Genomic DNA, 60,948 nt, shown 5'->3' with positions numbered 1-60,948 from the left:
AAAAAGAGGGAATATGACAGCTATGAGGTTGGTGGAAATCTGGAAATGCAAAAGGGAATGCATGTGGCTGCTTTGTGTGAATGATTATGGGTGCATGTGCATGTGTTTTGACAGCTAGGTTGAATTAATTAAAGGGAGTGCATGTGGCTTGGCTGGAATGAATGGAATGCAATCTGAAATGGGATGGGAGTGCACGGCAAAGGGTGAATGGGTGATGTGTGATTGAATGATTAAAGTGCATGTGGAATGGCTGATTGTTTATGATGATGTGCACGGCAAGGTTGGAGAAATGATTATGGATGCATGTGTTGAATGATTTCTTGGTGAGGGATGTGGAGTGGCTGGAATGATGAAAGAATAAAGGGTGCATGTGGGTTGGAAATGTGCCTGCAATGATGAGAGATTATGCACGGCAAAGGAGAATATGAATGCATGTGGCTGATTTAAAGAATAGGAATGCATGTGATTAAAGAGTGGGAGATGGAATGGGATGCACGGCAATGTTGTTGTTGGTGTGTTATGCATGGCATGGTTGGGATTGTGGTGCAATGATGGAGGAATAAGTGCATGTGGCTGAGATGGTTTGATGAATGAATGTGTTTAAATGGTTTAAAACAGGAAACAAAGCCCTTCCTTGCATGGCAAGGAAGGGAGACACAAGGAAACACACGACATTGTCCTAAGGTTGCAAGGAATGTTGTTTCTGTGTTCTAAAATGCGTAGGAGTCTTCAATGATGCTCAAACATGAGGTCTTTTAGGATTTAACTTTCCTACTTCAAGTCTTCAATTTCGTCCATCCTCTTGGCTCCAAACATATGATATCCATTCCAATCTCTAATTTGCTCCAAAAGGCTCCAAAAGGCTCCAAAAGGCATTATTTTGCATACTTTGCCCTTAGAACCTGAAAACACACAAAAGAAGCATAAAGGACTAAAATAACTAAAGAAACATAACGTAAATGCACGAGAACAAGCCATTTAAGTCGCATGAATATTGCTCCTATCAGTTGCCTCCCAATAAGTGTTTGCTTTAACGTCTTCTAGCCGGACAACACCTCAATTTAATCCTCACTATGGCCTGCGGCATGGAGTTGATCTTTGAATCGAAGGTGATACTTGAAATGATCTGGTAATTGTTTAAATTCTAGATTGGGTGCTTGAATCATTGAAATCAACATGTTAGTAGAAAACGAAATTGAAATTTGAGGAGGTGGCTTACCTATGTGCTGCGACAAGAACTCAAGAACAAACACTACTTCGAAAGTTTCAGGAATGTTGCTCTCAGCCAGATTTGGTGTGAGGGCAGTGACTTGTCCCGTGTCATAAAATCTAACTTCTTCGGGGATGGTTGTCTCAAGTACATCCTCTTTGATGAATTCTAGATATTCCCAGCCACTTCTTTCTCTTGAATCCTTCTTCTTGTTGTACAAACCTTTTTAAAAAATTTAGCACATTCTGGAACTCGCTTTACTGTATCAAGAATCGGGATATTAACTTGCACCTTTAGAAAGGTTTCAAAGATGTCTTCCTCTCTCTCTTATTTCTTGGCTTGCAAAAACTTGCAAAGGAAAGGGACATTTGGTGGAATAAGGTTAGAAAGAATTGAATTCGGAACAACCTTACTAGAATTGGATGGTGGTGGAGCTAGAGTGGTTGCGGCACTAGGATTGGGGATGATTGGATGCTGCGGCAAAACTTCTTCTAAGCTTGCCATGGCTGAGTCTTCCTCATCCTCTTCGGATAGCTCCTCTTTGTCTACTTCTAGGCTATGGTTAGACACCTTCAAATCACCTGTAACCTCCATACCACTTCTCAAAGTGATCGCTTCAGCGATTTCAAAATCTAACATCAAATTAACACTGGTTGACTTGGAAAGTTCGCTTTATTCTCGAATTTGTCCCATGAATTTTGTGATCTGTCCACTTTGATTATTCACGTCCCCCATCTCTTTAGCTTGGTCTTGTAAACCTTGAGTCAAAGAAGTTAGTGTTTGAAGAATTTTATCATAATCCATTGACGAACCTAAATTTGGTTGGGATTGTTGTGGAGGCTGTGGTAGCTGCAAAAGTCTTGAATAAAACTCCTCATATGGCTGTCAATATCCTTCTTGTTGAACTTGTTGAGGTTCCCTCCACATAAAATTTGAATGATCACTCCTACCTGAATTGTAAGTGTTGGAAAACAAGTTGTTCCTTGATTGATTATGGCCAAGATAACCCCAAGCATTGATACTATCCCAACCTCCATTCTCAATTAATTGAGGATGTTGATTAGTTTGATATCCTTGCCTATAGGACACACCAAATGTACCCACTCTTTGCATTCTGGACCTTTTGATATATTGTGACATAAAAGAAGTAAGATTCGCCATTTGAGCTTGTAGATTAGCAATTGCCATGTCTTGCTTCTTTAGTATCTGAAATCAAAGAAATAAAACAAAATCAAATATCAAAAGAAAAATAAACAAAAAACAGAATGATTAGCAATTTTACTAATCCCCGGCAACGGCGCCAAAATTTGATGTGATAGAAACTAACACACAAATTAAACCTTACAAATTATGTAATCGTAGTATGAATAAGTAGGGATCGTTCTATTCCGGAGATTAGAAGGGATGCTAATCAGCACAAATTAAACTTAAAACTTGAAAACTAAGCTAGATTAACACAAAATAAGAATTAAGGGGGATTTTTGGACGAATTTTAACAAAAAAAAAATGTAAATTGCAGCAAAAGAATTAGGTCTTGTACGAGATATAGGTGAAAGGCTAGCTAGAGGATTGTTCTCCACACATGAAACATATGCATACAAATCGATTTCCAGTTATTATTTCTATAAACCATGAATGATAATGCCCCAAATTAACTGTGAACTACACAAATTAACTCAGATTTTCCTAGGTTCATTGAATTGGACTCAGCGACACAATCAAACTATTCTCCTCAAGTTCCCTAACTATGAAAGGCATGATAGAGATACATCTCGAAGATCATTAAGTTCTGTGAAAATCGTAAGCATTGACGAAGCATTCGTAACTATGAAAAGCATGATACTCCTGCCAAGAATTTACTTAACTCAATCATGACTAGTGACTTTTACTACTTGCAAATATAAGTTCATAACGTAGGTGAAATTCTCTTATATTCTAGCATTAAATCCCTGCATGCAAACTAAGTGTGCACCCCCTTAATAAACATACAAGAATAAGTTCTCTATAAAGCAGATAAGTAAATCGCATTCATGTTTTATGAAAAAGTAACTAGATGTAATCAATTTATATAAAACATATGATCATGGCTTCAAATTCACCTCTAACTAAAAAGAAACTTAGTTACACATGTTCATCATAACTGAAAAGCAATCTAAAATAACCATTGAAACTTAAAATAAAGATAGAAAGAACTTTGAAAATTCCAGCAACTTCAATGGATGAATGGTAGGCATGGCACACTCTTAATCTCTGCAGGAACTTCATATATATAGGGGGAAATGGCTGAATCCAAGGAGGAAAGGGTTTTGACGTTTTTGAGTTATTTTAGGACTCTAAAAATCAGGTAGAAAGTGTTGTAATATGATTAGGATTCCTTCTTGCAACTGGAGATAAGATAAGATAAGATAAGATAAGACAGGATTAGATAATCTTCCTCTCCAACTAGGATTCCCTATTCTTGTCTAATTCTTTGCCTTTCAAGCCTCAACTTTAATTTCTCCAGATTTTAGCATATATCTAGCACCATTTAAACACCAAAAACGTCCAGCCCATATGCTATCCACGCATGCTATCCAATCCAAGTCCAAAACTGCTCCAAATTGCTCCATTTGACTATTTATTGTCATCTTTACCAACTGGACCTACAATAATACGAAAATAACATAAACTACCAAAATAAAAATGGAAATTAACGAAGTAAATACAAAAAAATAAGATAACAAAGTCGAATAAATATGCTCCTATCAAGTTGAAAATTGCTTTGGTTAGGATACTAATGATCAGAAAATAACTTTGTTTAAGGAATGCCCGTCTATGGGTGGATTCTCATTTTATGGAAAAGTTGACTAAATTTCTTCTTTGTTGTTTTCATATGGTGCTTCTGTGGTGGGTTTTGAAATTTTAGTTGTGGATGTGAAATTCACTTCTCAAGATAGTTGCGATAATGCCTATTTTTCTCTCGAAGCTCTTTCAGCCAAGTTGCCAGAATCAGTGACTGAAGCTCTCCATGACAAGTCGGACATCGGCCTGATACATTACTCTCACTCTTTCCTGCTTTTAATTTTGATTGTTTATGAAACGTGTGCTTTTCATTGGCAATTTGTTGCTGAATTTTATTTTGATAATTTGTGAAATTTTTGTTTTATTTTTTTGTCGACAGCTTTTAGTGTTATTGCCCACAAATTCCAAACAGAAAAGTTAGAAGCGCTACGGATTTGCTTTCGACTGGTTCCCCTCTATTGAGTGCAAACGTGCTCCTAATATACTTGAATCGCATAATCGCAGCGTTACAAGCAAACGATTCACTGCATATCTACCAATATGACAGGTACATTTGAACAAAGAGAAAATCTGCTGGCATCAAAACGTAACGATTTTTATGTGCAAAAATGTAAATATAAAGGAGAAAAGAAAATACAGAGAGCATATGGAGATATAAAGATGATAAACGGCAACAGAGCAGACATAAACGGAAAAACTCAACAAAAGAGACAAAATTTCCCGTCTCAAAGCTGAAACCAAAATGGGCCCTCAGCTCACCCGTTACTTGCCTGAATGCCCAACATCTTCCGATTGTACTTGGCAGCAGTAACCATGTTGTTGAGGGCAGGCTGGACTTCAGAGTATTTGCGTGTCTTGAGACCACAGTCGGGGTTAACCCAGATGATGTTCTTCTCAAGGACCTTAACAATATTCTCAATTTTGACACTGAGTTCCGTGTCTGACGGGATCCTTGGTGAGTGCACATCATAGACACCAGGACCAATGCCAGAACCAAACTTCAGTCCCTCAGGGAGGACCGAGAGCAGTCTCTCATCCGATTTGGAGTTCTCGATTGTGATCACATCCGCATCCATGTCAATGATTGAGTGAATTATGTCATTGAAATTTGAGTAGCACATGTGGGTGTGGATCTGTCCAATACAATAAGTCCAAGCATTACACTCCGACATTAAGTAGGCCCATTCATGCTAGTTAATATGCATTCAGTCTTTCGTTTCTGGAAGTCATCTCTTTGTATTCATTTCTTTGATACATAATGTCTTTAGTCAAAGCACTTATAAGATCTAGTATTGAAGTCTAAGAAAATATGATCGGAACTATTGATTTACAGACAGGAATAAATGGTAGAGAAGTGAAAAGGAACCTGAGTAGTATCCTGAACACTACAGTTAGTTATCCTGAAGGAGTGAACAGCCCAATCAAGATAGAGAGACTGCTCGGCCTTCCTCAAAGGCAAACCTTCTCTTAGAGCAGGCTCATCAATCTGGATCACAGTAATTCCCGCTTTCTCAAGATCCTCAACCTCATCCTTCATGGCCAAAGCAATCTGATAGCAGGTCTCGAATCTGAAAGCATACATCGTGTTAAACACTAGAAAGAATAAAAAACGAAAAATTACATGAAATCAATGTGCTTGTACTTTTACCTGGGCTGGTCATTTCTCACAAAAGACCAGTTCATAAGGGTGACAGGTCCAGTGAGCATTCCCTTCATAGGTCTCTTTGTCATTCCCTGGGCTAGCGATGACCAGAAAACCGTCATGGGATCTGGGCGACTCACATCACCATAGATAATAGGTGGCTTTACACAGCGAGAACCGTAAGATTGGACCCACCCATTGGAAGTAAACGCAAAACCAGATAATTGCTCTCCAAAGTACTCAACCATGTCATTCCTCTGGGTTGGCAAGTCATTGGCAAATATAATCAAGAATAAAAAACCCGCCTTTTACAACAAAAACATGGCCTATATGAGCAAATAAGCATTCGATCTAGGGAATTCACCTCAGGCTCTCCGTGCACCAATACATCAATGTCCAGCTCTTCCTGAAGCTTGACAACTTTGTTAATTTCTTCCTTCATTGCATTGAAATAATCTTCCTCAGAGATTCTAGGAAGATATAGTGACTGGTTTAGTATCTACTGTCAGATTAAAAATTAATAAGAAAATAACAGAGTATGCGGCAACACAAACTTCCAGACAAGTATGCTAACTTTTTATCCTTATATTCCCGGCGCACTCTTCTAAGATCCATTGTTTGAGGGAAAGATCCAATGGTTGTTGTTGGAAGAATTGGAAGGTTCAGCTTCTTTTGCTGAGCATCCAGCCTTGTACTCACATTTGTGGGTCGGCCGTGGTCAGAGCCCTTCAGAGCAGCAACCTGTGCAAGAAAGAATGATACTCCAATAAGTGAAAGATAATCACTGCATGTCAATTTAAGATATTTAAACATAAAAAACTCAAAAACTTACAGCCTTTTGCACAGCCTCATTCGTCACTATGGGGGAGGATTTTCTTGAAGCTTGAGCTGCAGCATTGGCAGTGAAAAATGCCTGGAAATGAATTGGTAGTGACAAGATCAAAAATACTAACCAAAATATCCTCAAGAAAGCTTTGAAGAATTACAAAAACATTTCCTTAACACAGAATCATACATATTTTCTCCCCCCTGATTATACAGATTTTACATATACTAGGAATTCAAGTGCACTGATCAGGGTCAATTTTAAGGTCCATTAAGTTACCTGCTTCTAGATGGAACAATGGCAACAACATTGTAGATAAACAAACATTAAATATTGCACATAAAAGTTATCGGTCAAACACTTCAACTTCAAAATGCTACTGGATCAAAAGTAAAGCAAGAACAGATGACATTTACTGGTTGAATTCTGTACTTCATGCACAGAGGCATGAGGGTACACAAATAATGATCTTCTAGGATATGACCAACAGAAATCTTTGACCAAAGGAGACAATTATAATAATTTGGAAAGAGTTTTTTAAATTTATGTATAGGAGTCATATGAATTAGATCATACATATATACTTAAATTAGGCTTCCAACAATAATTCACCTTATCAACGAGACTAAAGGTTCACAAACATTAATACTGAATTGGGGTAGTAATGATAGTTGCTAGGTGTTATTCGGGATTCATGAAAGTTCTAAGAATAAATTAAGACTAATAATTAGTAATTATTAGATGGATGTATAAGAAATAGTCCTCATCCAAATTAAAGTTCTAATTTGTGGATGCCTCAGATAAAAAATAGATATTATATAACTACCTCATCCTTCTGTCCGGACAATGCTTTAGCCAAGGCATTTACTTCAATAACTTTTTGGGTTGCAAATGCAAGCCATGGTTTAATATCTTTATCCAAGTTAGTCTCGTTCTCTAAATCAACTGCAGTGTGGAGAAGGGAGCAGGATGTTGAAACCACAATCTTGTCTGTCAAAAAATCATATTGGATCAGATTATGCAGCCAAATGAAAATCCTTCTCTTATAAAAGAATGCGCTTATGAATAAGACCTTTTCCAACAATGCTTTCAAGAGCCTGCAGGATATTGACGGAGGATGCAAGATCATTGGCCCATATATTCCTTCCATCAACCACTCCAGCAAAAAGGTGTTTTCCAATAGGAAATCCACCCTTAATCAGATCAAGGGTCTTTGCTCCACGAACCAGGTCAAACCCATAACCAGTAACACCCTTCAAAGAGGTAATTGTTTTGTACGCTTCAGCAGTAACATCAGAAAAGTATGTCTCAATCAGAACATTTAAACCAGAGAAAGATGACTCTAGTTCCGAGTACGTATGAGTAAATGCTTCCAATTGATTAGCATCGAGATCCAATACAAGGGCGGGCTCATCAAACTGGACCCAGGTAGCACCAGCTGCCTTTAGTTCAGCCATAACCTCCCTGCATGGTTTTAATCATTAGTAGAGATAATTTCAATCACGGGCAACATACAAACAAATAAATATTTTAGAAAAGGTAAAGTCAGTTACTTGTAAACTGGAAGAATATAGCGAAGTAGGGAGAGGGGGGGAAAAGATTGTTCAATACCCCTTGCTGGTTTTGATAGCAACAAGTAGGATACAGGTCCTATAAGGACGGGAATTGTATCCACTCCAAGCTGCATTGCAAGTTGTGACCAACTATAGATGAGTCAACAATTCAAACAAAAGAACTTGGAACAAAAGGCAAGACGATATTGCAATTGAGGAATACTTACAGCCTTGGCCTCCTTGAATTCATCCACTGCCTTGTGCGATGCATAAGAGAACCTAATATGTGGGCCCAATTCAGGGACAATGTAATGGCTGCACAAAAGGACACGCGGTACATGTTCCATTAAGAAAATTTATAAACACAAACCAAAACTCATTGAAATACTATGAGATGCATAACTAATCACTTACTAGTTGGTGTCAAACCACTTGGTCATTTCCATAGCAGGAACATTTACATTTCCCCTAGCCATGGAAAAGTAGGTCTCGAAGCCAATCTCGCTGTGTTTCCAACCATACCTAGGGGGTACAGCCCCAAGCATGGCTGTGGTGTCTAACATCTGATCATAGTACGAGAAGGTGTTGCTTGGAATATACTGAATACCAGCATCAGCCAGCTGCTTCCAAATGCTGGACCTAAGACCTGCAGCCGCCTTTTGCAATTCTTCGGCACTGCTCTTCCCATCCCAGAAAGATTCCAAGGCAAACTTGAGCTCTCTTTTCGGTCCTATGCGGGGAAGACCAACAATGTGGGAGGCCACTGCTCTGTTCCGCCGTATCCATATTTCATCAAACAAAGTAAAGTTCACCTATTTGGGTTGCTAACAAAAACCAAAAGAGCAACAGAAAAGACCCATTTGCATATGGTCCTTCCTATCAAAGTCTATTCAAACAATCAAAGTGGAAAGAAAAACACTGACAGATATCACATTTACAAGCCATAAATTAAAACAAAAATTCCAGTGTTTTCTTCATTAATTTGCAAACAAACCCATCATTCCTTGGTAAAATTAAGATAGAAAAAGACTCCAAAAACTAACAAAAAAAATACAGAAAAAGCTATAAAACGAGAAAAATGGAAAACCCAGAAAAGGAGAGTGTAAATACCTGGTAGAGGTAGTGTGGAAATGGAGGTGGTGGGTACAGCGAAGAAAAGCGGCACGCTTAACTGAGAAATAGAGAGAGCCATAAGGCCCAAAACTAATTGACGACACTTGGTTCATTTTTGTAAGCTCAAAATTGTCTCTGGATTCTGGAAGGATTTGTTCTATATGGGTTTTTTATTGTGGGAGTTGGAGGGATTCAAGGTGGCAACGCCGTGCACAGTGGTGCTTTTTGGGTGGCGAAGGTTTAAATTTATGAATTTTTTATTTTTTTAGTAAATCAATCTTTTTACATTGAAGGGGAGAAGATTTTGGCTAAGAAACATAATAGACATCCTAATTTGGTATTAAATTCGCTATCCAGAACATTCAAATTTAAGACTTCTCATTTTCAAATGAAAAAAAATATCACCAAACTATAATTCTGAGTGACTAAATTTATGAATTTAGCTATAATATTTGAACCATTTCAAATTGTTTTATAACAAATTATCATATTAATTTTTTGAAATGCTATTTGTCATTTCACTTTAATTACAATAAGTTTTTTCATCAAAAATAAGTTATCTGTTTCGGACATAATTTGTCCTTAGTGTTATTTTGGACATGTGCTTGCCAATCAGTTGAAATTTTAGATCGTCCTTTAATGTCCATTACTTTTTCCGAAAACAAAATATTGTGAACTATAAAAAATCTTTCCAAATTCCTATTGCCTTTGAAGTTGAACATGGTCAGACAATGAAATAATATTTTTGATATGTTAGAAAAAAAATGTGAAACATAGTTTATCATTATTAAAGAATTTTAAAACAACGAAATTTATGAATTTGAAAAATTGATTATTTCATAATTTTTTAAATTATTGTTATTAAGGAAGCGTTTGAAATTATTACAATAATTCATGCAATGGAAGAGTTTCGAACTCAAGACGCATGCGTAAACACCTAAAACTCTGTCCACTAGAATATTAGATCATATAAATAGTAATTAATTCTCCTAAATTTGCTTAAAAATTGAGTTCATATGACAAATAGAAAGAAGTCTATAAGTTTATATAATATTTCAAAATTTTCCCTTTTGTTTAATTTAAACACCACATGTGACATCCCGTCCCGGGATTATTAAACGCACGTGTGAAATTACCTTTTTGCCCTTAGGTTGTTTTGTCACGTTGTGGGTTGTTTTGTGTGGTGTGGCATGTGTTGGACCACACACACACACACTCACACACACAGTCACTCTTCCCCTCCCTTTGTCTCTCTCCCCCGTGCCTCTCTCTTCCTTCCCGTTATCACCATACGTACGGACAAACACCAAAACCACCCAAACCATCACGGATCGAGGAAACCAAGGACACCATTCAACTCGTGAGGACAAGGGGAGCACGACCATAGCATTTTCAGGTAAGAACTTCGACGTTTTCACGTCGATATCGCGAGGTCCGTTTTGAGCACTGTTCATGCAACATTAATTTACTTAGTTTTTGGACATTTGAAGCTTGTAGGTGTGTTGGTGAGGTCCTAAGGAGCGTCGGAGTAGTTCGTTGGACGAATTTGGACGTCGGGAAGGCCTAGTTCGAAGTTGGCCGGTTTTTGAGTTTTGAGACAGGTATGATCGCGTAACTTTTAGCCTTTAAAAGTGGTCCAACGTGATTCTACTAGTTTAGGGCTTTCTTTTGGTCCAAGAATCATAGAAAACGGTTGAGAAACGAAGGAGAATAGTTAGTTTAAAGTTTTTCCCAGTTTCCGGCGACCGGAGTCCGGCGAGGGTAGGCCGGAGAAGAAAGGGGAATATTCCGTCAAGTTTGACGGAATATTCCTAACGGCAGTGACGGTATCCGGTTAGATTTGACGGAATATTCCGTCAGTTTAACGGAATATTCCTGACGGCGTCTGTTGACACCGTCAGTGTGCCTGGCACGTGGCCGCGCGTGGGGGGCGCGTAGGTCCGTGCCTGTGCTGGCGCGTGGGGGCGCGTGCGGGGTCCAAAATTTTTTCTAAAAATATGGTTGTGACCCTGAGGTTGTGTAGAGCACGTGGGTATATTCATTTGTCCATTTTGAGCAATGTATGAGAAGTTATTACGAGAAACGGGTTATGTGCTTTAAAGTTAACGTTTTTATAGTTGTTTCGCATTTAGGTGACACGTACCCAGAGGACGAGCGTGCACACGCGAGGCAGGGGGGCTACGACCCTTCTACATACCAGTGAGTGGGCTTTTGTTTTCCGTATATACCTATATACATTTATATTCCCAGAAATTGATTTAAAAAGGGTTATTTGCCTTATGCCATGCATATTATTATTATCGTTTATGCATCATCACATTTATTAGTAGTGGCATGCTTATACATATTTATATGTGGGTGCTGTGGAGGCATAGGTAAGTGCCAGGTAAGCGTTAATTAACGATTGCATTAATTAGTGGTTAAAGATGCTTAGAGAGCTCATAACCTGCACCCCCGGTGTTAGTGCTCCCGCCCAGAGTAGGGCACAGTCCTTCACGTGTTGTTCACCTCCCGCACCATACGCTCAGCTTGGATCCAAGCTAGGTGCATAGGCCTGTCGTACAGACCACAATAGGTGGTTCCGACTCGTAGGTGACCCGCGATTATTCGCACAGCCTTCACGTGATCGTAGCACTAGAGCGTATATATATGTTACACCCAGGCTTGTCGTACAGACCACTTTAGGTGGTTCCGACTCGTGGGCAGGTTTAGATATTGAGATTGAGATTTGAGCTCTAGATGCAGCCGTACAGGTCACGTTAGGTGACTCCGGCTGCCAGATTACATGATATTGATATGGTTATACCTGGGCACTTGCATATCACTTTGAGATTGTGGCATGGCATATTTTGAGCATGATTGGTATACCCTTGAGCATGTTTTGCATGTTTACACATACGTATATATGTTTATTTTCTGGGAAGTATACAGGTTTTACGGCGAGGGGTTAGAAAGTATTTTGTAAATGGTTTTAGAAAGAATTGTTTTTGCCCACTCACGCTTTTGTTTTGCGCCCCTCCAGGTTCTAGTTGCTTAGCCGTTGCGGTGGTTTCCCTTGTGAGCTTTTCGGCGTTCTGACAGACACTCCACATCGTAGGGTCGCCTTCGGGCGTACTATTGTTGTCGTTTTATTTGGACTGCTATAGACCTGCTCTGAATTTGTATCGCACTAACTAGCACTCATTTTAGTACTTGTATGCTAGTTTTTAATTATTCGTACTTTTATATTACTACTTACTAGCTTCCGCACGTGCACATGGCTACGTCACCTTTGTGTGACGGCCAGCACGCTCCGATCTCGGTCGGGGTGTGTCAGTTTGGTATCAGAGCCTAGGTTTGGCAGTCCTGTGTCCTTGTGAGTATTCTAATAATTTTGGTGTCTTCTGTCAGAACTATGCCGCCTCGTCGGGAACCCCGTCGCTCTTCTGAGCCTATGTTCCCCGATATTACTCAGTTGGGGGAAGCTTTTGCTACAGCCCTTCAGGCAGTGATGCGCCCTCCCCAGAGGACTCCTCTGGAGACCATGTACAATCTGAAGTTGGATAAGTTTAAGGGCAGTGAGGGACCCGAGAGCGCAGAGCGCTGGCTAGAACACATAGAGAAGACTTTCCGGGTGCTACATAATCAGGGGAACTTGCCTATGGAGAGGTGGGTCGAGACGACCGCTTGGTTTCTGGATACGGAGTCGGCAGCTTGGTGGGAGCAGGAGCTTCGTAGGTTGACTCCGGATCAGAGGATTGATTGGAACGTGTTTACGGGGTTGTTTAGGAGAAGATATGTACCCCCTGAGTACATTGACCGCAAGAAGCAGGAGTTTTCCGAACTGAAACAGCGGAAGATGTCAGCGAATGAGTAATACCGTAAGTTTACGGACTTGTCCCGTTATCACCCTGATGTCGCTGGTAATCCGGCGGAGATGCTCCGTCTTTTCCGTCTGGGCACCAGGAAGAAGTGGCGTTCTATGGCGTCTACGGTCCACAGCGAGACTTATCGGGACTTCTATGAGATACTGTTGAGGATCGAGGATTCCGAGAATATGTCGAGCGATACTGATGAAGAGAAGGACGGCAACCAGAAGAAAGATGACAAAGGCAAAGGTCAGGCATCGCTCGGGGCCCGTCAGACTCAGAGCTTCAAGAGAGGTGGAGCTAGTTCTAGTTCTTCGAGTGGTGGCTTCAGTGCCACTGGGCAGGGTCGTGGAGGTAGATTTTCTGGTGGCGCTAGAGGCCAGAGGCAGGGCGATGGTGGGCGAGGCAGAGCCCCTATTTGCCGCAGGTGTAACAACCGACATTTCGGTGAGTGTAGACGTGGTAGCAACGGTTGTTTCACATGTGGACAGGTGGGACATAGAGCGGCAAATTGTCCCCAGGGTCAGCAGCAGCAGAAACCACAGCAGACCTTTATGCCACCGCCTGCACCACTCCAGCAGATCCAGGGTCCTAGTAGTTACAGCCAGACGGGTCGAGGTGGTGCTTACCACTATCAGGGTGATGCTGTCCCTTATGCTCCGGGGCAGTATCAGTACCCTCAGGATCCCTATTCCCAGGGTGGCTATCCCCAGTATTCGGGCGGCTATGTGCCGTATCCTCCAGCCCCAGCGGGTGGTTCACAGTGGTATCAGGGAGGACAGTATCAGCAGGGGGAGATTGCCACTAGCAGTGCAGGATCTTCGAGACAGTCGGGCCAGCCCAGTCAGGGGCGTGGTGCTCAGGGACGCGGTGTTCAGGCGAGCCGAGGCCGCGGTGGGCGTCAGCAGGGACAGGGGCGTCTTCACAATATTTCTCTGCAGAACGCTCAGAACAACCCAGACTTGATTATGGGTACGTTGAACATTCTTGGTTGTTTTGCTAGAGTCTTAATTGATTGTGGAGCTACACATTCCGTAATTTCTCATACATTTGCTCAAGCGACGCAACCTCGCCCCACACCCCTAGGGTATGATTTAGAGTTGGTTATGCCTAGGGGAGAGAGTTGCGTTGTAGATTGTGTGTACCCGGGGTGTCCAGTGATCGTAGAGGGTGTTGCTTTGTCAGCCGATCTTATCCCGTTAGATATTGTGGACTTTGATGTGATTCTGGGCACGGATTGGTTGCACTTCTATCGTGCCAACATTGACTGTTATGGAAAAGTGGTTACGTTTCACCGACCTGGACTACCTGTGGTTACCTTCGTGGGTGAGCAGAGTGGGGTGAAATATGGCGTTATTTCGGCGCTACGAGCGAAAAAGTTGTTAACTAAGGGTTGTCAGGGGTATCTGGCTCATGTGGTGCTGGATGAGGTTGTTACTAGCAGAATAGAGGATGTGAGAGTGGTCAGACACTTCCCTGATGTATTTCCTGAGGATTTACCTGGGTTACCCCCAGATCGAGACGTAGAGTTCACCATTGAGTTGATTCCAGGTACCAATCCTATTTCTTTAACTCCTTATCGTATGGCTCCTGCGGAGTTAAGGGAATTGAAAGTTCAGCTGCAAGAGTTAGTAGATAAAGGATTTATCCAGCCTAGTACTTCGCCTTGGGGTGCTCCAGTGTTGTTTGTGAGAAAGAAGGATGGAACTTTGAGACTGTGCATCGACTACAGGCAACTCAATCGGGTGACGATTAAAAACCGTTATCCATTGCCTCGTATCGATGATTTGTTCGATCAGCTGAGAGGTGCTTGCGTGTTCTCTAAGATAGACTTGAGGTCTGGTTACTATCAGCTGAAGATCAGTAGGGATGATGTCCCTAAGACGGCGTTCAGGACTCGTTACGGTCATTACGAGTTTCTGGTTATGCCATTTGGGTTGACGAATGCACCAGCCGCCTTTATGGATTTGATGAACCGAGTATTCCAGCCTTACTTGGATAGATTCGTCATTGTCTTCATTGACGATATTCTGGTGTATTCTAAGTCGAAATCGGAGCATGTTCGACATCTTACTTTGGTGTTGAAAAGGTTGAGGGAACACCAGTTATATGCTAAGTTTAGCAAGTGCCAGTTCTAGTTAGACCAAGTTGCGTTCTTGGGGCACGTCATTTCTGCTCAGGGTATTTTGGTTGACCCTCAGAAGGTTGCAGCGGTAGAGAGTTGGGAGCAACCGAGAACCGTCACCGAGGTGAGAAGTTTCCTTGGTTTGGCAGGGTATTATCGGAGATTCGTTAAGGATTTTTCGGTGATTGCCTTACCACTGACGAGGTTAACGAGGAAGGATGTCAAATTTGAGTGGGATGATAAGTGTGAGCAGAGTTTCCAACGGTTGAAGCATTGTCTCACTCATGCACCTGTTTTGGCACTCCCAGACGATAGTGGTGATTTCGAGGTTTACAGCGATGCTTCCTTGAATGGTTTGGGATGCGTATTGATGCAGCATGGTAGGGTGATTGCTTATGCTTCGCGGCAGTTGAAACCTCATGAGAGGAATTACCCTACACATGATTTGGAGTTGGCTGCTATCATTTTTGCGTTAAAGTTGTGGAGGCACTATCTTTACGGAGAAAAGTGCAGGATCTTTACGGATCACAAGAGTCTCCAGTATCTCTTTACTCAGAAGGAACTCAATCTTCGTCAGCGGAGGTGGTTGGAGTTGCTCAGCGATTACGATTGCACGATTGATTATCATCCTGGTCGTGCGAACGTAGTGGCTGATGCACTTAGCAGGAAGTCACAGGGCCGTATTAATGCGTTGTACGCTAGTCGTGCTCCTCTTTTGGTGGACTTGCGTACTACGGGGGTAAGGCTAGAAACCGAAGATCGAGATGTGGCATTACTTGCTAATTTCCAAGTTAGGCCGATACTTGTTGATCGGGTGCTTGAAGCCCAAGTAACTGATCAGGAGACTCAAGAACTTATTCAAGCTCGAGAGCAAGGAAGGAGGCGAGACCTCAGAGTTCGGGATTCGGATGGCATGTTGATGCTAGAAGGTAGAATGTTCGTGCCTAAGAGTGTGGAGTTGAAGAAAGAAATTCTCGATGAAGCACATATCTCGGCTTATGCCATGCACCCAGGAGCTACTAAAATGTATCATACCATTCGACCGTTTTATTATTGGCCGGGTATGAAGAGGGAGATAGCCGAGTATGTGAGCAGGTGTGCTGTTTGTCAGCAAGTTAAAGCAGAAAGGAAGAAGCCGTTTGGGTTGTTGCAGCCGCTTCCCGTTCCAGAGTGGAAATGGGAAAATATCACCATGGATTTTGTGTACAAGCTCCCGCGTACACATAATGGCTTTGACGGCATTTGGGTGATCGTCGATCGACTCACTAAGTCGGCTCATTTTATTCCTGTGAGGGAGAAGTATTCTCTGAGCCGTTTAGCGGAGTTGTTCATTTCGAAGGTTGTAAAGTACCACGGTGTCCCAGTGAGTATTGTCTCGGATCGTGATCCACGATTCACATCGAAGTTTTGGGTAGCTTTCCAGGAAGCTTTGGGCACGAGATTACTTTATAGTACGGCATATCATCCACAGACCGACGGGCAGTCAGAGAGAACTATTCAGACCTTGGAGGATATGCTGCGAGCTTCGGTGTTGCAGTTTGGTGACGCTTGGCACCAAAGATTGGATTTGATGGAATTTGCTTACAACAACAGTTTTCATTCGAGCATTGGCATGGCGCCATTTGAGGCCTTGTATGGCAGAGCTTGTCGCACACCGTTGTGTTGGTCAGAGGTTGGCGAAAGAGTTTTAGTGGGTCCAGAGATTGTCGAGGAGACTACTCAGAATGTTCAGGTGATTAAGTCTAACCTGAAAGCAGCTCAGGACAGGCAGAAGAGTCTAGCGGATCGGCGTGCTACGGACAGAACATATGAGGTCGGAGATTGGGTATTTCTGAAGCTTTCACCGTGGAGAGGTGTTGTGCGGTTCGGAAAGAAAGGGAAGTTGAGTCCCAGGTACATCGGACCATACGTGGTCACAGAACGAGTTGGCGAGGTAGCTTACAGGTTGGAGTTGCCCCCGGAGTTGGCTAGAGTGCATAATGTTTTTCACGTGTCTATGCTCCGACACTATGTTGCTGATCCATCTCACGTGATACCTCCTCAACCACTAGAATATTAGATCATATAAATAGTAATTAATTCTCCTAAATTTGCTTAAAAATTGAGTTCATATGACAAATAGAAAGAAGTCTATAAGTTTATATAATATTTCAAAATTTTCCCTTTTGTTTAATTTAAACACCACATGTGACATCCCGTCCCGGGATTATTAAACGCACGTGTGAAATTACCTTTTTGCCCTTAGGTTGTTTTGTCACGTTGTGGGTTGTTTTGTGTGGTGTGGCATGTGTTGGACCACACACACACACACTCACACACACAGTCACTCTTCCCCTCCCTTTGTCTCTCTCCCCCGTGCCTCTCTCTTCCTTCCCGTTATCACCATACGTACGGACAAACACCAAAACCACCCAAACCATCACGGATCGAGGAAACCAAGGACACCATTCAACTCGTGAGGACAAGGGGAGCACGACCATAGCATTTTCAGGTAAGAACTTCGACGTTTTCACGTCGATATCGCGAGGTCCGTTTTGAGCACTGTTCATGCAACATTAATTTACTTAGTTTTTGGACATTTGAAGCTTGTAGGTGTGTTGGTGAGGTCCTAAGGAGCGTCGGAGTAGTTCGTTGGACGAATTTGGACGTCGGGAAGGCCTAGTTCGAAGTTGGCCGGTTTTTGAGTTTTGAGACAGGTATGATCGCGTAACTTTTAGCCTTTAAAAGTGGTCCAACGTGATTCTACTAGTTTAGGGCTTTCTTTTGGTCCAAGAATCATAGAAAACGGTTGAGAAACGAAGGAGAATAGTTAGTTTAAAGTTTTTCCCAGTTTCCGGCGACCGGAGTCCGGCGAGGGTAGGCCGGAGAAGAAAGGGGAATATTCCGTCAAGTTTGACGGAATATTCCTAACGGCAGTGACGGTATCCGGTTAGATTTGACGGAATATTCCGTCAGTTTAACGGAATATTCCTGACGGCGTCTGTTGACACCGTCAGTGTGCCTGGCACGTGGCCGCGCGTGGGGGGCGCGTAGGTCCGTGCCTGTGCTGGCGCGTGGGGGCGCGTGCGGGGTCCAAAATTTTTTCTAAAAATATGGTTGTGACCCTGAGGTTGTGTAGAGCACGTGGGTATATTCATTTGTCCATTTTGAGCAATGTATGAGAAGTTATTACGAGAAACGGGTTATGTGCTTTAAAGTTAACGTTTTTATAGTTGTTTCGCATTTAGGTGACACGTACCCAGAGGACGAGCGTGCACACGCGAGGCAGGGGGGCTACGACCCTTCTACATACCAGTGAGTGGGCTTTTGTTTTCCGTATATACCTATATACATTTATATTCCCAGAAATTGATTTAAAAAGGGTTATTTGCCTTATGCCATGCATATTATTATTATCGTTTATGCATCATCACATTTATTAGTAGTGGCATGCTTATACATATTTATATGTGGGTGCTGTGGAGGCATAGGTAAGTGCCAGGTAAGCGTTAATTAACGATTGCATTAATTAGTGGTTAAAGATGCTTAGAGAGCTCATAACCTGCACCCCCGGTGTTAGTGCTCCCGCCCAGAGTAGGGCACAGTCCTTCACGTGTTGTTCACCTCCCGCACCATACGCTCAGCTTGGATCCAAGCTAGGTGCATAGGCCTGTCGTACAGACCACAATAGGTGGTTCCGACTCGTAGGTGACCCGCGATTATTCGCACAGCCTTCACGTGATCGTAGCACTAGAGCGTATATATATGTTACACCCAGGCTTGTCGTACAGACCACTTTAGGTGGTTCCGACTCGTGGGCAGGTTTAGATATTGAGATTGAGATTTGAGCTCTAGATGCAGCCGTACAGGTCACGTTAGGTGACTCCGGCTGCCAGATTACATGATATTGATATGGTTATACCTGGGCACTTGCATATCACTTTGAGATTGTGGCATGGCATATTTTGAGCATGATTGGTATACCCTTGAGCATGTTTTGCATGTTTACACATACGTATATAAGTTTATTTTCTGGGAAGTATACAGGTTTTACGGCGAGGGGTTAGAAAGTATTTTGTAAATGGTTTTAGAAAGAATTGTTTTTGCCCACTCACGCTTTTGTTTTGCGCCCCTCCAGGTTCTAGTTGCTTAGCCGTTGCGGTGGTTTCCCTTGTGAGCTTTTCGGCGTTCTGACAGACACTCCACATCGTAGGGTCGCCTTCGGGCGTACTATTGTTGTCGTTTTATTTGGACTGCTATAGACCTGCTCTGAATTTGTATCGCACTAACTAGCACTCATTTTAGTACTTGTATGCTAGTTTTTAATTATTCGTACTTTTATATTACTACTTACTAGCTTCCGCACGTGCACATGGCTACGTCACCTTTGTGTGACGGCCAGCACGCTCCGATCTCGGTCGGGGTGTGTCACCACCATTCATCTAAGTCCACACCAATTTTAATCTATGCCCCCCAAAAAAATTCACGTTTATTACCAATTTGCCCTTAAACACCAACTAAACACACGCACAATTCCTAATCTTTAACTTGAAAAATCTAATTCTCTTAAAAATAAACTTGAAGTCTATATGCTTATTTTAATTTGATTGAACACTAGAAGCAAAGGTTTTCATATGTATGTTTTTCCAAAAAAGTAATAGCTCCCAACAAAGCACCCATGCTGAATGCAGTTTTAAAAAACACAGGAACTATATATATTGTAGAGCTTAAAATAATTCTAAAAATCATAGAGGGAACACGTAGACTTATGCTCAAAAAAGACAATATTGCTCTCATTAAATAGGCATGCTTCTCAAATACTCTCACGCGCAGCTCAGCACCCCTGAAACTCCAAGCAGCTGAATACGACTGCTCAGCGGAATGGGCTTCCATAATAGTTGGGTAAGGTGGCCTGTGTAATTGGAATTTGTATTATCCGAAGAGAGTGAGACCTACGAAACATTATAAGGAAAAGGAAACTTGTTGAAAGTGACAAGACGTGACACATAGATATGACCAATGGAGAGATCAATAGAACGGTAACCTTTATGATGAGAAGTATAACCTAGAAAGACACAGGGTTTAGAACGACTCTCTAACTTGTGAGCAACATACGGTTGAAGATGAGGAAAATAAAGATAACCAAAAATGCGAAGATGGGAACAAGTGGGAAGATGACCAAAAAGAACTTGATAAGGAGTGGTCCAATCTAAAACAGGTGTGGGAAGAAGATTAATAAGGTGAGCTGCAGTAAGAGCCACTTCAACCCACAAGGTGTGATGTAAGTCGGCTGTGTGGAGAAGATAGTGAATAAGGGTGGCAACGTTGTGATATTTTCGTTCAAAAAGCCCATTTTGCTGTGGAGTGTAGGGGCAAGAATACCGTTATTAGATGCCGTGCTCATGACAAAAGGTAGAAAAGGATGGATTGACATATTCGGTACCACTATCACTTGGAGAACTATAATAGTGGCATGAAACAGGTTATGAATCATGGAAACAAAGGTTTTAAAGTGATCAAAGACCTCAGATTTTCGTTTCATAGGATAAATTCAGGAATAACAGGAAAAATCATCATTATAGAGTACATAGTAATGAAAACCACTAACAGAAGGAACTAGAGACATCTACACATCATAATGAATTATATATATATAAAAAAGGAAGAACCACAAATATTATTATTATTATTATTATTATTATTATTATTATTAGCACTCCAAAAATCTCATTTGGCACTCTAAACTTTTTATTATTAGAAAGAAAAATATACTTGTGAGGAGTGTAGAATGAGATTTTTGTAGTGCTAATAGCAATTCCCTATTATTGTTACTATTATAAAAAGAATAATTGGGTAGACTTGCTAAGGGCACAATCGGTACAAAAAGATTTATCAACTTTGATAGTAGGACGTAAACTAGAACAAAGATGTGACATGATTGATGACGATGGAAGACCAAGATGTTGGTGCCAGGTGGTGGAAGAGACGTCGGTATAGGCTTGAGGGACAACAAAGATGGTGGAAGAGAGAGACAATGAATAAAACTTATCTTTGCAGAGGCCTTGAAACAACAACACGCAGGTAAGTAAGTTATATATTTGATAAAAATTGGGAACAATGACCAAGAATATTGAATTGTCTTGGGTGAAACGAGCAACATAGAAAAGATTTTTTAGGAAGGTCAGGAAGAAAAAAGGTATTTTGAAGAGTAAAATTAGAACCAAAAGAAAGAGGAATGGTACCGGTATGGGTAATGTTCCTAGCATCACCATTACCCAAGTAGACATTAGAAGGATCGACATATGGATGCATATGAGGAACAAGATGATTGACCCATCATGTGGTGGGTATCACCGGTGTCAAGATACCAAACAAGTTCCAGTTGCTAGGTAAATTGGGCTCTAGCGAAGGGTGGGGCCTGGTCAATCCCATTGTAACAATGTGGATATGTTTGTTGGGTATCTTGAGAGGTGTTACAGTCGTAGCACCAAGCTGGGCTAAGGATGAAGGTTGCTGTAGTGGGCTGAGAAGTGCATTAGGCCTGGGAGTTGGCTGGACTACAGGGCTGCAGAGGCAAGAAAGTGGGCTAGGCATTTTAGGGATAATTCTTGGCTAAACCCATGTTGAAGTACTGTGGCGGTTGTGCATGCAATAGCTATTGATAGATGTTGTTGAGCTGGGCCACATAGGCTTACTGCTGTCGATTGAAGTTAGTCTAAGACCTACGATCTCTCTTGAAGTTAGTCTTTCATTGTTGTCAAAAATCGCGAAAGGGCGTACCAGGCAAAGCTTTTTTTTTATTGAATAAGAAATGAGCTCACCTAGATCCAAGTTTGCCCAGTGCGGCGGGTCGGGCCAATCAAATTCTAGATTGAAGTCCGGTTGGTGACATCTACTACCCGACCTTTGCCAATCCCATGAACCACACTAGCCTTCACGCCTGCCTCCACCACCACAGCTAGAGTTGCCATGACCACTATTAGGCTGAGAATTCGTATATGATAGGGGATTCACCATGAGAAGGGCTTGTCCTTTATGAACGCCATAATTATTTTTGGGATTTTGTTGGTCAAAGGTTTGGAACGTAACTCGATGAAGGAAGAAAAATGACCATTGATCAAGGTGATGATAAATATCTGGTAATCAGGGCCAAGTCCACAAATAGTACACATAACGAGATCTTTATTTGAAATAGGTTCATTAATTTCAGCAAGTTGATCAACAATAAATTTGGCTTCTTGGATGTAGATATCCGCGGTCTTAGAGCCTTTGGACAAATCCAAACGCATAGTGGCTACATTTGCAGCAGAGGTTTGAGAAAAATGTATAGGATGTAGCACAACCAATAGTGAGATAATGTAAAGATTTAGAGGTTGTACTTGTGGAGCAAAAAATGATCAAGAAAATTATGAAGGCGACACGTGAACTTTTAGGTAAAAAGGGCAAAATTACCCTCAAGGCACACCGGGATTCCCACTTGCATGCAACGGACAATAACGGCTCAATCAAGGAAGAGTCAAAGGTGATCAAAATGATATTTATTCAAATCTCTCTCATCACTCCTCATCAAATTCTTATTCAAAAGGTAACTCCCAATTTTCCTATTTAATTTAGGATTAATTGCCTTATTAATTGCAAGATATTATCTCACATAATATCTTGCAATTATTCTCCAATTACACCATATATGGCCTGCCACTTTTCTCCAAATAGGGCTGGCCACTCCCCTATAAATAGACCTATTATCCCACTAAAAAGCTAAGTCATTTGCTACCCACAAACTCCTAAACACATTGTTTTCAGAATTATAACTTTCGTATCGAAGATTCTTCGGCCAAACACCCCCCCCCCCAAATTCATTGTGGGCGCATGAGGCTTTTGGCCTTAATCTTAGGTGTTATTATTTTGCAGGTGCATTTTCGTCAAAGGAGAAGACGGCAGAAATTTACATCCATAGTACTCATGAAATAGCTAAGTACCAGTTTGTCTTGTTGATACCAACGAAGATACTCATGATTGGGAATTTTGGGAGGAAAGAGAAGGTCGACTTCAATGTATTTAGGATTGGCAATGGTGGGTGGGGGAGAGGGAGATGAACTATCGATGTATTTCCAGAGGTCATGACCAATGAGAAAAGCTTTGAGTTGACAAACCCAAACAATATAGTTGGTGATAGAAAGCTTAAAGAAGTTTGCAGTGTTTGACCAGGAAGAGAATAAGAAGATGATGCCATGAGAGGAGAAATATGAACGACAAGCTGAAGTTTTATTTATTTATTTATTTTTATTTTTTATTTATTTATTTTGTTTGTAAATATTTTTTTATGTTTGGGACAACAAGAGAAGGGAAGGGGAGGAACCCTAGTACCTAATAAAAACCTAGACGAGTGATACCATGTATAATTATGACGTCTTGTATTGATGTGTGAAAAATATTACAATATATATAGGTTTGTATTATTCCTTATATTGAGTTGTGGAAAGAATCCTAGACTAATTACAGTTGGAAATTATACTCCTAATTACATGCTACATTTACATAGTGAATTCCGGGTTAATTAAATTTGTTCTAACATCAACTAATAAGTTAACTCTTACATAAATCGATTCATATCTTTGTTGAATGATTCAAAACTTCAAAAACATCATCTATCCGTAAAATTACATCATTGTCCATATCTTTTGTTTTTGTTCAATTTTGATTAGAGTCTTAAAAAGATAATTTTATAGGATTTTTGATTGGGAATTATGGTTCTATTAATATATAGTTTATATTATACAATAAGATACTAAATACGTTTCACATTTAAAGTTTAAATTAGGTCAAACGGCGGAAATAAAATTTCCCGAACAGTAAACAGACAAAGTAGAAACAACTCCGAAACCCAGGAGCCGCAATCAAACCAAAACCCGGAAGGGCAGAAGTAGAATTGGAGCACGACAGCAAACATTGGGAGAGAGAAACAAAACAATGAGCAAGAACATCTCTCTGATTCTGATGGGTTGCGGCGGCGTTGGGCGTCAGCTGCTCCAGCACATTGTCTCCTGCCGATCACTTCACGCCAAACAGGTACTGCTTCCATTCCATTTCCCAATCATTCTTCCAAATTCAATGCCTCCGGTTGTTGTTGTTGTTGATGTGCGGTATTGATGGGATAATCTTGATGTGGGCGGGCACGGGGCAGGGAATCTACCTGAGAGTAGTGGGAGTAAGCGACAGTAAATCCTTACTCGTTGCATCCGACGCTTTCACCATGGAGCTGCCTGATGACTTTTTATTGGAAGTTTGCCGGGCCAAGTCGAATGGCGCTTCTCTCTCCACGCTCAGTGGTTATGGTAACTTCACTTCCCCGTGAAATTATGAGATGATTAATTGGGTTTTCGATCTTTTGTTTTAGCTGGTGTTTGTTTCGTATGCTTAGTATTTGTTGTTTTGTAAAGGTGAGTTCCAGGTATTCGCGAATTCGGAATCAACCAAAAAGATTGTAGATGTTGCTGCATTCTTGGGTAAATCAACAGGTTTGTGGCGTGTGTGATGATCTTTTGCAATCTTTTCACCAAAATGAACGATTTCAACGTCATTTGTTTGAAATTTTTGTTTTGTTTTCGTTTCGCAAAGGTTTGGCACTTGTCGATTGCTCTGCCAGTTCTGATACTATTCCTTTACTAACCCAAGCGGTGGATTTGGATTGTTGCATTGTCATGGCAAATAAGAAGCCTCTTACTTCAACAATGGTACTAAACTTTTTCAATAATGTTCTAATACCAAGAAAATATTGATAGTGACAAATTTTACTCTTACGGCAATCAATGCAAATGTTCATTCTGTAAATACGAGGCAAAAGGGCTTCGTTCTGCTATTTTCTTGTTCATTTTACTTGTATATCACTGATTTCTGGTAGTTTAACTTCCACACCACCCAATGATGCATTATGCATGTTTCACCTACAGGAGGACTATGACAAATTAGTTTCTCACCCACGTCACATTCGTCATGAGTCAACTGTAAGTTCACTTCTTGCTCCAGTTATTGATGTGTGCTGTGAATTATGACCAGGACATGAAAAGTAGAGTGTGTTTAGAGATGAAATGCTTAGTCTTGTTCATCTATATGGTCTACTATCATTTTGACTTATAATCTGATTCTTAGCACAATTGATATTTGAACCTCAGAATTTTTGTTTACTCATAACATATCCACGATTTTCCCCAACTTATTGTTGACTTCTTATGAAAATTACAGTCAGTCGCCTCTTCATTCCATAGGTTTTTTTAAAACCATTTCATGCAAATTAACAGAAGAAATACTATAGTTAGATCAGTTCTGTAGCTCAAAGGAGCAACAATGGTACATAACTGAAAATGTAAAGAAGATTTTATATTGAAAACTACCTTAAGCCCCACATTTTTTACTTTTCTTCCTCCTCCTGCATCATTTTTATTTCGTTGTTGTTGTCACCCTCTGCATCCTCTGTAGCAGCTAATTACTGTCGTAGACACCCATTTGTTCATTTGCACACACCATCTGTCCAGCATGATACATACATGTGTAATTCATATGACTTGCTCTAGTGGAATAAAACTCTAATAACTGGTAGTGTTGATTGTTTAATCTAATTTGACTGTGCTTTCTCTCTATATACGTACATTTTCTTGCAATTTCCCCTGAATTGATTTTAGATTTGGTAGGTTGGTGCTGGCCTCCCTGTCATAGCATCCTTAAATCGCATACTGTCATCTGGAGATCCTGTCCACCGCATTATCGGGAGTTTGAGTGGTACCAAAGTTTTCCCTTGGCTTTCTTGCATTTTTAACATAAGCCACCTGCATGTATCTGAGTATTTGTACTGATATATGTTTCATCTTATGTACATGTGATAGGGACATTGGGGTATGTAATGAGTGAGCTTGAAGGTGGAAAGCTACTAAGTCAAGTTGTTCGTTCTGCTAAAAACCTGGGTTACACTGAACCAGGTTTTGAATGTTTTTAACTTTGTAGTAAATCACGGATTGATCATCCGAAGTTTATATTATCCCTTTTATTTATTGAGTTATTATTTCCCACTGTATATAAGTAGGACTGTAGGACTAAGAAGTATGTCTTGAGCTTCGTGAGCATTTGTCAGTGTGGTCACTTTTGACTCTATATCGTAATTGCAGATCCACGCGATGACCTTAGTGGGATGGATGTTGCAAGAAAGGTGTGGACATGGTTTTTTGTGTGTGTTTAAATTCACTTTAATCAGCTGAAAGTTCAAACAACAATATCATAATATGAAAGAAAACTCGAACGATATGATGAAAATATAAATGATTTGATGTTGAAGCTCTAGCAACACCTCATAAATTTCTAATACCATCTTACACAGGCTTTGATACTAGCTAGGCTTCTTGGTCAGCGCATTAACTTGGATGACATTAAGGTTGGTACTATCTACTGCTTTTGTCATATATATATATATATGATTTATCACACTTGTCCCTACGTTCATGTTGTGAACTTATATTTTATTACTTTTATGATTGCTATTTCATTGTTTAGATTGAGAGTTTGTATCCTGAAGAAATGGCACCTAGTGTAATGTCTATTGAAGACTTTCTGGGAAGTGGGCTATTATTGCTCGATAAAAATATCCAAGAGAGAGTCTCTAAGGCTTCTTTGGATGGGAAGGTGCTACGTTACGTCTGTGTGATTGAGGACTCAAGGTACTCTTTTCTACATTTATGTTCAAAATGCGATATGCTAAAAGAAGCACTCTCTCTAGCGTGTATGCATGTTTGCATTGGTTTTTTAGTTTTTCAGTGTGCATGTGTTCATATAAGCAAAGGTCAATTGTTCCCTATATGTGAGGCACTAGGATTCAGTTAATGGATGGTTTGGATTACGAAGCACCTATTTTTTTTTCATTAGGTCAATGGATGGTTTGGATTACGAAGCACCTATTTTTTTTTCATTAGGTCACAAAGACTCTGTTAGACTTCCAAATTAGGTTGGTAAGTTGTGTTAAAATATGAAGGCGCTTGTTGAGGACGGTGTCTTCATTTTACAGTCACCCCATAATGGTATTGTTGGTATTCCGTGGAGAGAGAAGAGGGTCCAGTGTGAATCCAGGTGAGAGAAATATTCATTGGAACCAATTTTATGAAACCTAGATTGGTAGGTGTTGCGTATGTATAAATGCGTTCAAATGTATTTTTGGTGATTTTCCAATTTTGTTCTGAATTGGGAACATAAATGCTTATGGATGAAAGCAAGCCAACGTTTAGAACTTTTTATTTTGGTAATTTTGTATCCTTATTTTAACAAAAAAAAAAGAAAAAAAAAAGAAAAAAAGAAAAAAGAAAAAAAAAGGTTGCATCTCACCATAACTGACCACGCCAAACTTTCTTAGTGGACCCATGGTTGGTTGCTTGCCAACGTAGTCTGTCTAGCAGTTGGCATTGGCTAAGGAATAAGATGTTGTAGATCAGGGTAATAAACACATCTTTGTCAAGAATACACTACAAATGTACTTCAAGTTGTTTATTCATCTTTACAGATGGCTTAGAGGCAGTTGTTCATCCTCTTTCATCTAGTCAAACTTCTTTATATTCTCATACTCCATCTGAGAATATTAAAACGATCAACACAAAAAGTAAGGTAGGAAACAGAAAATGTTAAAAGGAGGCTTTATGCATCTTCTGAAAACTCTTTAGGACTTCTTGATCCTTCAAAGTGGAAAGCGGGCATTATATGTATATTTCTGCTGTTCTTTATGGTCATGATCATGATAACCAATCTTTTGAATGCAGTACCGTAAAAATTTTATGAATTTTGAGTTACATCCTCTCATTCTACTACTTTACACTTGTGATTTTGCATATCATATACTAACTCATTTCTTTACAAAGATGGTGTGATACTAACTGATCCCAGCATTTGGTAGTTGTGAAGTTGGCATTCAAGAGCTTCCCAAGGATTCTGCTTTGGGAAGGCTGAGAGGAAGTGACAATGTGGTAAGCCCATTTCTTTACAAATTTACTTTTGACAGTTAAATAAAGATATTTTTTGACAATGCACAAATGAAAATAAAGTGGACATGCGATATAAACCTTACACCGTGCAATTCATTAATTGCACCTCAGGTCTTGTATTAGAGTTTTCATGGATGAGATTATTCGGGAAAGCAAGGTCATGTATCAAATTTCTTTGTCAACTTGTTCCTGGGAGACATAAGGAGGGAGACAAAATTATAGATTTCACTACGAAATGGTCAATAAAATAGAGAAGTTTGACCATTTATGGAACAAATCTTGAATTGACGATCAAAGTTCCAAGACAAATAGTTAGCATATATTGGAATTGGACAGCAAATCAAAGTTACTTAAAAGTAATTTGCGTATATTGATCATTTCGTTAATAGCACAGATGAAGTTTGGCAATTCTTAACTGTTTATGAAATTGCAGTTGGAGGTTTACAGTCGATGCTATAAAGACCAACCGCTGGTGATTCAAGGAGCTGGAGCCGGCAATGATACTACAGCAGCTGGTGTCCTTGCTGATATCGTTGATATTCAGGATTTATTTCCTTGAACGCTTTTTCTGTACGTTACATCGGAGAAACTCGATGCAGATACATTGTTTAGTATCTTTATGAGGTTATGCATCTGGGATTTTAGAGATCTCACCTTCCAGAATTTAGTGATGCATTTTGCTAATAATGGGGGACTTGGTGATTTAGCAATGCATTTGGCAGTTAAAATCTTACATCAAGGAAATGCCGCAACGGTTCAGACTATCAACTGCTAATTTTGTTTCAAAGAAACTCGACAAATCATGATCTTGTTACTAGGAAAAGATAAGGTCTGAGTTACGGGAAAGTGTCAGATGGGTGCATGTTTTTCGGTGATCAATTTCTTATTGCTCGATACAAATCTGCCATAAAAGATGATAAATCTGCCATGAGAACTAAAAGCGACCGATACAAATCATGAGAACTAAAAGCGATCGATACAAATCATGAGAACTAAAAGATGTTTTTCGGTGATCAATTTCTTACACGGGTACCATGAGAACTAAAAGCGACCGATGCAAATCTGCCATTAAAGATGATAAATCTGGCATCAAATGCACGCATAAAACCATTGCTAAAACAGCGAGGCAATGTCAAACTATCTCTAAAATAGTGAGGCCGCATCAACTTAACAAAGAGACATTCGTACCCAATAAAGGGCAGCGAGGTGGGGTGTTGATTTTAACCTTTGTGTGTTTCGGATAACTTTAAGGGGTAAAAGCTGAATTACTTGGCCTTACCAAAATATCAAGGCTCCCAAATGTGGCGTGGACGAACTTGGCCAAGGAATTGATGATAACCGGTGGCAGACCCAACTTGTGGAGCTTTGATGTTGCTGCCCTTCCCCTCTTCTCATCCCTGGACTTCAACACTACCACCACCCCTTGAGATGCAAGCTGCCTCGCCGCTACCACCGAATAATACTATTTAATAAGAATCCGGTGTTTGGTGCCCTATGTAGCAATGGCAGGCTGAAACACGGGGTTACTAGTACTGTGTTAGTGATGGGGTAGACAAGTCCTGGCTAGTCTCATTTAAACATGAAACAGTAGCCCTATCCAGCCAGTCCTAGTTGAAGAGGTCTAACAAACGCAGCCAATAGTCCAGAATCTGAACGCGGACTTTCTTGTTGCGTCTTCTCGCAAGGTTAGGAGCTTAGAATTCTGCCTTACGTACTAAAACCTTATGGGCAAGTACATGAAGTAAAGAGTGAACATGCTTCAGATGTGTGGGCCTACAGGCGTCGGTTTCTTATATGGAAAGAGTGATATCTTGTCTGCCAGGCCTGCATTTTTAGGTATTTTTATTTTCTAAAGGCTGTCTCTTGAGTGTTATGTTGGTTTGTATATCTATATCCAGAGCGCAATGGCTTATGTGTATTGATTGAAGCTCACTATAATAATGTACCTCTTTTTGTAGGTGGTGGGGAAATGATATCTGATGTATTTTTTATCATTCCACCTACAGCAGACCCTCCTCCATCTAGGTTGGTGAACTCGCCAACATATTTTAAAACTTTTTGTTTAAATTAAATGCAGTGATGAGAGCAGCTTTGTTACCATGTTAATGTTATTGTCCAAACTGTCTCTGCGTTTAAGTTGTTACCTTGATATCTGAATTTGAATACGACAAGTCATACTCGGAAGAATATCGAGACTGTAAATAACAAGTAGAATGTTACATTTTGGTTATTATTCAGCACTGATACATCTTATGAATTCAATTTCAAAATATATCGATCTCACATTGATTGCCCTTTGGATACTCAAAGAAAATGTAGGAAACTAGGATCTACAAGTAGTAGTAAAAGTGATCTTTAATTGTTTGGCTATGTGCAACTGCCTACAATTATTCTATCTGCGCTCTACATTTGGCTTTGTTTTTCGGTAGATATGGTTATGAGGTGGGTTGGATTCTATTGGAGCCAAATCACCCGTTTATGTAATGCTTATACACTAAAATGCTCTTCTTTGCACTTCTTTTTCACGTACTTTTCTTGCTAAATATCTATACGAGAGCCTTCAATCTGTCCCCAATGTTCGTATTTATGGTCCAGCCCCCTCAGGGCACGTCTTTCGGCAAGCTCTTTGTTCTTTCAACGTAGAGGAACATACACCCTACTGATCTAGCTACTTTTCTTGACCAACAGGTATCAGAAAAAACAGCATTTTATTTCCTCCACTGTACAATACGAGTGAGCTTTAATATAGCAGCTGGTGCTAACTTATGTAATTCCAGCACGGAGTGGCTATCCGATCAGGTCACCATTGTGCTCAAGGTCAACCCCTTCATGGGCATTTAGGAGACTGTGCGAGTGCACAGGCGAGTCCTCACTTGTACAACACCGTAGAGGATATTGATGACTTTACCCGGGCACTCAATGACAGTAGCTTCTTTAATTCTTTCAAGTTAATCGGCAGCATAATTGCCAACCTAGCCATTGTAAATACCGACATATGATCGAGTTCAAGAATCATTTGTGCAATTAGAGGTAAAGACACTGGAGGGATTCTTATTTTCCAATCAAATTCTATTTTCTCTTAATTAGCGTCATAAAATTGAACTTGAAGATTAAGTTCCAAAACTAATACCATAACACCTAGTATATGATTAAAGGTAATAGGCACCTTGCGTAGAGGACTAATTGAATTTATATAGGAGTAATGTTACGGAGATTGCATTTTTGTATCATATCTGTTTAACACATGATGTGGCAAATGATATGTAGAACTAACATCCAATGAGATAAATTAATTAATTGACGTGCTATGCACACATCACTTGGCACATCACGTGGTACACAAATGTTGTTTACAAAATAGTATTGTATTCCGAGTTTTTCTATCTAAACCTGATGTTCATTTGCTTTAATCTTGCACTTGTGGTGAATAATATTTTATAACTAGTGTGATTGTATAAACTTGGAGTAGTAACTCCAAAAGGATTTGAAGATCAAAATTCTTAGGCTTTGTATTACTTGTAAGGCAAGAAAGCCCATCGTGATTAGTATAAATGAAGGCATTAGGTATGAGTAATGTGACTGTAAACACGAAAATTTTGTAACGAATGAAACGAGAACACATGAACAAAGTAGATTTATATTGATGAATTTGTAGGGTTACAATCTTTGTTTACAACTTTCCTTTGATTCAGTCTTCAAATTTGACGTAGATGCGTAGGTTGTTGATCCAAGGGTCACGATGACTTGATCTCGGATAAACGATTGAACGATTGCTTCAAGTTTTGAGCTTGAAACAACGCTTGGATGGTCTTCACCTCAAAATTGCGGCAAAGGTAGTGTTGATGTAGGATTTTGTTGATCGAAGGGTCTTGGCGACTTGATCTTGAATCGAACGTCGTTACAAGTTTTAAGCTTGCAACAAAGTCTTGAAGGAATTGGCACAAGTGCTTGTTGATTCTTCAAGGGAATGCTTCGGCTTTAGTAGAAAGAAAGCTTCGGCATTGGTTGTACGTTCTTCGAAGAGAGCTTTGGCAGCGCATTTGTCTTTAAAGATTTGGCAGAGGTTCTGCTTTTGTGAGAATTTTGACCCTTGAATGTGGAAATTGTCGAACTTTTGTTTGTCCTAGGACCTTGTATTTATAGACTTCTAATTCCATGCCTTTGGATGGATTTTGCCGTGATTTGTGTCTTGATTTGTCCATGGGAGAATTTAGGCATGTTTTGTGTCTTAATTTCAGCCAATTTCCCTTGCTTGGTAGAAATCTATAGGGATTGTTGCCTATTTTGTGAGCAATCTTCAATTCTTCCTTGTTTTGTGAAGATACCTTGGGCTTTCTTTCCAATTTTGGGAGCAATTTGGTTGCCGATTTTAAGGGATATTTCCCCCTTTTTGCCGAATTTTGGGGAAGTTTTGAGCTTCCTTTGCTTGATTTGTGCCACATGTCATTGATGACTTGTCCATTTGTGATGAGTCATATGCCATGTGGAGCTTTGTGATGCATCATTTGTATGCAACGAAATTTACATGTTTACAAATGCCCCCACTTCAAGGCGCGTTGCAGGCATGTGTTTGTCACATTTAGGAAACATGTTTTCAAGTCCTGCAATGTGAATGTTCTAACTCAAGGGTCGTTGAGACTTGATCTTGAATTAGTTTGCTTCTTCAAGGGCCGTAGAGGCGTATTTCTTGAATGAAACATTTCTTCAAGGGCCGCTGAGATGTATTTCTTACGAAACATTTCTTCAAGGGCCGCTGAGACGTATTTCTTGAATTGAGATGATGAATTTTGTCAAGGGCCGTAGAGGCTTGATCATGAAAGATAATGATTTCTTTTTTGAAAATGGACAAATCAACACATGCTTATTGTGCATATTTGATTTTCTATAATCTTTGGAAAAATACATTTGGTGTATTTTGGGATTTGAATTTTTTCCTTGTGGGTATGGGAAAAATGCTTTTCCTTCCTTAAGTAGGAACCTTCTTCAATTTTGGCAATGAGGGTGATTTCCTTCAAGGTTTTGAAAAACTTTGGTGATTTCCTTCAAGGTTTTGGAAAGCCTTGGTGATTTCCTTCAAGATTTTGGAAAGATTTAATGCTTGTCCTTGGGTAAGTAGGATTTGCATTTTTTTTCCTTTCCTTTTTTCTTTTCCACAGCAAAAAGGGTATTTTCCCTTTTGGTTTGGGAAACTTGAAGACTTGTCCTTGCTTTGGAGGGATTTCCTCTTTTAATTTCGACAAGGGGGCAATTTCCTTTGATGTTTGGAAATTTTGAAGCCCTTTCCTTATTTCTTTGTTTCCTTTTCTATTCTTTGCTGATTTTTGTTGCAAAAACAACATGCTTTTTTTCCTTGTGGCCGAAATTACCTTGCCACTTTTGCTTGGAATTTGCTTCCTTCTTTTGGTTGGAATGTACTTCCTTCTTTTGATTTGGTATGTATTCTCCCTATAGCTTTAGGAAGCAATTGACCCTTATTTATAGGACAATTGCATGTGTGTTTTTTGTCACACAACCACCCTTGTTATGCACTGCCATTGTGCTTGCTGCTGTGCCGTGTGTAATTACTGCTTGGTGCCGTGAATTTTTCTGTTTGGAGCTTGTTGCAGTGCGTCACTTTTTACTGTGTGGTGTTGTGCAAAAGACTGCAGCGGGGTTACACTGTGTAATGCCTTTTGGTCACAGTTTTCCCTCGGTGGTGACGTTTCTATACAGTGCAAAAAACTACTTGCGTAATTGCTGTAGGGTTGTGTAGTGCGATTGCGTAGCATTTTGGTTTTCTTTGCTACTGTAACGTGATTTGAAGGATCGTCTTATAGCTACCATCTTTGCTGTGCTGCTCAAGCCTTGTGGCTAATTTCTTTTCGTTGTTGTGACTTTGTCATCGTTATCTTTTAATGCTCATGAGGTTTGTCTTGCATGTCTTTTGCTTTAGTGAAGGAATTTTTTTTTTCTTTCTTACCGTCCCACCTTGTGCTTATGTTGTCTTTTTTGTTTTGTTGTAGCCATGGTATTTTTCAAGTGCTTTAAGAGCAAAACCATCACCTTTCTTACGAAGGAAGGCGCTTCGCAAGATAGGGGAACGACGTTGAAGCTTTGTGCGCCATTGACTAGCCCTAAGGTGCTTGTTCTTCCTACAAAAGACAACTCGATGCATATCAAGTCATGGTCTTCTAAAGTATCTTGGGAGGTGACAGATTTTGGTCGACCAAATATGAAGAAGAAGGCGTGTACATCGAGGATTCTTATCTTGAATCATTCACACCATGTTTGTGACAATCCACGAGCTTCATTTGAGCTTCTTGGCGATCCCATCCGTAATGGAGCTATGACTTGGAATAGCACCTTGTCGACTACTAGAAAAGCCGTCTTTGCTGAGTTTTACTGAGAGTGGCTATAAGCACGAAAATTCTGTATCGAATGAAACGAGAACACGTGTATAAAGTAGATTTGTATTGATTTGAATTTGTAGGTTACAATCTCTGTTTACAACTTTTCCTCTGATTCAATCTTCAAATATGATGTTGATGGTTGATTGTTGATCCAAGGGTCGTAATGACTGGATCTCAAATGAACGATTGAACGATTGCTTCAAGTTTTGATCTTGAAAACAACGTGTGGATGATCTTCACCTCTAGGGTGCATCAAGGGTAGTGTTTGATGCAGGATTTCGTTGCTTCAAAGGTCTTGGTGGCTTGATCTTGAAACGAATGTTGCTACAAGTTTATAAGCTTGCAACAAAGTCTTGAAGGAATCGGCGCTAGCGCTGGTTGATTCCTCAAGGAAGTGCTTTGGCTTTGGTCGAGAAAGCTTTGGCTTTGGTTGAATGTTCTTCGAAGAGAGCTTTGGCAGCGTATTAGTCTTCAAAGGTTTGGCAGAGGTTCTTCTGTGTAGAGATTTTTCGACCCTTATACTTGTGGGAAGACCTTGTATTTATAGGCTTCTCAAGGCTTGCCTTTGGGTGGATTTGACTTTGATTTATGTCCTAATTCATCCATGGGAGAATTTAGGCATGTTTTGTGTCTTAATTTCAGCCACTTTACTCCTTTGGCCGAAATTATGAGGCCTTGTTGCCTATTTTGTGAGTAATCTTCAATTCTTGCTTATTTTATGAAGATGCCTTAACTTTCTTTCCGGTTTTAGGACCAATCTAGACCCTTTTGCCGAATTTAAGGGAGTTCTCTCCCTTGTGCCGATTTTTAGAAGATTTTAGATTTCCTTTGCTTAATTTATGCCACATGTCATTGATGACTTGTCCATTTGTGATGAATCATATGCCACGTGGAGTTTTGTTACCCAACATTTGTATGCAACAAAATTTACATGTCTACAAATGCCTCCACTTCAAGGTACATTGTAGGCATGTGCTTGTCACAGGTAGGAAACATGTTTTGAAAGATGAATGAAGAGAGAAAGTTGAGTATTGAGGTGAGGTGTCAGCAAGAGGTTGGGTGAGTAAAGAGAGTGAGTGACAAATGAATGAAGAGCCAGGAAAATGGGAGATACGAAAGAGAAGGAGGAGTATGGGGTGTGGGCCCCATGTGTCTCATAAAACAAATCACAAAATATCTCCCAATTGAAATTACCAAATCGCCCTTCACGTTCGTAAGTATGTAAAATCTATATCGTAGTGATGAGTACTACGAGGATACGCTAAAAGAATGTTTCATACGTCTCACAATACGTTGGTCAACGAAAGTCAACATCCTCGCCTCTAAGGGCGTTTTCGTCAATTCACTATTTAAAAATTAATAAAATCATAAAACTAGGGACGGGTTGTCACATATATACTAGCTGTAAACATGTCTACAAGGATAGGTGTACCTAATAGACGTCGAGTTAACATTGAAGAATGGATGTGCCGTCCTTGAATGACGGATTGTCGTCCTTGATGGGTGTGTCGCCTCAATATGGACGGCATGGTAGACTAGTGGCTAGCCAATCATCTGTCCTTAACTAAAAGTGTGATAGATCACTCTTTTCATAGGATTCACTTCCCCAAAGAGGAATATGACACAAATGAATCCTTGCTTGATCGCTGTCTCGACCATTCCATCTCATGAGATTAATCTAGATTATCTTAAGACCTGAAGTTCTTGGTTTTATACTAGTTTGGGTGAGGTACAGAATTGGAATGAGATTATGATTGATGATGTTTCACTTATATGGTAGCTACTGACATAAATGCAAAAGTGATGATATTGAACCCTGTTCAGTTGTAGTGACAACGTAGAACTGATTGGTCAAATTACAATCCAAGTTGAATTAGATTCCTTCTTAAGTGTGTTTTCCTACACTGTCCAAGGTAACCTTGTTGTGTTACAAGTGGGAAAGGAAGCGTAATGAAATGATACGAAATAATGCACGCCTTATAGGGCAAGATATCTTACAAATGCCCTGTGATTGATTGGAGATTATGAATGTAGTTATAATGTATCTCAGTGGGATCTTGATATGGAGATTTACATGTAAATTCTTGAAGAATTACATGGACATGTTCAAATAATTCTAGACCACATAACACCCTTTCAACTAGAATGTGGCTTTCACTTTATGGGATAAAAAAATCCGGGAAGATTTGGTATACTCGTCTAAGTGATGCAAATGACCATCCATACGCTAGATGCAAATGAGACCCTTAAAAAGGTTGTGGAACCCAAAGTTTCATATCTAAGTTTGCTTTATGCGTTATTGTACTTAGCTTATTGCATTAGGCTTAACATCTTCTAAGCTGTTGATTTGTTAGCAAAATACAACACTATGCCTGCACGCTGTCATTAAGTTGGAATTAAACACATTTTCCCACCCTAGAGGTACTACGAATTTGGTCTTATCTCTACTTATTCTGAGCGAATCCCACCTTGTTGATCCTCAGAATGACGCTTGCTTGTTTGTTATGCTAATGTTGGTTCATTTTCAAAGTCGCATAAGACATGTTCCTAAATGGTTATTGATAGGAGCATATTTAGGTGACTTACTTAGCTTGTTTTCGTGCATTCATATTGTTAATTCATAGTTGTTTTAGTAGTTTAAGCCATTTTCGTGTGTTTTTAGGTTAATATGGCTAAGGAAGCAAAAAGATGCATTTTGGAGCAAAATTGGACTTGGAATGGATAGCTTATGTTTGGAGCAAAAGGAATGGACGAAATTGAAGGATTCCTAATCCATTGCAGCCACATGCACCCACACTCATTCACACACTCATTCATACACATTTCATTCACTCCTCCATTTCAGAAATTCATCCATTGTACATACCACAAACACTTCCCCCTTTTGTGCCGTGAGTTTCCCTATTAATCCAAACACCATCCTTCCATTTTCACCACTCCCCAAACCATTCACACCATCAAACTATCCTTAGACCTTGTGCTACAACGAAGAGGAAGAGAAGAGTGCCTAAACGTTCATACAATTCAAGTTTGAGTTGTTGGAATGTTTAGGTGTTTCTTTGATTTCAATGTTAATTTCAATACTCTTTGTTTTGTACGTATGAGGAATGGAAGAGAAGAGTGCCTAAACGTTCATACAATTCAAGTTTGAGTTGTTGGAATGTTTAGGTGTTTCTTTGATTTCAAAGTTATGGGGTGATTCGAAATATATGTTTATGCTTGCATTTTGATTTGATTACTTCTAATTGCGTTTCATAAGTTGTGGATTCAATTCGTTTAACTGTTTGATTGATAACTTATTTATGTATGTTTATTGAGAGTGCACGCTTAATTTTCATGCATGAATATGACGTTAGAATATAAGTGAGTTTCACCTAATAGTTACGAACTTATATTCACAAGTAGTGGAGGTTGCTTATAAACAATCGCGTTAAACGAATTCTTGGCATAAGTTTCATGCGTATTCCATAGTAACGAATGCCTCGTCAACACTTATAATTTTCATAGAGCGTAATGATTCTTGCTTGTATCTCTATTATGCAATCATGTAGGGGACTTGTGGGGAATGTTTTCAATTGTTGTATGCGCTAACCCATCCAATTCAATAACGTTAGGAAGATTTGAAGGTTAATTAGTGCATCACGGTTAACTTGGGGTGTTGAGAATTCATGGTTTATTGAAATGCAATTGGAAATCATTTTATTATGCAAGTGTAACATGTGTGGAGAAGAACCTTCTAGCTAGCATTCATCCATTCATTTTCATCGCATTCATATTTACATTTTGTCTAATTTATTAAACTTGTTTCGTTATTTCAATTTTCGTCAAATTAAAATCCCCCTTTACTTTATTGTCTAATTTAGTTAGAAAGTGTCTTAGTTTGTGTTTATAAGAGTTTTGAGTCATTTTGTTACACAAATTCATCCAAATTTGTGTTTGTGCTCAAATCTGCCCAGAAAGTGGTTTTTAGGCAGATTTGAGTGTGTTTGTGTTGTTTTGAGTCTTTTTGTTTGTTTTAGTGTTTTAAAGTTTAGTTTTGCATTCTTTGAGTCTAGTATAGTGTTTTATATTGTTATTTTACGTTTGAATCAAGCCATAATCTTAAATTCGTCCAACATTGGGTTTAAGGTCAGAAACTGCCTAGTTAGTGTTTTTAGGCAGTTTTGAGTCTTTTGAACTTGTTTTGAGTCCTTTGAGTCTTTGTGAACGTTTTTAACTTTGTTTTTATGTTTTTGAGTCAAATCCAAGTGATTAACAATCCTTCCTAATCCCCGGTCCAGAACGATCCCTACTTATACTTATACTACAATTGTCAAAAAGAGGGTTTAATTTGTGTACGTATAAATCACGCATTAAATTTTGGCGCCGTTGCCGGGGATTAGAAAATTTGCTAATCCCTTGGATTGTTTTATTTTCGTTTGTTTTTATTTTATTCCAGTTTCTTAATCTTGTTTTGTTTCTTGTTCTAGGTACTAGTTTATGACTCGGAGTTCTCATCCGATTCGTGAACATATCCTGGAGTGATTGGGTTCTTCGTCCGGCTGCAAGACGTAAAAGAAAGCGCTACTTGGGAGGCAACCCAATGCACCGAATAAAACAAAGCATGTTAAAAAAAAAAAAAAAAAAAAAAAAAAAAAAAAAACATGGCAGAACGATGGAGGCTTCACAAAGGTTGTTTACTTAAAGACCCACTACGTGGCAAAACTCTTGAAGCGGAAGGCATCGGGACGGAAGGCATCGGTGCAGAAGATATAGGAGCGGAAGGCATCGGAGCTGGAGGCATCGAAGATAGAGCATTCGAGGCCTCAATACTTGGCCAAACGCTGGATGATCCAGGAAAAAGGTGCCTCTGGAGGAAAGACGAAAACCTTTGACGGTCACTTTGAATCCGACCTTCAGACTCTTGCAGTTCATCAAGCTTCCTCTTCATGCCCGTCGAATAGTTGTTGGCAAGCACGTGCAAACTTCTATTCTCATGCTTAAGCAGTTTGATCTCCTGCTTAAGACTTTCCACCTCTGCCATCAATGATTCCACCTGACGGGAGCGGGCAAGCAGGCGTTGGCCCATGTTGGACACAGAACTCGCACACTGAACACTAAGTGCGAGGGACTCTTGAACGGCCAACTCATCGGACCGTCCTGACAGCAGTCTACTATCTTTTGGAGTGAGGAGGTTCCTAGCTACTATTGTAGCTGTTGTGGCGTCCTGCATCACGGAGTCTTCACCTGTGAGAGGACCATTAGAAGATAAGAAAGAAGGGCGCCATACGTTACCTTGACGCGGCGCGCCCGTATCACTGCTGAGACTCAATTCTAAGCTAAGGTTCGATGGGTTTGCCATTTTTCAAAAGTGTTCAAAGAGATGGGGTGGATGGAGTTAATTCTCAAAGGGCCGGAGTCGATTTTCAAGAATGGAAATTCTTCAGAGTGTGTTTGTTGTGGTGATCGATAGCTCTATAAAAAGCCAAGGCGACGCGTCCACCGATTCAAAAAGCCGGAATTTCCGGCGTAATTTAGGCGACGCTTTCTCGGCTTTTCAGAGGACGCGTTCAACTTTGTCAAAAGATTTCTTCTTTTCAGACAACACGTAGAGGCCATCATCGCAACTACACATCTTTAGCCGACAAGCGCAAAGTTCGGCGACGCTTTCTCTGCTTTTCAGAAAACGCGTGCAGCTTTGTCAAAAGGAGCCGCATCCGCACTACTACGTGTCGTTCAGAAAGCAAAGGGGCGTCGTTCAGAAATCGAAGGGGCGCCTGCTCAGAAATCGAAGAGGCGTCGTTCTGATATCGAAGAGACATTTGTCGACAAGGGTAAAAGAACAGTACCACCACTTGATATTATCTCTATATATGTCGACCTTCGTCTTTTATGGCAAGGCAAATCTGAAGAAAATGCCCAACTCTCCTTCACCTCTGAGGGCGCACTCCCAGCAAAGCCTTTTGAAATACTCAATTTTTTTCTTCTTCCCCAAAGATGATACCGGATGTCTGGAGTACAGATGACCCAGGAGGAAACGGCAGATTGAAGTGTGCTGATTCATTCACCGCTTCTTCAAAAGCAAAGGTATCTCATATCATCAAGGTCAAAAGCAAAAGTATCTCATATCATGCTCTTTCCCTGTCTTTTTCTTTGTCCTTGTTCTTACTCGCATGGCAAAGTAAAAGAAGCAATCAGCCGGCACTTGGAGTCAGTCTTCCAATCTGGAGCCAACTGCCTGGAATCTATTCCTGATTGCTTACCTAGCGTTGCTTTCGAGTAGTCATCTTCAACGGTTGATACACTTCCGGAGAAGGGACCACTTCTGCAAAGGGGAGCGAGTAAGGCAAGTGAAAATGATACATTGAAGCATGTGGAGACAAACATAGGCTGAGTTATCCTCCAACCCTTTTCAATACGAATTGGAAAGATTGAACAAAGAAACAGACCAAAGGGGTAAGCTCAGACCTTCGGGGAAGACCAAAAGAATCCTCCAGCCCAGTAGCACAAAGGAAAATCAACAAGTGGAGGAGACCAAAAGAATCATGCAGCCCAATTCAAGAGTAAGCCTGTGGAATCACAAAGATCAAAGCCTCAATGCAATCACCAAGGAGAAGAGGGAATTTACACTCCATAACCAGATTTGCGTCCCTAAACTCTTCTCTTTGTTAATTACATTCTGCCATGTTTAGTATGTTTAAGTGCTTTTTGTGTGTTTACTTATGTTTTGTGTGAATCTATGCTTAAAACATTGAGGACAATGTTTGATTTAAGTGTGGGGGGGGGGGGGGGGGTAACTAAGTATATTTAATGCAAATTCGTGGGATTTTATCACCCATTACTTCAAATGTTGTTCCTTGCTGTTTTAAGGTGTTTTTAAGTTGTTTTAGAGTGTTTTAGTATGTTTTGTTTTTATAACTCCGAAAATCACATAAAAATTTGAAAAACATGTTTTAAAAAGCCTAAAAAGAGTGTTTTGAGTCGTTTTTGTGTGTTTGTGTCTTAGGGTACCTTCCAACACAATGATAAGGATTTGGTTTGTAATTGCATGACGGTTAAAAAGAGTTATAAACATGGAGAAAAGTTTGATTTACTCTTGGTATATGCTTGGTTATGGTTATAATGTATGACTTCACATGCAATCATAAAAGAAAAATTCGTTTTTGTAACATGCTTGAAGGAAGGAACTGAAACAAACGCTACATCCCTGTGAGACTCGAGCCATTACCTTCTTTGGAGAGTTATTTTCTGTGATTCTTTATTTTCTAAAGTTGTTGCATGATCTCATTATTCCTTGCTTGGTTGCTACTTAGAATGCAATTGTATCATGATAGAACTAAATGCTAGACCTTATATCCGTTTCATTCAAAGCATGACATTGAATTGCATAACACATATCAAGATGAAGTTGTGTAATTGCCACCATAACCAAATAGCCTTACTTCCCATATTTCGTATATGTTATTAGTTTTAACCCCGTTGAGCCTCGTTTAGCCTATTTTCTTTGCTAACCACATCACCCCTTACCTAGCCTAGATTAGGACCATCCGTACCCTTGTTCTTGAAGCATAGTAAGCATGACGGATAATGAATTCCTTTTGATTAATATGTTGCAGAAAATAAGTGTGGGGGAAGGGATTTTTGTGTGTATGTATGTGCCTAAGTCTTAAAGGAGGCACGGGAAAAAGAAAAAAAAAATGTGAGAAAAAGAAGAAGAAAAGAAAGAAAAGAAAAAAAAAGAAAGTGAAAATAAGTGAGAATGGACTCACAAGTGTGATTGTTGAAGAAAGGGCCCAAAAAGTTTGAATATGGCCCTAAGTTTTGTGACTTCCCCTTGGGTGTTCAAAGTTGACTTCTGCGTTCTAAACGGAATTCTAAGTGCCTAATTCAATACTTTGCTCACTATTGCTTTAAGAATGTTTGTTTATCCTTCACCTTTCATTGTTAGCCAATACCTTAGCCCCGTTTCAACCCTTATGCTTCTATCTTGAGTGTTATGTATTTCAATTTGTGGAGTTTGAACTTGGTATAAGCTTATGGTGTCACTGGTTCTCGCTTCTAAGTAGTAGCATTCCATTCATGAGATCATACCTAAACATGCTTATTAACTCCAGAAATTGCTCTCTTTATGATACATATATGTGAGTGTTCGTTTTCATGTTTACATCAATCTTCTCACATATAACTAGTGTAGGGTGTGAAGTTAGAAAATCTGTGTGAAAAACGAGAGTACATCTAGTAAGGAATTGAGCAAATTCTCTAAGGCATGTTACTACATTCAAAACATGGTTTTAAATGCTTAATTGTGAAATAGTATGTGGTGACTATGATTAAGAATGTACTCAAGTGTGAAGATGACTAAAATCTATGGGACTAATGATTTTTAACTTGTCATGTGCATTGGAAATCCCTGAGACGATTGTTGGAAGGTTTAGGTTGTGTTTTACTTGTTTAGTGTCGTTTTGTTTGTTTTGTTTTTCTGTTTTGCTCGAGGACGAGCAAAAGATAAGTGTGGGGGAATTTGATAGGAGCATATTTAGGTGACTTACTTAGCTTGTTTTCGTGCATTCATATTGTTAATTCATAGTTGTTTTAGTAGTTTAAGCCATTTTCGTGTGTTTTTAGGTTAATATGGTTAAGGAAGCAAAAAGATGCATTTTGGAGCAAAATTGGACTTGGAATGGATAGCTTATGTTTGGAGCAAAAGGAATGGACGAAATTGAAGGATTCCTAATCCATTGCAGCCACATGCACCCACACTCATTCACACACTCATTCATACACATTTCATTCACTCCTCCATTTCAGAAATTCATCCATTGTACATACCACAAACACTTCCCCCTTTTGTGCCGTGAGTTTCCCTATTAATCCAAACACCATCCTTCCATTTTCACCACTCCCCAAACCATTCACACCATCAAACTATCCTTAGACCTTGTGCTACAACGAAGAGGAAGAGAAGAGTGCCTAAACGTTCATACAATTCAAGTTTGAGTTGTTGGAATGTTTAGGTGTTTCTTTGATTTCAATGTTAATTTCAATACTCTTTGTTTTGTACGTATGAGGAATGGAAGAGAAGAGTGCCTAAACGTTCATACAATTCAAGTTTGAGTTGTTGGAATGTTTAGGTGTTTCTTTGATTTCAAAGTTATGGGGTGATTCGAAATATATGTTTATGCTTGCATTTTGATTTGATTACTTCTAATTGCGTTTCATAAGTTGTGGATTCAATTCGTTTAACTGTTTGATTGATAACTTATTTATGTATGTTTATTGAGAGTGCACGCTTAATTTTCATGCATGAATATGACGTTAGAATATAAGTGAGTTTCACCTAATAGTTACGAACTTATATTCACAAGTAGTGGAGGTTGCTTATAAACAATCGCGTTAAACGAATTCTTGGCATAAGTTTCATGCGTATTCCATAGTAACGAATGCCTCGTCAACACTTATAATTTTCATAGAGCGTAATGATTCTTGCTTGTATCTCTATTATGCAATCATGTAGGGGACTTGTGGGGAATGTTTTGAATTGTTGTATGCGCTAACCCATCCAATTCAATAACGTTAGGAAGATTTGAAGGTTAATTAGTGCATCACGGTTAACTTGGGGTGTTGAGAATTCATGGTTTATTGAAATGCAATTGGAAATCATTTTATTATGCAAGTGTAACATGTGTGGAGAAGAACCTTCTAGCTAGCATTCATCCATTCATTTTCATCGCATTCATATTTACATTTTGTCTAATTTATTAAACTTGTTTCGTTATTTCAATTTTCGTCAAATTAAAATCCCCCTTTACTTTATTGTCTAATTTAGTTAGAAAGTGTCTTAGTTTGTGTTTATAAGAGTTTTGAGTCATTTTGTTACACAAATTCATCCAAATTTGTGTTTGTGCTCAAATCTGCCCAGAAAGTGGTTTTTAGGCAGATTTGAGTGTGTTTGTGTTGTTTTGAGTCTTTTGGTTTGTTTTAGTGTTTTAAAGTTTAGTTTTGCATTCTTTGAGTCTAGTATAGTGTTTTATATTGTTATTTTACGTTTGAATCAAGCCATAATCTTAAATTCGTCCAACATTGGGTTTAAGGTCAGAAACTTCCTAGTTAGTGTTTTTAGGCAGTTTTGAGTCTTTTGAACTTGTTTTGAGTCCTTTGAGTCTTTGTGAACGTTTTTAACTTTGTTTTTATGTTTTTGAGTCAAATCCAAGTGATTAACAATCCCTCCTAATCCCCGGTCTAGAACGATCCCTACTTATACTTATACTACAATTGTCAAAAAGAGGGTTTAATTTGTGTGCGTATAAATCACGCATCAGTTATGTCTTTACTGTTTGGGAATACTGCAATATCTTGGAGGTCCACATAATTGACCTTAGTTGCAACGTCTTCGACCTTTGCTAGTTCATCACCTTACATGATGCCGCACGTGTACATGGGAGTCATTTCGAAGCACTATGCTGTGTGTATTCATCCATTGTTAAGTCCTAACAATGATTTATGAAGACTTATCTTTTATATTGACTAGACGATCCAAGAAGTCAACACCAAGAGTATTGCTCATCAAAATTTTTCTTCACTAATTAGAAAAGAATTAGAAGATTGAAGTCAAGCAGATTCGATCCCAACATAGCCTTGTCGATCGTTACACAAAGTCATTGCCGATGTCTACCTGTTAGAAGCATACCAAGGTATTGGATTGTGTGACCTATCTAATTTCCCACACATGTAGTTCTCAGAAAGAGTTTTGTCGAACTCAGGGGGAACATCTTGCAGTATACTCACTTGGCCATAATGTACTTTTTTTTCCCTTAGATTAGGAACAATTTTCCTACTAGGTTTTTGCTAACCTGACAAGGTTTGAACGAGACACCCAATTTGTGCTGGTCAAACCCCTATATGTGTTTTCTAATACTTGATGCATCTTGAAGATGTCAAGTATTGACATTGCATTAACTCACCTTTTTCTCCTTAGACTATGGGTTTGTCCCACCGTGTTTACCGTAGCCAAGTTTTGGTGAGTATCTCCTTATATGCACCTCTATTTTGAGACTCGCGTATGCATTTCATACGCCGAAAGAGAACTGACAATAACAACTGCCATCTCCTGATCATGAAAACCTGATGTGACAACTTTTTAAGTTGTACACACTCAAGGGGGAGTACTGTAAATACTATTTTATTGTTAGTGTGATTTTGTAAACTTAGAGTAGGTATCCCAATATAATTTGAATATATATCAAATTCTCATAAGCTTTGTATTAATTATAAGGCAAGAAAGTCGATCATTATTAGTATAAATAAAGTCATTAGATATAAGGAATGGGACACATAATTTACCAACGTTCTTCTCTCTTTCTCTCTTCTTTAGCCGGCCATCTCTCTATCCTCTCCCTCAATAATTAGTTTCATAATAGTTGTTGAATTGTATATTTTTTTTGAGATGAGTATGATATTTATTGATATAAGATAAAACCGTACAAAGCGGAGGATAGTGTGCTTAAGTGGGCCTCGATAAAAACCTTGTTGGGGCTTTTAACCCGATTGAATGGAAAAAGAGCGTCCCGCATGAACAACTAACTTTACCTATCCTCACACCAAGAGAGAAAACAAACAAAATTATAAAGAGTTGTCTTCAATAAGAGTATCCAGCAATAGCTCAGGAGCAGTCCCCTCCATTGAAATTCATCAGTCCTGCCAATCCCATATCGAGCAAGTCGATGGGCAGCGGAATTGGCCTCCTTTCGAGGGGGAGTACTGTAAATATTATTTTATTGCTAGTTGAATTGTATATTTTTAATTATTTATTTTATTGTGTGAAAGACACAAGAGGAAAACGCTAGTCCATTACTCACGCCTCCCGAATATTAAAGTCAACAATGCTTGGTTTCTTTAGGTTATAACTACAATCATTTATGTATCTGATTTGATATTTGTTTAGAAAAATATTAGAGAGACTAAATTTTATAAACTAAATCTAATAATGGTAGAGTCAACGATACAAGTAAGTCTCATTATATGGTCTCCCAAACATTTTTTTTTTAAATGTAATTTTTCCTTGGTAAAGTTTTATTTATATACTTTTGAAATCAGTGAAGTATTCCTCCATTAGCCAAGCTTGAAAAAGACGCGTTCTAACCTTTATTTAGTTTAACATCAGTCTTATACATAATACATGTATCATATATAAAGAGGGAAAGATGCATAAATCTTACATTTATATATATGTCTATATCATTAAAAGTCTGCGACTTCAGTTCGATCGAAATAGCAGCCGGAAGGGCCTCCATGGGGTAGAAGAGTCAACCTGACCAGACCGGCAGCCCCTTCTTCGACAGTCATGGTCCCTGTATGCCAATTGAAGTCTGTATTGACAAAGCCAGGATGCACACAGTTGATGCACATGTTTGGGTACTTGTTAGCAAGGATTCTAGTGTAAGCATTGAGGGTGGCCTTGGAAATACTATATGCAGGCAGCATCATTGTCCATCCATTCGTTTCGAGTTCATTTTGTTTAAAATCATGCAGAAATCTTGCCAAAACTGCATCCACTTTCTCCTCTGTCAATGTTTCTACATCCCCGAGCTCATTTCTTATCTCTTCACTCGGTATCCTCTGCATAGTATTTGATAACTTCGATTAGGAAATTTAAAGTTTTGTTTCATCGTGTGTTGCTAGCTAGGACATTGAAGGAGATCATATCGATTGAGGCTTATTTCCGAGCATCAACAAGTTAATGAGAGGAGAACGACTATTGTCGATGAATGGAATATAGCATTGAGTAAATCTTCTCTTGCCAGACTCATCCAGATAATGAACATTAACCTTTGTTAGATAATTTTTGTTTCATTGTGTTTTTTTACCTTGAGTTCACTCCTTAGGGAGGAGACATTGACGATTCTTGCTCCTAGAGAGGAGAGTTGCAAGAGTGGGAGAAGAGCCTCGGTTAATCTTTTAACACCGTAGTAATTTGTATTCAAACATTCCTCAGCCTTCTCATAAGTGTATTTAATTGCACATTGAATTTGGTTGACTGCTTTGCCTGAAAGCTGAACAAAAAACTTCTTGTAGTTAAAAGCTGCTGCGAATCTTGGTTGTGGTGTGGCGACATATATATCGTATATTTGTGAGAAGACCTAAGACCTACACCTCAAGACATCACTATGATGTCTCAGACTAATAACACGACGTCATGTATTCTTAGTATCCCATATGGTGTTGCGTAATTAGTTTGAGACACCACCATGGCGTCCCTATTTTATGCATGTGCTTCTCATGAGAAATATACTGCTATATAACTTACCCAAGTTGTGGAGTCAATGTCTAGAGATTTTAAATCTTTCTCAGACACCAGTACTCCAGTAGCTCCAGCATTATTAACCTGCAGAAATCAAATGGTTAATTTAAGTTATACCCACAGATTTTCACTCAATATGTTGGAGGCCAACAAATACTAGCACTATGTTAATATGTTTGTACACAGGAATTGTACCGATTGGCCTAATATAGGGCTAATAACAAGTTATTTGGCGCATAGGAACCTTTATTTCTTTATTTGCAAAACCTATTATATGTTTCTTGATTCTCCTTAAATAAATTCAAATTAAACACCATAAATAACCAAGAATATGCAACAAAAAATAAATAGACGTGTGTTGAAATCACTTTCCTATATTGGTTATCTAATGAAATTTCTCAAATTCCGCAGTCTACATGCTCACCACATTTCTCACATATAAGTAAAGAGCAAACAAATAAAGTAAATCTCTACACCGCTACCGCAAGAGTAAAAACAAACAAAAGAAATATGCCGCAAAAGTGATAGACATGGCAAATTAGACATTAGATGCACACATGAAACAATCGCTACACCAATGAGGCCATGTCAAACTATTGCTAAAATAGCAAGGCCACATCAAGTCACTGAAGCGAGACATTGATACCGAACGATTGCCATCGTAGGTCGACTGTAGGTGTTGATTTTAACCTTTAGTTGTTTCAATATTTTTAAAGGGTAAAATTAATCGGTCATTAAATATAAAAAATTGCTGAATAGGAGCAAGAAAGAAAAATTTGGCGTTACCAAGATATCAAGCCTGCCAAATCTGGCGTTTATGAATTTGGCCAAGGAGTGGATGCTAACTGGATTCAAGACATCAAGTTGATGGAAGACAACATTTGACAGACCCAACTGTTGAAGCTTAGATGTTGCTTCTCTTCCCCTCTTCTCATCCCTGGCTGTCAACACCACCACCACCCCTTGAGATGCAAGCTGCCTCACCACCTCAAATCCAATACCCTTGTTTGCACCGCTAACCACCGCACATCTACAGTAGCGCAACCACTATGACAATTTAAAAAACTTTTCTCCTTATTTTGTGACTGTTTGTTTTCAGTTTTTCTATATTTTACTTTTAAAAAATTGAAAACTGAGAGAAATTTTGAAAACTCAGATAGTTATCAAACGAGTTTAAGTTTAAAATAAAAAAAAAAAAAATTGAAAACTAAGAACAAAATAGTTATCAAATGTTTCTTTTAGTAACACGTAATCTTGCAAAGAGATAGTTAAATTAATTATAAAAGTAAATTAAAAACTCATATATATAGAGATTATATATGTACCTTTCTGTCTCTGCTCCATATTCTTGATTGCTTCCCATTCTTTGTTGTATATAATGCTTGGATTTGCCTTGTGATGATATTGCTTTCTTCCTGAAACTGTGGAGCTCAACAGATTATATATATACTCGATCGAATCAAGTTCTGAGATTTCTTTCTCAGACAAAAACGAAAATATAATTTCCTTTTCTTTCATTAATTATTATCGGATAATGACAGATTTGCTTGTATTTGGTTTATGTTTCTACATATGGCATGCATGTACACACCAGAGCCAGTGTTTCGGTCAGCAATGATCATCTCATTGGACTGGCTTTCCAAATTCTCTTCTGGCGCGGGTAGGGTTTTTTTATTTTTTTATTATTCTTAGTGGTTGAGATTTTTTATTTTGGATCAGATCCTCTCCTAAGCATAGGAAAGGATTATTTTGACCAGGCCCATCAGGCCGTTCAAATTTTATCTAATGGTTACAAATAGAATACTCATCTAAAAGTTATAATAATTGTAACCGTTGGATAAAATTTGAACGGTCCGATGAACCTGGTCAAGAGGATCCTCACCATTTGGTTAAGAAACAATTGATCCTTTTATTTTAATATTTTCTATCTCCTGGAGTCACATCACTTGAATGGGTCCAAGTTTTATACTTCGATAGTTGATGAGCTGATTACTTATATATATATAACGCTCTGGCAAGGAGTTTTCTGTTGATGATAAAAAAATGAAATCTAAAAGTTGATGAGCTGATTACTTATATATATATAACGCTCTGGTAAGGAGTTTTTTGTTTGATGACAAAAAAATGAAATCTAAAAGTAACGTTTCTCAGTACTCAATAGTAATTAAGATGATTGGCTTAGAAAATAAATTGCCGAAATTTAAAAATAAAATATTTAATAGTTGTAAAAGTATTCTAGGTATATCGTAACACGGAATGCTACAACGAAGCAATTATTAAGATCTCCACTTAAGGATGGGGAATATGTTTTTTTTCTATCATCCGCCATTTTAAACAGGTATTTCATGTGTTTCAAAATGATTGAAGGAACATCCAAAAATATATATTTTTTTCACTTATATTATGACTTATAGAGTGCCTCTTAGATACCCGTACTCGAAAAAAATCTCTCCTAAATATTATAGATAGAGTCAAAATAGAGGCAGAAAAATATATTCTTTTATGTATGCAAAAGCCTGCATAAACCATCAAAAAAAAAAGAAAAAAAAAAAATCAAAAGCCTGCGTAACCTGAAATATTATAAGATTGATGAGTTTATGTTGGTATTTTATATAGGTTGCTACAGTCAATAGTAACTATTAGTAATAAAAAATTCTGGTAAGCATGGTATAAAAGTTAAAATTCTGGTCAGCATGGTATAAAAGTTTCAGTTTTCAACCTGTGGGACATAGGGTACTGATATGAGATAAAAATATATTCTAGTCTAAGATTTTTTTTTTTTTTGGACAAATACTCTAAGAATGTGTTTAGTTAATATAAATTAACATTTGCTTACATATTTTGTGTGCATGAACACATTTTTTTATAAAATGAGAGAGAGAGAGAGAGAGAGAATGTGGGGGGAGTGAAAGGTTTTTGTTTTTTGTTTTTTATTTTAATTTTAAATATTAGAGATATTTTAACGTCACTTGTAGGTGAGGCTTCAATAAAAAATAGTAAAATTTGGACCTGTGAAATTACATTATTGCCCATCATGGTTTTTGTGTGATAGAAGACTAAGTTGCCTTTTCATCCTCTTTTGGTTGACAAAGAATGTTTCATTAATTAATAGAGATTAAATAAATGAATTGAATTAAGAACTTAGGAATAAGTGAAATTAAAAAAGAGAATTAGATTAATTAGTTCTCTAGTTGTTCCCATTTGATATGTGCTAGTAAATATAAAAAAGAAATGAAAAAGTAAAGTAGTTATTCATAGTACAATACGTACGCATTACGTTGAACTTTATATTTCACATAATAGTGTACATATACATTAAATCTACAATATTGGCAATGCTCTAAGTAGGAAAAAATGACTACTTATAGTGGTATTCCTCTTCACTTGTAAGTGAGATGTCTTAGATTTAATTCTCGCTAAAGGTGAATTTGAACCACATTATTACTAGCTCATTGTGAGGCTAAGCCCAACCCCTTTCCCATTATTATATACTATCGTTTGTTAAAAAGAAAAAGTGGTAAAAAGTGTGCACATTCTATATCATATATACTAGATGTTAGCCGTGCACGTTGGTAAGAATTAAGAAAACTTGTTCACCAAATATATGTTCACACCATATTTATCAGAACAAACCATTATATATCAAACCAGTGCAGGACAAGGTTGAATGTTAACAACAAACAATTCCAATTAATTGGAAACATCTTCCAGGAAAAAATATGGACTTTAACTAAGGAATCATAATTACATCAGTTATATATAGAATTTAACCTGCCAAGAAATGAGATGTAAGATTTGGTGATCCAATATAGAAGCCTCGCACGAATTCAAGAACGTTAACTCGATCAGCAGTAAATTACATGCAGGAAGCTGGTCCGTAAGTTTTGTTTTCGTAGTCGAGATGAGGAAGCAAACGTACGTGCATGGATTTATATAGCCGAAACTGACAGAGTTGGAAATACCGAAGAGGATAGTAGATACTAGGAATAAGTATGAGATGCTGCGATTCACACTGCCCAATCTTTACGTTCAGCTTGGTACCATCGCCGCATAAGTCATGAGTTGGAATTTTTTTTCGTTTTGTTAGGGATGTACCGGATACGTTAATGATTTTCTTCATATTCTAATTAATTCATAGTTTAAGTTTGTACCACACTAAACCACCTAATCCCAAGATCAATGGGGAAAAAACATCTTGGAATCAAATTTGTGCACTACCGTGTAGGTCCGGTCCTGAGACTTTTGAGGCTCGGGGCGACCTCAAAATGTGCTCTAACTTCATATAAGAAAAATTATTTGTTTTCACACGTAGGACTTCGATAAAATTACACTTAGAAAAACACTTCAAACTCAATAATTTAGATACAGAAAAAACTAATTTATTTTGTATTGAAAGAAGGGAACCAAAAATCCCCGGGCTTACAAGTAAATAGATGATGAGTTTTGTTTCCTTTCTATTTGAACTTTTAAAGTACTTTTATATAACTTGTGAGGGGATTTTTCTTATTTACTTTACCTTGTCAATATGGGACTAAAAAAATAGTCATATTTTTGAATCTTTAGTTGATATATATATATATATATATATATATATATATATATATATATATATATATATATATATATATAGGCAATGAACGAGACATGCATCCATTAATTTCTTGAAGGCTAATGTTAGGGATACCAAATTTTTAAACCAAATTTTGTAAACTGTATGAAGTGATTGTTGATATTGGATTATTACTTAAGTGTTGATTAACGCACTTATTTCTTATTAGTGATATGTCATCTGTGTTGCAAACTTGGTCTAAAAATTTGGTCTATGCATTATTCTTTGTTGAAGGTTAGACTTGAATTGGAATAAATGTCTGAAAATTGCAACCCACACAGCTACTAGCTAGCAATTAAAAAGAAAGTAACAACCAAACAAAAATTGATAAAAATTGGAAAGAATAAAAAAAAACAGATATCATTTCAAACTTAAGACCTTTCGTTAATTTTAAACAACAGAAACCATTGCTTCTGATTAAACTTCTTGATCATGTAACCAAAATTTTAAAAATTTATACTCTTACGAAAAGAAACTCCAAAATTTTAAAAAATTTATACTCTTATGAAAAGAAATTCATAAAAAAATGGAACATACCCAAGACCTCCTCGTTAATTTTAAACATCATGAACCACTACTTCTAGGTAAACTTCTTAATCATTTGACCAAATATAAATAAATTTATACCCTTATAAAAAGAAATTGGTAAAAATTAGAAAGTAAATAAACATATAGCAATTTGAACTCCTTGTTAATTTTAAACAACATAAACCACTAGTTCTAGTTAAACTTCTTGGTCATATATCCAAATTTTATAAATTTTGTAAATTTTATACTTTTATGAAATTATATGAATATAACACCCAAAATAATTTTGGTGCCCCAAATTTTTTTGGGCCCCAGACGATCGCCTAGCCCGCAATGGGCCTGGGCTGGCGCTGCTACTATGAAGAGTGGAGATGCACAAATTCGTTAACTGGTAAAATAACAAACAAACTTAAATGGCCCAAGGACGGGGGAGTGGTGCCGGCCTAAGGCTCCCCGATGGTCAAGTAGGTAAACAATATTTCAGACTCAAGCAATAGGCTAGAATAAGTGTATCATAATTGCTTTACGATAGATGAACCTTATAAGTGTGTAACTATACTAGTCGAGATAGAATTCTTTTAGGATATAGAATCTAAACCATGAGAGTCCAGGGGATATCTAGAAGTATATATTCATCCTCTTAGGATTGTGAAACTTGCGGCACATGCCAATCCCTAGATTGTAGGAACTCCAAGAATATGGAAACCTGGCCGATTCCATACGAGATTAGGTTTTCGTATCTTTTAAAACAAGCATGGTCAATCTTAGTTAAGTCGTCGGACTTCGCCCACTACTCAAGAATAGGATGATGTGTTAGAAAGCCACTGATTTGATGTAATAGCTTTTGGAATACTTATTTTGTTAAACTCGTGCCGAGTTTAATGGAAGGACATTGTTTATTGTTAATTACTATTTAATGTATTATGTGTTTAATCAATAATAGAATCCAAGGAATGTGTGAAGTCTAGATTTTGTGTTTGGCTTTTGTTGACCCTAAAAATTACAAAGCCTACGTGGCGCGCATGCCGAGTAACTAATGAGCTAACTACGTCATTCGGTTGATGCGGGCGTGCCAACTCGTTGGCCGAGCCTAGCCGAAGAGTATGATTTGTTGATGTTGTGTTGAGCACGTTGCTGACTTCTTGATCTGGCGATTGCGGCTGAGGAAGGAACAAGTCTCGGCCTTTGGGTTCTTGAGCTTGAAGACAAGGTTGCTAGTTCTGTGAAGTTCACGAATCGTCAGCACTGGATTCGGTCATAGTGATTATATTCGTAAGAATATAAGCACATCGAATCGATACCAGACTATATGGACATAAATACTCAAAAGAGATGTATGTTTTGATGGTAAATGTGGTTCGGCTGTCAGAATGCTGAACTCTGAAACTCACTTGTGAATATCCAATCATAAAATCACTCGGCATTCAATGTGTCGAATGTTGTAACTTGTAACACCTTACTTCGCCAGGAAGGCTAATAAGATGACCTCTGCCAATAAGGATTCGAAAATCCTTCTCGACCGAGACTTGGATAGGTAACTAGTCGGCCTTGACGCAGTGCTGTTTATCCAAACTGAAGGTGTTCGCCGGTTGCCTTCACAGTGCTGTTTATCCAAACTGAAGATGTGTCGGTGAAAAAAAAAAAATTAAAAATCTCAAGATGTTTGAAAGGTTTGCGCAGGGCAGTTGTGTGTTGAATTGGAGGGGGCTCGAATGATGCATTCTGCTATCTATTTATAGCAACAATCCTTCTTAAGATCAAGTTGAAACCACATTTGGATTAGGGCTTCTTATTCTGCTCCAACTTTATCTCGACCAATCCTACTCCTATTAGGACCTTGAACTTACCCCTCTTTTCAGCCCGTATTTATTGACGGCCGAGAATCCATATTGCATTAGGACCTCTTATCGTACTGGAACTTCGACCCATCCGCTCATCCAAATTACTCCTTCTTGCAATAGGGCTCGACCATCTTCACTGAATGGCCTAGGACCACCAAGCAGCCCATAGTACATTTGGAAAAGCTTTAGGCCGCTCAATAATATTATTTTGGGCCCAAACATTGCCCATTCTCTTCCCCCTCGCTTCTAAGGTCTTCGGCCTAGAATCCCTTAGCTGATTTTCGACCTTGAAGAAGTGAACCCTAACAAGATAACTATAGGATAATGAAAAGCCTCATATATCCCATTTATCGAGCGCATTTATGAAGCACGATCGCACGATCTGAATTCCCCTGCACGTCTTGCCGCGTGTCAATCCCTTGGTTAACCTAGCAACCCTTAATCGTGACCCTCGAAAACATGTGTCAACCGAAACGTCTCTTCCACATTAATGCATTAAATCCACCGCAACACACAATCGTGCATCCTCAAACCACGAAAACCTTGATTCTATCCCCGAGATGCCCTAGATATCCATAATGATTAGTGATTTCCCGGTCGATTTTGCCCCATAGTTTGAAAGTCAAACGCTTCAGAAAATCAAACGTTTTAGAAAATCAAACGTTTAACCTTTCTCTCGAAGAAATGCCTATAAATACCTGAACCCCTTATATTTGCATTTTACGACTCCAAAACTTTTGAAAATCCTTTTGCCATTTTGCTTTCAAAATCCGAGAAAACCTAAGCTTTTTAAACCAGAAATTCTTCCTTCAAACCCAAAAAACATTCAAATCTTCATCGATGGCTTCCTTTATCTCACAGTTTTGTAACGAGTGTAACAAATGCAAGGATTTCATTGATCGGAGCGCCATCAAGACTCTACACTTCGAGAATGATTTGAGCACCACTCATCAAATCCTGGGGCCACTCTTCAAGGACGCAGTGCCATCATCCACCACCACGCTGTTCAAGGCTCACTGCCTGACACCTTTGCTGCAAGGATTTGATTGGTCAAAATGTGACCTGACAAAGCCCCAAGGAGCCTGGCTTACGACCAACGTAAACTGGGCGGCCTGGGTCGACCGGATGGAAAAATTCTTCGGTCAAGAATAGAAAGCTCTTGGCATCTATGATACTATTAGACTCTCGACTGTGGAGATCACCATAGACAAAAAACTCCTTATTACAGCACTAAGCCTTTGGTGCTCGACCACCAACACCATGATTCTTCCTTTCGGCCCTTTCGGCCCTACCATTCTTGACGTTTCAGCTATCTTCGACACCTCTCCCTCTGGCATCCCAGTAGATACCGCCCTTTTTGGGTGCCCGTCGAATCTCGACCTCAAGGCATTATTCGACGATCGGGCCGTTGAGAGACTGAGTCAAGATGGTCAAGAGCCTTCAAGAGAAGAAGTTTAGAAGTTGCACAAGAACTTCTTCAACTACAACACCCTCATCCTCCATTTTGCTGGCCGATGGGATGCGAGTCTACGGAAGGGAGAACACGAAGCCTTCTTATTTTATTGGTACAACAAGTTTATTTGTTGTACCAAGTCAAACAAATGCTTGGTCAAAAATATGCCGGTGGCTGAAGTCCTGGCTAGTGGTCACACCCTGGCCTTCAGCTCAGCCGTGCTTGCCAATCTCTTGCGTAGCCTGGCCGAAGTGACCATCAACAAAATTAACCCACACCAGAATGGACCCTTCTGGGTTTTCCAACTCTGGTTGCAGGTTTATTTTGCCACTCTTCGCCTAGAGATCTCTAGCAATCTACCCACTGAAGCACTCAACCTTCAGTTAACTTCTCAACCGGTGCCTCCTTATCGGGCCGAGGAAGTCTTCAAATACTTCTTCAGTCTAGACGTTTTTTCTGACGATGAATTTTTAATATGCCGTCGTCAAGAGTACCCCTCCTCAATTAGGCTTCCAACATCGGCATGGAACGAAGCTGAGGATGCTGGTGTTCGTCAGAACTGGGGTCGTTGGTGTTAACATGCGACCTTCTCCTCGGCTGCGACGCTCGTCGAGCAAGCTGGGAGGTCTACCATCTTTACTTCACCGCTCGATAACTCAGCTAACTTCTAGGTTGCCCGGTGCCCCTATTTACTTCCTGCTTCCTCCTAAGTCGATGGAGCCTCTTTGTTTCTTAGGAGAGGGAATGTCGAGATACCGAGAAAGAATTTCAGGAGAGGTGCAAGAAATTCAGCCTTCAACCAACTGTTCATGAATCTCTCGATATTGACACCTTTGGCGGCTGGTGGGAAGAATACACGCGGGACTTCTTTGGTACTCCGGTGGAAGATGTGTCAACAAACTCTTTGGCGACCGATCCAAAATGACTCCAGCCCCACAGTCCAAGGAGACAACCCAAGGTATATGTCAGTTTATTGGCTTGATTTAAACACTTAACTTTGCTGACTTGATTTAGTTTTCTCAGGCGGTTGAGTACCCAAATAGGCAAATGTGATTGCCGTGGCTGCGACCAAGAAAAAATCGATCGCCTCTGTTAAGAAGGCGAAAACGGCCGTGCAAGCCCTACAAAGCAAAATGCCTCGCCAGGAAGTCGAGACGACAGGTAAAGCCCTCCGACCTGTAAAACGCGTCAAGAAATTGGCGAAGAAGGGAGAACGGGAGATTCATGTTATCTCTAGCCAGACCACGGGAGTGACCGCTCCTAGTGTCTCTCCTCCTGCCCCCGTCGTCCAGACCTCGCCGGAAAAACGGCCAACTCCCACTGGCCAAACAATCCAGATTTGACCCATCCCTGGAGTCGTGGTTGATCCAATCGCTGTTCCGCTGGTCGAAGAGCTTGTTGTTACGCCTGTATTGGAGGAAGTGGCCCCTTCGGTCGGGAAATATCTTTCCAAAAACCCAAAACAATCTACGATCATCCTAAAATAGGTAAGATTACGTTGTTGGTAACTCTCTTTCCTTATTACATTCAAAAGTACTAAACAACTCTTTATTTCAGGATGATGAAAGTGATGAGATTCTGTTGGCGAGTTGTCCTTAAGTAACCAAACTTCCTTCCGCTAATCCTTTACTTGTGGTCGAGGCGACTGTCCATGTTGATTCCCCTACAGTCGATCATGGAAAAATGCCTCACGTTGAGCCTGAAGCGACGGCAGAAACACCCATTCACCCGCAGGATCAGGACCTTGGTATCCCCCCCCAAGAAGTCACTTAGGCCTATTTCTCATTTCACCGAAAATTCTATGCGCCAAATGGCGTTATCTATATTTCCTGGCCACTTTAGTGGCTGTCGACTGTAGATAACCTTCATCGGCCACGTGAATTGAGAAGCAGTCTAAAGCACTGGGCTCAACCATTAAGCTCTCTAGGTTTGAGCAATGAACCAGAAGATATGGCCAAAGTCTCATCTCGGCAGGTCTAAAACAAATTCTCTGTCAGTTTCTGTTTGAAGATTTTCCTGTGCTTAAAATCTTTTCATGTGCAGCCTTCTTGGGAACTTGAGTTTGATGCTCCTATTGCGACTACTTTGGGAGCGGCTGGCTCTTCAACGACTACAACTAGACTCTCCGTATCAACGACCGAATCAGTTGCCCTTGTCAAGCTGCATGAGCTTCTGTCTTTCTCAGCTTCACAAATTCTTGAACGTAAGGGCCTCGATTCCGTGGGGGAATATCTGAACGATCTTGCAGCTGATGGTCAATTGAGTAACGAAGCTATCACCCGAGCATCTTCTACCTTGGAATGAACTTGAGAATATTTCAGTATTTTTGAGAGAGCTCTTCAGGCCGAAGGCGACTTGAAAACTGCAATGGTTATTCAAGAAGCTCGTCGTCCAAAGGTCGAAATATTGAAGACGAAGAAAGAAACACTAGCCGACCTTGACCGTCAAATCACTGAACTTTAAAACTGAAGGGCGGCAGTTACTTCTAAGCTTGCAAAAGATTTTGAGTTGAGTGGTAAATCTTGCCCAATCGAATACGCAGCTAGTGTGCAGCGGGTCGAGCAGCTGAAGATGGATAAGAGGAATTGGCAAGCTGAGGTCACAATGGGTGAGGTGAGGTGGTTGGAGTTGAAAGCCGTCCTTGAATCTTTCATTCGTTCATCACCCAAGGACTATTTAGCAGTAAACAAATTGACTGATTGTATTTGTATACCCTTTTTGTGAACTTATTAATGAGATAAACTTTTATTCCCACATCTCCTATGTGATTGGATAATATTTCTTTAAAAATTTCCCATTGATTGGTAGTTTGTGAATTAAGCCGGTTCAATCTTTGAGATGGTAAGTCCCTTGCCGAGGACTTTATGGACTACGAACGGCCTTTCCTAATTTGGCGACTACTTGCCGAATTTGGGGTTAGTTCCCACAGGCAACACAAATTTCCAAACCAACTCTTCTTCGTCGAATTTTTTTGTCTGACTTGTTGATTATAAGCTTGCTCGGCAATCTTCTTCTGCGCCACTAATAAGTTATGAGCGTCAAGCAAATTTCTTCTAAGTCTTCCAACTTTTGTCCCATGGCTTGACTGTTTCTACACTGAACACACTACTTTGTTCGATCACTCGCAATGAGTTTATACTTAGTTCGACTGGTAACATAACGTCGTGTCCATAGGTTAACGCGTATGGAGTCGTTCCAGTGGCTGATCGGGGTGAAGTTTGATAGGCCCATAATGCTTAATTTAGCTTCAAATGCCACTTACCAGGTCTTTCTTTTACCATTTTTTCAAGAATGTCGATCAAAACCTTATTACTTGCTTTGGCCTGCCCATTCGCCTGTGGATAATACAGTGTAGATTGCTCGAGTCAAATATTTAGATTTGCCGTGTACTCCTTAAACCTATCGGTTGTAAAGATTATGCCATTGTTAGTTATGATCGTTTCTGGCACGCCGAATTTAGTCACAATATTTTCCTCAACAAAATTGCAAACTTCTTTGGCTGTCACTCTGCGTATGATTTTGCTTCGACCCACTTGGTGAAGTAATCGGTTGCCACTAGTATTCACGAGTGTTTTGCTACTCGAGAAGACGGCGTGATTTTGTAGATTACGTCCATTGCTCATCCTCTAAACGGTCATGGTTTGGTAACTGAGTGAAGTGATTCGGGCGGGACTCTCTGTATAGGTCCGTGAATCTGACATTGTATGCATCCTCGTGCGTATTCAATGCAATAATTCAATATACTCGGCTAGAAGTAGCCATGTCGGTGAAGACGTCTGGATTGGTGAGCCCGACAAATCCTTTCATGTACTTCGACAATTTCTTGGGCAGCCTCTTGTAGGCCGAGGCATAATAACAATAAACCATCATTACCCTTTCGATATAACTCATTCTGGTATGACACGTAGTTTATGGCATGGACTCTTGTCCTCCGATCGTGTTTGTCACTGGGGTTACCGAGATATCGTATAATCGCCCTTCTCCAATCATCTAGCAACGTCTCGAAAACATATACTTCTATAGGATCTCCTCGTTTTAGTAACGATGGTAACGACATCACTCGTGTACGTATCACGTGATTATGTTGGAGAACTTGTTGATTAACCAAGGTTGGGTAAGATCGCCATTCTATAGGTGTTGCTCGGCTTAGCTCGCCCCCTAGGAGTTGTGCTCTGGAGGCTATTTAGGCGAGTTTGTCTGCGTCAGTGTTTCGAACACGCGAAATGTGCTCAAATGTAATTCCTGTAAAGGACTCGGCCAAATAGGTGGCAACCATGTGATAGGGTGCCAAAGTACAACTCATGCAACGAAAGATGCTGTTTAGTTGGTTAATCACCAGTTCGGAATCCCCAAGGACGAGGACACGAGCTGCTCTTAATTCTTGAAGGACTTGCAGGCTGATGATGAGGGCTTCAAATTTGGCCTGATTATTTGTACAACTGAAGTTTAACTTGAGAGAGAAATACCAAAGGTAGTGGTCGGGATATTGAATGACGATGCCAACACCAGCCGAGGTTGAGGTGCTAGAACCATCAAAGTGCATCGTCCAGTAGTTTTCTCGTGTTTCAACTAATCCGATGTCGACTTCGCTGCCCCCGAAACTATAAGGAGATGGGTGCTGAGCCAAACAATCGGCTAGAGCTTGACCTTTGACGATTTTTTAGGGCATATATTGTAAACTGAACTCTGATAAAGCCATCGTCCATTTCCTAATTCGGCCATTGACTATAGGCCGAGTAAGCATGTAATGAATAACATATGT

At 39.4% G+C, this 60,948-nt stretch overlaps 3 protein-coding genes across 6 annotated transcripts; 1 reads left to right on the top strand and 2 right to left on the bottom strand.

The window, feature by feature from the left end:
• Positions 1–4,522: 4,522 nt before the first annotated feature.
• LOC137742465 (5-methyltetrahydropteroyltriglutamate--homocysteine methyltransferase) lies at positions 4,523–9,341 on the bottom strand. Of its 2 annotated transcripts, none has more exons than XM_068482339.1 (12): positions 9,123–9,341; positions 8,427–8,780; positions 8,240–8,327; positions 8,013–8,140; positions 7,532–7,923; positions 7,286–7,449; positions 6,466–6,546; positions 6,208–6,374; positions 5,998–6,103; positions 5,640–5,890; positions 5,358–5,559; positions 4,523–5,124 (listed from the first exon to the last, which is right to left on the bottom strand). In XM_068482339.1, the coding sequence occupies exons 1-12, from the start codon at positions 9,236–9,238 to the stop codon at positions 4,747–4,749; spliced, it is 2,427 nt and encodes an 808-aa protein (XP_068338440.1). In that variant the 5' UTR covers positions 9,239–9,341; the 3' UTR covers positions 4,523–4,746. The 2 variants fall into 2 exon arrangements, with proteins under 2 accessions (XP_068338440.1, XP_068338441.1); XM_068482340.1 differs by having other exon boundaries at positions 8,427–8,836; positions 9,123–9,236.
• A 14,582-nt stretch (positions 9,342–23,923) lies between these two features.
• Positions 23,924–28,823, top strand: LOC137743327 (uncharacterized). 3 transcript variants are annotated; one of them, XM_068483196.1, is made up of 12 exons: positions 23,924–24,146; positions 24,262–24,406; positions 24,518–24,595; positions 24,696–24,811; positions 25,028–25,081; positions 25,766–25,853; positions 25,958–26,050; positions 26,237–26,277; positions 26,446–26,499; positions 26,619–26,782; positions 28,003–28,072; positions 28,524–28,823. In XM_068483196.1, the coding sequence occupies exons 1-12, from the start codon at positions 24,048–24,050 to the stop codon at positions 28,647–28,649; spliced, it is 1,128 nt and encodes a 375-aa protein (XP_068339297.1). In that variant the 5' UTR covers positions 23,924–24,047; the 3' UTR covers positions 28,650–28,823. The 3 variants fall into 3 exon arrangements, with proteins under 3 accessions (XP_068339297.1, XP_068339296.1, XP_068339298.1); XM_068483195.1 differs by having other exon boundaries at positions 24,262–24,412; XM_068483197.1 differs by lacking the exons at positions 28,003–28,072; positions 28,524–28,823 and adding an exon at positions 27,035–27,964 and having other exon boundaries at positions 24,262–24,412.
• Positions 28,824–46,670: 17,847 nt separating this feature from the next.
• LOC137741369 (short-chain dehydrogenase/reductase 2b-like) lies at positions 46,671–49,118 on the bottom strand. The gene is made up of 5 exons (XM_068481088.1): positions 49,081–49,118; positions 48,542–48,785; positions 47,762–47,839; positions 47,322–47,507; positions 46,671–47,073 (listed from the first exon to the last, which is right to left on the bottom strand). The coding sequence occupies exons 1-5, from the start codon at positions 49,116–49,118 to the stop codon at positions 46,696–46,698; spliced, it is 924 nt and encodes a 307-aa protein (XP_068337189.1). The 3' UTR covers positions 46,671–46,695.
• Between the last annotated feature and the right edge of the window lie 11,830 nt (positions 49,119–60,948).

This window comes from Pyrus communis, chromosome 8, assembly GCF_963583255.1.
Source record: "Pyrus communis chromosome 8, drPyrComm1.1, whole genome shotgun sequence".
In the NCBI taxonomy this organism is placed as follows: Eukaryota; Viridiplantae; Streptophyta; class Magnoliopsida; order Rosales; family Rosaceae; genus Pyrus; species Pyrus communis.
This window is presented reverse-complemented; position numbering and strand designations above follow the sequence as displayed.

Coding starts and splice junctions, on each gene's coding strand:
- LOC137742465 (XM_068482339.1), bottom strand. CDS start 9,238: ATGAACCAAGTGTCGTCAATTAGTTTTGGGCCTTATGGCTCTCTCTAT. Junction 8,328..8,426: donor AAGTGGTTTGACACCAACTA/GTAAGTGATTAG, acceptor CCTTTTGTGCAG/CCATTACATTGTCCCTGAAT. Junction 7,924..8,012: donor TATATTCTTCCAGTTTACAA/GTAACTGACTTT, acceptor AAAACCATGCAG/GGAGGTTATGGCTGAACTAA.
- LOC137743327 (XM_068483195.1), top strand. CDS start 24,048: ATGAGCAAGAACATCTCTCTGATTCTGATGGGTTGCGGCGGCGTTGGG. Junction 24,812..25,027: donor AGCCTCTTACTTCAACAATG/GTACTAAACTTT, acceptor TTTCACCTACAG/GAGGACTATGACAAATTAGT. Junction 26,051..26,236: donor CCTGGGTTACACTGAACCAG/GTTTTGAATGTT, acceptor TCGTAATTGCAG/ATCCACGCGATGACCTTAGT.
- LOC137741369 (XM_068481088.1), bottom strand. CDS start 49,118: ATGGGAAGCAATCAAGAATATGGAGCAGAGACAGAAAG. Junction 47,840..48,541: donor TTGGCAGGCTTGATATCTTG/GTAACGCCAAAT, acceptor TGATTTCTGCAG/GTTAATAATGCTGGAGCTAC. Junction 47,074..47,321: donor CCCTAAGGAGTGAACTCAAG/GTAAAAAAACAC, acceptor AATACTATGCAG/AGGATACCGAGTGAAGAGAT.